The sequence below is a fragment of the Lagopus leucura genome, unplaced genomic scaffold, assembly GCF_019238085.1.
Source record: "Lagopus leucura isolate 7727_CA_CO unplaced genomic scaffold, USGS_WTPT01 Super-Scaffold_100018, whole genome shotgun sequence".
NCBI classification, from domain to species: Eukaryota; Metazoa; Chordata; class Aves; order Galliformes; family Phasianidae; genus Lagopus; species Lagopus leucura.
The window spans coordinates 8039012-8111100 of record NW_024962272.1 but is presented as its reverse complement, the minus strand read 5'-3'; the positions used below and the strand labels follow the sequence as shown (position 1 = coordinate 8111100).

Below are 72089 nucleotides of genomic sequence, written 5' to 3'. Positions count from 1 at the left end.
GCTTTCTTTGGAATTCAAAAATAAGCTCAAAGCATCATAACTGGAGCTCTAGAAAATGTTGATAAATCACAAATACAAAGAAGTTTTCTCAAAAAACAGTAACGGTTAATCCAGAAAGTACTGACAACAGTAATGACTGTAATGCAAGTCCTTTAACATTTTGTTACTCTTGTGGACTAAGCAACAGACCAAACACTTCACAATTTTTTTAGAAAAAGATCTCTACCAGACAAGAAATATAGTAAAGGGCTTTTGTAATTTATTAGGACTATTAAACAAATGTTTAAGAAAATATTAGCAGCTATTGTCTTACTGTATAAAATTTTGGAGGTTTGAATGGTGAATACTTCTTGTTACTTCTGAGAATTAGAACTTGTCACTTCTAAATCTTTCTTAGACTCAGGTCAGGAATTCAAGGCCTGTCTTCCACAGTGAATCGTGAGGCTTCCAAGGTGTTGGGGATAATAGTGATCTTTTATTTTTCATAACACATACAAACATGATAATATAAGTGAAATTAAATAACAATTTAAAGATAGGAAAATAGCATAACTCTCTCTTTGTGTCTGAAAAATCTAAATTCTCACGGGAAGTAAAAAAATCTGAACTCAAACCTTATTTGTATGCATAAATTTCATTACAAATATGTTTTTAAGGCTTACGTACTTTGCTTATTCTGTAATGTATTTTGTAGTTTGCTCCTTGTATTTTAAAATAATTTGTATCATCAGACAGCTGGGAGTTCTCAGGAAAACGGTGCTAGGAATAGGGTCCATTGAGATAGCATTAAAATATATATCCTGAGCTATCTTCCACAAGAGTTGTATATAAATTAAGGGGATATTAAAGCAACAACAAAAATACCCTTTAATTTGATGAGAATAATTTTTTAAAAGAAAATAAACAGATTCATGCAAGTTCTGTGAATGACATTTTTTTGGTAACGAGTAAAATGTCACTGACTTATTTTTCACTTGCTTCTGTCATGAACAGACTTCAATTTTTGCTACACCTGCTTGCACTTTAAAGCCAAATATAGCTTAAGAATACAGATACTTATTGTGAAAAATCCATACTTCATTCTTCAAATTACTGAATACTAAGATTCTTTTGTATGATGTGTTTTATAGCAGTGTTCTGGATCTGTCCCCAAATCAGTAGTTTGCTGTGAGCTGTCTTGGTGAATTGTTTCAGGTTTTTGTTCTCTTGATTTCAGAGGTATATAGTGGCACAATAACCAGTACTATGACAGTGACGTATTACTGACAAATTCATTTTTATCCAAAGTATGTTCCAGTTGATTACATTCTCTGTAGGTATCATCTCTGTTCAACTACACTTTGCATGTGATAATATTTTTACTATTTTAAAAGAAATTTTACTTGATTGTGTGGTTGTTCTTAGTATTGAGAGTACGTGCAACTTTGGGTGAACATTAAATATACCTTAGATTTTCTGACTAGTAGAACTGTAGAGAAAATATGACCCAAAAGGGGAACTTGCAGTGGACTTAAAAATCTTTGTGATTTACTTTTTCATAGTCTAGTCTGCAGTACTTCATACAGTCTATTTAGAGTCTTAATAGTGGGAAGTAATCTTTCAGAAATGTATGCTTGCTACTGTATAGTTAGATATGGTCATGAAAAGTAAGAAATTGTAACCTTTCTATTCTTTGCTTGCTTTAACAGTTGTTACTCAACCAACCCCATCAGTTTCTCAGCCTAGTACTTCACAAAATGAAGAGAAAGCTCCTGAACTTCCCAAACCAAAGAAAAACAGATGTTTCATGTGCAGAAAGAAGGTTGGCCTTACAGGTAGGAGAACACTTAGATGCTGAACGGATCTATATTAATATAGTTGCCTCTTAAAAGATTAACTTAACAGTGAAGTTGATCACGAAATCCTAATTACTTAAAAATGACATGTTTTGGAGATGTATTTTCTTTTTTTTTTTTTTTTTTTTTTTGCTAGGCTGTTGTAAGTCAGAGGAGTCAAACATATATGATTTTCTTTATATGATTTTCTTCTATAGCAACTAAGCCATTAACTTACAGCTTTCTTAAATACAAAGCTTTCTAATGATGCTGTATATTTTTATTTGGACAGGATTTGACTGCCGCTGTGGAAACTTATTTTGTGGACTTCACCGTTATTCTGACAAGCATAACTGCCCGTATGACTACAAAGCAGAAGCTGCAGCAAAAATAAGGAAAGAGAATCCCGTGGTAGTGGCTGAAAAAATCCAGAGAATATAAATGGAACTGCTTATGAAAAGACTGACTTTTTGGTTTTGTTTATAATATATCCTAGGAAAACATTGAAGAGCAGGTGCATGGCCATTTTCCTTTGATGTTCTCCAAAGTTGTTTTGTTTTTTAGTCTTGTTTGTCTTAATTATATTTCAGAATGTTTGGTAGTTTGTTACAGGCAGGATTGGATAGGTACAGCCCTTGAAAATATGTATGCCCTCCTTAGAATATAGCTGAATGATTAGAAACCTGCGCAGGAATACACATGCACAGAGGACAGACTATTATTTCACTTGTGCCAAACAAATGTATGCCATCTGCATGTTTGCAGCAGATCTGCCTTTTGAAATGTCTGAGGTATATAATCTTTGGCTAGTGTTATGTGCCTGTTTTGGAGAAGGATACATCAAAAAGGCTGGCAGCCTACTTTTGTCATTATATATCTCATTCTGGTTTTAGTTGCAACACTCCATTGTTTTCTACCAGAATTTAAGCTATGTAGAGAGATCTGCCTTTCAGTAAGATGAGTGTTGGTGCCATATTTAAGAATGTAACTTAGCAGTTGCATTGAGGAAAAAGAAGACACTTGCGAGAACACTGTTTTGGAATCAATTATGTTAAGTGAAAATTATTCATGCAAAGGAAGTGTCCTGTTGGGGTCTTACAAAACAGAACAGTCTGCAACAGAACTGTCAGCTTTTTCTTGCTTAGCAAAAACTGTTGTGTAGCACAATGTTGTAAGATTAGTTTACAAAACACGTTACATATGTTTTTAGACATACCAGAACAGCTCTATCAAACAACATGTATCTGAATAAGTTGCTGAAGTATTAGAGCGGTTTATCACATACTACTTACATTCAGTGTCTTCTGAGTTCACAATAATACTACCATTTTTTTCCTAGTTTTAACGTGATGGTTGCACCACTTTGCATGGAAAACCATACCTGACATAGCTACTGTAGACTTAAGTGGTAGCTGGAACCACTCTCGAAGGGCTGCTTTATCATTTTTAATTGTATTTGGGTGTAGGACTGTAGTGTTCTTGGGTGTATTGCATGGGCTGCATTATCTACAGCGTTGTACAATAACAACTCTAGAAAAGGCAGTATACTTCACTGATGCTTGTCTGGTAATATCACTTCTGTGTTATAATGGAAGGTTTCTTTGTGATGTATGAAATTTGTGTTTTTTATATAAGCAGGTACAGTTTAGACTAGTGTTGTGATAATGCCTGTTCTCATCTGTAAATAGTTACATATGTACACAAGATACTACTTTTGAACTTCTGATTTTCTTTGCAATGTTCAGTCTTAGTTTTTATTTCACTATTAAAAAGTCTGTTTTTGCTTTAACATTGTTCAGTTATTAGATATGCAGACATGTACAGATAGTTCATATTTATGTATTGCATATAATCACACTACCCAGCAGCTATGCTTTGTTGTATTATGTAAATAATAAAAAAATGTACAGAAGGAAATAATTTCTTTTGTGATTGTTCATTGGCTTTAGTTACTGCTGTAATCTAAAGGTGACCTTGTTGAGATTGGATGTGGAATTAGTAATATGTTTGCTTAGATGTCCTCTTTTTGTTTAAGCCTGACTGTATCTCACTTTAATTTGGATAGACTGTTTTTTTTTTTAACATGCTTCTCTCACTTCTGCAAGTCATAAACTACTTGATGGACAGATGCCAGCAAACTGGTGTGCTCAGAGAGAAAGAAGTGTTAATGATGATCTCCAAAGATTGTAAGCTCTTTTTTTCTTTTTTTTCCCTCCTACAAATTGTATTTCCAGTGGATCTGTGCTAGGTAATAGAACCACAATAATGACCATGTCAAAATCTTCAGCAGACCCAGACAGGGTTACTGTCAGGGCTGGCATCTGAATGGAGTTGTTAAATAAGCCAGATTTATCCTCCTTAGAAAGTGCAGAACACAGAGCATGTGTTTACTTGAAAGAAGTCTTCACTGATGTATATGATGTATGAAAGTTGCTTACGTTAAAATTTAAGAATGTGCCTCCTAAAAATCAGCTAACGTTAACGCTCATGGGAACTTAATACTACAGTATATGCCATCAATATGTGAGCAGGAACATGTTCTGGGACTCCATTTCCTGGGAAGAATTTTACAACTTAATCAGGGAATTGCTTTAAAGCATTATTCATTTTCTACCTTCTGTAGGAAATTAAATATTTCAGATGCAGCTTCGTGTGTGTGTGTGTGTGTGTGTGTGTGTGTGTGTGTGTGTGTGTACATATATATTTAAAGCTACAAAGTACCTTGTAACTGGGTATTTGAAAACAATGTCTGTACTATCATGGTCATGTCTTGAGTATTTTAAGAAAGCTGGCCAAAGACTAGCCATGCTAGTACCACTAGGAAGTTACTCCGTTAGTCTCAGCATTGCTGACTGTTTTATCATCTGAACAAAGGCTTTATGTTGGGAAGGCTTGTTGAAATAACTGATCTCAGTAGATCTGTGAATGAAAGTATGGAATGAAATGCGTTGTAGGATCATGAATTATATGTAAATGTCCCACAAGTGGACTATGAACATCTACTTAAAAAGTGTAAGATCTACTGAGCTTTGTTCTGTGCTAATATACCATTCTGACCTGCTGGAGAGGAGCTCTGAGAAGGACCTGGGTGTTCTGGTAGCCAACAAGTTGGCCATGAGCCAGCAGTGTTGCCTTGTTGCCAACGGTATCCTGGGATGCTTGAAGAAGAGCTTGGCTAGTAGGTGAAGGGAGGTGGTGCTCCCCCTCCATTCTGCCCTGGTGGTGCCACATCTGGTACACAGTGTCTGGTTCTGGGTTCTCCTGTTCTGGAAGGACAAGGAACTGCTTGAAAGAGTCCAGCAGAGGGCCACTCTGAAAACCATAAAAATGCCAGCCAGATGTATTTAAACATGTGTATTTGGACTCCTCTTTAATTGTTGATTTCAGATTTCATTGACAATGGCCTGTACAGTTTATTTCCTCTGAGCATTCTGGTGATGGCATTCATGAGTTTCCTGGTGTACTCTTTTGCAAAAGTGGTATTAGAAGCTAAAGCCGACCCACTGCATGGCAAAAACATAGGTAGAAAGATGCTTGTTACAGGTCAGACGTTTCATCTTTGGAAATGTGCTATGCCAATGTTTTTGCCTCGTTGCTGATTTTACAGTATAGAGAGACAAGATGAAGACTTACAGGATGAATCTTCACTTGCAGTGTCACTGAGATTGGAATACAAACCTGAGGAAATGAGAAGCAATTTAATTCACTATTCATTGTTCCTGTTTATCTGTTCTTTACCACAGTGAGCAGTTATATTTACATTGGTTAAAAAACTGCTATATCCACCCATCCTGCCTCCACTTACTAGAACTGACTCTTCTGAGTACACTTGATACTTTCCTGAATATCAAGGAAAATCATTTTCCTTGAATGGAGAGCATTTTTACTGTAGATCTGAAGTTTACTTTAGTAGATCAACAAGAATTTGGTCATGTGAGGAACACAACAGGGATTCCCAAAGGAGCCTGTGAAGTTGTTTGTGCACCATATCATTTGACTTTGGTAATGCTTCTGGGACACCAGGTCAGACTAAGTTTAAACAGGATTAAACTAAAGTAGATTTTCCTGAGTTGTATTTTAAGTACCATGGAATTCACATGAAGAGAAAGTAGGTTTATGGCCCTGGAAAAATTTTGATCCCTTTCAGTTTAATTACAAGCTTCACTGTCTGAAGGAGACTGAGTTAGTTCCACAAGAGGCCCATCTTCTGATTGACCTTGTAAGACCCAGGACTTGGATCATTTTCTGGCTGGACATCACCAGTACAGCTCTTGGAGAAGAAAATTTAGTGTGAGGAAAAGGAAGGGACAAACGAGAGTTGAGATCACCACAACAGCCTGCAGTGGAACTGCAGTTTCTATTTCAGTGCCAAGATGAATTGGCTGGTAACTTCTAGTGTGTAGCAGTGATGCGAAGGTTGCTGTTTGCCAACATGACTTCAGGGTTTGCTAGGAGAGACTAGTTCTTAAAATGCAGGCTGCAGAAATGAGTTTATGTTTGATTTAAGGTGGGATTCTTGGTGATGGTATTTAAGTCTCTTATATGTAAGTACTGGACAATAAATAAGTGATCAGCAGCAGAAAGAGTTCACTAACTCCTCAGCAAGATACTCTTGAGTTTGGAAATTATGTGATGCGAGGAAACAGCCTCGAGGTCCGTGTTAATTTACTCAGCATTTAATGTAAGCAGAGGCTGTTGTGTTTTAACGATTTGTCATCTGGTGGGGGTGAATCGCAGGTCAGCACAGTCACTAGCCCTCAGTAAACAGAGGCATTTAACTTTCCTACACAAATAGCTGGTGGAGAGCAAAGGTTACATTGGTGAATAGCAATACTAGCACTTATACAGCCCCTGGCTTGATTCCCATAGCACGTCACTGGATGACACTTGCAGGAGTGCAGGGCTGAGGTACAGTTCCAGGGTAAGTCAGGATGCAGCCCTTCATCCTGATTCCTGCCAAGTCCTGTCATTGTGTGCTGCCCCAGCTGCCAGACTTGTCCATGGCCCCAGCCTCCCTCCCTCTCCTCACCAAGATATCTGCAGGGCACCTCTGTGAAGGCCAGAATCCCTCCTGCACTGTGCCATGGCGCATTCAGCAGCGCGGAAGTTTGCTGGCATCTGCTCCCCTCTGCCGTCACTCCCATCTTCCCACAGCACTTGAGCAGTGCCTGCCAAAGCCTACTTGCTTGCAACTTCCTCAAAGCAGTGCATATGATTTGTGAAGCCACTGAGTGGGATGGTTTTTAAACAGCAGAGGTTGATGATCATACCAAGAATGTGTCTCCACAGAGCTGATAGTTACTGGCAAAAGAAAGCAAATATATGACAGCCAGCTTCTAAGTATAAATAGTGTGCTGTTTGGGGTTGGAAATAGAAGGCTATTTTTTAAAAAAGCTGACACAAGAATATCACTGTTGACTACAAGGCCTAAGCAGTCAGGGTAACTTCTACTTTTTTCTGCTAACTATACCTTTTTTATGGGGCATGTTTCACTAACAACAACCGGAGTGAAACGTCACTAGACCCAGAGCTCACCAACCCAGAGGAGATCATTAAAGAGGTTAAGTCGGGATGCACTCTGGATTGTAGTGACCATGCCCTGGTTGAGTTTTGTGATCTCAAGGAATATAAGCCTGACAAAGAGCATAGTCAAATCCCCGAACCTCATGGGAACAAAGTTCCATCTGTTTAAGGAATTATTGGATGGGATCCCTTCAGAAGCTGTCCTTAGAGACAAAGAAACTAGCAGAGCTGTCAGCACTTTAAGGACACTTTTCTGCAAGCACAAGAGCTCTCCACCCCTCCACATAAGAAATCAAGTAGAAAAGGCATTAAATGGGCATGGCTGACCAAGGACTTGCTGAGGAAAGAGAAGGAAAAGTAAAGGCAGCGGAAGCAGGGATGGGTGGCCTGGAAACAATATAGGAATGTTGTCTAGACATGGAGAGATGGGATCAGGAAAACCAACGTGTGCATGGAACTAAACTTGGTGAGGGATATTAAAAATAACAAGAACAGATTCTTTAGGTACATCAGTCAGAAGAGACAGGCAAATGGGAGAGTACTCCTTCTGATAAATGAGACCGGAGAACTGGCTTCAATAAAGATGGAGAAGGCTGAGGCATTCAGCAACTTACTTACCTCAAGTCTTCGCTAGCACTTGTGCTTCCCACATATCTCATGTGCCTGAACCTCTAGATGGGGATCAGGGGAGCACAATTCCTCCCTCTGAAACAGTGGAGTAAGTCTGAGAATGCCTCATGCGGCTGAATGCGTATGAGTCTGTGGGGCTGAACAATGTGTATCCCAGTGTCCTGAGGAAACTGACTGATATCACTGCCAAGCCACTCTTCATCATATTTGAAAAGTCATGGCTATCAGGTTAAGTTTCCACAGATTGGTGAAAGGGAAACATCACTTAATTTTCAAAAAGGGGGAAAGGAAGACCCAGGAAACTATAGACTGATCAGCCTCACATCTGTTCTTGGGAAGATTGTAAAGCATGTACTCTGGGGAGACATATTACAGTACATAGGATCCAAGACAGCACGGCTTCACCAAGGGCAGATCATGCCTGATCAATCTGGTGGCCCTCTATAATGGAGTGACAGCATCATCAGACAAAGGGAAGGCAACTGGTGTAATCTACCTGGACTTCTGCAAGGCCTTTGACATGGCCCTAACACTATACCTTTATCTCTAAATTGGAGAGATAGGGATTTGAAGGTTAGACTATCCAGCGGTTAAAGAATAGGGAGGACTGTCATAGTCAGAGGGTTGTGGCTCTACAATCAGGTGGAGGCTGGTCATGAGTTGTGCTCTCCAGGAATGTGTCTTGGGACTGGTACTCTTTAACATTGTTATCTATTACATAGATGGTGGGATTGAGAGTACTCTCAGCAAGTTTGCAGATGACACCAACCTGAGTGGTACAGTTGGTACAATAGAAGGAAGGGATCCCATCCAAAGGGACTTGGAACCATAGAATCATAGAATCATAGGATCACAAGGTTGGAAAAGACCTACAAGATCATCAAATTCAACTGTCCTCCCACCATTGCTACCACAAGCACTAAACCATATCTCGTAGCTCCTCATCCAGACGCCTCTTGATCACTGCCATGGATGGCGACTCCACCACCTCCTTGCGCAGCCATTCTGGTGCCTGACCACTCTCTGAGAGAAAAAGTTTTTCCTTATGTCTAATCTAAACCTCCTCTGGTACAACTTGTAGTCATTTCCTCATTGCCTGGGAGAAGAGGCCAAAGACAAGCTTGAAAAGTGGGCCCACATGATGCTCAACAAGGCCAAGTGCAAGGTGTTGCACTTGGGTTGAGGCAGTCCCAGATATTTACACTGAGAACAGCCCTGCAGAGAGGAACAGGACAAAATCATTCATCCTGATGATGAGCCAACACTGTGCTTGCAGCCTGGAAGGCCAACTGTAATCAGAAGAGGGGTGGCCAGCAGAGAGAGGAAGGTGACTGTCCCCCTCTACTCTGCCCTTTTAAGGCCCCATCTGTAGTACTGTGTCCAGGCCTGAGGCCCTCCGCACAGGAAAGATGCAAAAAAGGATAGCAGGTCCAGAGAAGAGCCACAAAGGTGATCAGAGGGAGGAAGCACCCCTCTTATAAAGCAAAGGCTGAGGGAGCTGGGCTTGTTCAACTAGAAGAGAAAGCAGAAGAAAAGGCTCTGGGGAGAACTCATTACAGCCTTCCAGTAGAGCTTCTAGGCAGAAGGGAAACTGACTTGTTATGAAGTTTGAAAATGGTAGGACAAGAAGAAATGGCTTTAAACTAAAAGATGGGAGATTTAGTTTAAATGGTAGGAATAAACTCATCTAGAGAGTGAAGTACTGGAACACGTTAACCAGGGAAGCTGTGGATGTCCCATCCCATTGGGTAGCAACCTTCTCCATGGCAGGGGGTTGGAGCTAGGATGATCTTTACGGTCCCCTCCAACCTAAGCCATTCTATGACTCTATGATTCTCTGATCATCACTTCAGCTGTCATTTTGTATTTTTAACCAAATAACATTTGTCTAGGTGCAGCAAGGGACAAAGGGCTATGTGAAATTCCCTACGTTTTTCCAAAAATTAGCTCTCACATTTTAATGCCTGCTATTCAAGCAGCCCTCTTCTGTGTGTGGCTCTGCTCTGCATGAGAGCTGGGTCTGAGTGCCCTTGCCCTTCCTTGTTTTTTTCCATCTCATCTGAAAGCTAAGAGTAGAGAATAAAAGCTCTATGTTTTTCAGAGACCAAATGCACATTTTTGCCTTTTAAAAATCCTTCGTGTACACAGTGTTACAGCCACAAGCATAGTGTATAAAGTTTGTTTTGTTTTGTTTTGTTTTTTTCTATTACAAGGAAAAAGCCTTTTGCAGCCCACAAATGCAGTGAAAAAGACCTCAGGAGTCTGATTCAGCTTTAAAATAACCTGTGGGTAACCAAAGCCTTGCTTGTGCCATGGCCTCCCCACAGATACATCTGAAGATGATTGCCTAGAGTCAGTCCTAGCACATCCCCAGTTTCAGTGCAGAAGAAGGGCTGGCGACAGGAGCCCCATGTCTCAGGCTGTGCTCCCCACCCATACCCCTGTCCCATCCCACAGGGCCTCTCCAGCCCCAGCGAGGGCTGCGCTCCTGCCAGGGTACCAAGGGCTGCGCTCCATGCCTTCTGCTGCACTGAGGGCAGCGTGTGACCTGGCAGTGTGTGACAACGGCAGCTGCCATGGTGAAGGGGCTGAGCACTTATTCTCATTGTGCTGCCTCAGCCAGCCCTGCCACACTGCAATAAATAACCAAAAGCTGGAGAAAATACTTGAAGCTGGCTCAGCCATGATGGGAGCAGGAGGGCATCATCTCTGCCAGTACTTCTCCAGCCCTTTCACACCCCCATGCTCACCACAAGTGCCAGGGAAGACTGAAAATACCCAGGGGATGTGGCCTCACCTCTAACTGTGCAAAAATATGCGCCACTAAGGTCTCCACAAAGCTGTACGCACTGCCATAAGGCTCACTCCAGTGAGCTAACATCTTTCTTTGATTTCCAAGGTAGTGTTCTGCTTTTCAAAACAATGAAGACAGAATTTCTGTATTGTACAATTATTCCTTGTAGATCCTCAAATTTAGCCTGTGTACAATGGTGAATTGTGAGCAGTTGAAGCAAAATGCAAGGGGAGCAGCAAGAAAATAAACAAAAGTGCTAAGGAGGAAGGGATTTCTTGGCAGATTAGTGAGGTAGTTTCTTTTTATTGTCTGTTTTATGATTTTATAGAAGTTTGCAGCCAGGATTTATATGTCATGTTTAGGTGATCAAACATGCAGCAGCAATTAATAATAGCATTTGCTCTACTTTTATGATGACAGGATATACTGCTAATAAAAATCTCAAAGTTCAGCGTGCAACTCTCTGGTGTCCTGTTCAGTTGTTACTGTAATATTGAAAAGACCACAGTTCCCTAAAGGTGATGATCCCTTGTGAAGTAAATGGGCATGGAGAAATACAAAGGTGAATGTAAGAGCTATTTATGCCATTGAGAGATACCATGTAAATCAGGCTTGTACTTTTTTTTTTTTTTTTTTTTTTTTTTTCTAATTCTTAGCCTGTGCATGTGTGGGCAGTGGAAGAATCTGCTTATCAAAAACCTTTTTGAAATCCATTAGCTCAGCCCCCATATTTTAAAGTTGAGCATATGTAGAGACACAGTGGACTCTGCGAGTCATGATGTCAGCAAAAGCAGAAGCCAGCTCAGTGCATTTACTATTGGTATCGCTATACAATCAGCACTTCAGAAGCCTTAAGAAATAGCAGAAATATCCAACGCAGCCACTAAGGGAATATTAGAAAGCAGAATGTGGCTTTCTTTGCTGAATGGGAGTCCTCTTTACAAACATTTTCCCATGCTGCTGAATCTGGAAGTAGTTGGTGAACTTACACTTGCAGAAATGTTTAACCCCTGCAACACAGCACGAACCTTGTTTTGTGAGCAAGAAATGCAGTTTCACTGCTTATCTGAGCAGGTTTTTTAGACTTACTATAGCAGACAGTGGCAGCTGTTTTTCCTACAAAGAGAGACAGAGCTGGCAGGTGAGACCTTGAGGTGCACATCACTCCCTTCCCAGGGGAGCAGACGCCCCATCCAGCACATCTCACCTGTACTGAAGTGAGGAAAAGCAATGGGATGATTCTCATTTTCTTGCCTTCCAGTATAAAATGAAGAGTAAGTGTTATGTAAAAACCGCCATAATGTTGCAAATAAATTATTGGATTTGGGTTCTGCAATGTTTTTCCACAAGATCAGCTGAAATTTTCATGGTCTTTGTGTGCATGAGAAAGTCAGGGTTGCAGGGTAATCTTAGATTTAGAAAATGTTACAAACTCTTACCCTTATATACTACATCACGCTGTTCATCCATTCATTCCACATTTTTTACCCGGTATCAGAATGTTTAACTGTACTTGGGAAGGCAATTTAGAAAACAAAATGTTATTGTTCTGAATGCCTGTACAAACAATTACAGCGATTTTGAATAATGATCTAGAGGGGTACTCTGCAGTTCGTGTTTCTACTTGTAATCAGAATGCTCTGTGAGTGTGCTGAGGTTAGAACTCAAACCTTGTTGTGGTTTGATGCAAGGTTTGAAACTTGGCCCAGAAACAGAACCTGCATAGTGTCTACAGGCAAAACAAATCTGGAAAGATGTGCGTACGATGACACCACTGCCAGCTATGTCTTCTTTTTCTCTTTGGTCTTCACCTGGAGGATAAAATAAGCATGCTCTTCCTGTATTCCTGTTCTATTGGAAAGGATTTCTTTCGAGAATTTGATTTTACCTATGTAAAGGACAGTGGAGATGAAGGACAGAACATCATCCTCTTGCCTCTCCCTTCTCTTTATCTGCCATGCAGCTTTTTCCCCAGACATCACATGTGGAGTATGAAACTATGGACAGCTGATTCTGTTAATCTTTTCTTGTACCAGGATAAGGACATTAGCTGCATACTATTTTTTCTAAAGTCTGGCCAGCTCTGCATCTGACGCCATCCTTCAGTGATGTCTAATTAGGCTGTCTACAAGCCATGGCTGGCTGACAGCCAATGTCTCCGTGGTAGCAGGCAAACCCTAGGCTGTTCGGCCCTTTCACAATATGTACAAAATGTTCTGCTGTTCTCAGGTCTACTAATGTTGTATCCTGTTTGGGGCAGGCAGAACTGCCCATTACTGCATGTGTTCTATGAAACCATTCTGGTCCATTTCACGTTCGCAGTCCAGCTCAAGCTTACTCTGTCAAACCAAAGTGCAAACCAATAAATGAAAACATTGTTTTGATAAATCCAAGACAAAATGATAAAAAAGTATAAAACTTTTCTAATTTTTCTTTAAACCAATCTCAAGAACAGTGATGCTCAAGGTAAAGGTGACAATTATTCACTACAGAACGCAGTCCAGGTACCACAGGAGCACTCAGGGTCATCTATAGGCAGCTGATTTAAGACAAAGAGAAGAAATGATTGTGTCACTAGGCACAAAATCAATGGGTGTGACTCATAGTCAGTGGATATGACAGAAAATCAAAATATAAATGGTTTCAGGAACAAACTGAGAAGCTAAATCAAACTTTCCTGCTGCAATGTTGTCTTTAAAATTCTTTGAGTTCCTGGCCAGAAGCAGGAGGGGCTGAGTTCACATTGTGTCACTTGGGGGGCGATGTCTGGGGTGTGGTGTGGTGTGGGGAGAGATGGGAAATCTTGGGCAGGAGTGGGAGAGTGTGGGGATGCAGAGTGACTCTGAGTGGGGAGAGAGAAGGCCTGAAGGGGGAGAGAGCAGGCCGGAGGAGCCCAGGTCTGCCACTGGCACTTTGCAGAGCAGAGTGCTCTGAGAAGAAGCATTCAGAGCACTCAGGATGAGAGTTAATGGCCTTAAGTTGTGCTAGCAGAGGTTCAGATTGGATATTAGGAAATACTTCTTCTCAGAAAGAGTGGTCAAGCATGGAACAGGCTGCCCAGGGAAGTGGTGGAGTCACCGTCCCCGGAGGTGTCCAAGAAACGGCACCAGAGGACACAGTAGGCAGAAATGGGTTGATGGTTGGTCTAGATATCTTAGAGGTCTTTTCCAGTCTAAAGATTCTGTCATGATTCTACGATTTTTGTCAGTAGAGGGCACTATATAACCCATAGCATGCAGTAACCTCCCACTGCTGGCACATAAATTGGATTTATAGGATACCCAGAAGTGACTATCCATGTTCCAGTGATGGGAACTGAATACATTGCATGAAATATATTTTGAATCTAACTGGGATAAATTGCATTAACAGCTTGTTTTGGCTTTTCCTCACTCGCTCTGTTGTTACATCACCACAAGTAGAGCTCAGCAGCAGCAGCAGCAGCAGCAGTGTGGGGTGGGCTTTGGTGCATGCCAAGAGCTTCCATGTTCCAGGCACTACCAGGGCCAACTGTAAGTGATGCTGTGACTGGGTAGATGTTATGTGATAGAATGGCTGGGCTAAACAGTCCCAGGTCTCTTGGCCTTTCCTTATAAGGAAAATGCTCCATTTTTGTAGCCCTCTGCTGAACTCTTTCCAGTAGTTCCTTGTTTTTCTAGAACTGCAGAGGAGGAAATGCTGGAAAAAAGCATGTCTATCAGAAGACATTTTTCCACCAGCAAATGCTTCGTATTGAAGTCTACAAGCAGATCTATGCAACATATCACAAGCAGGGCAATCACTTGTCTCCTTCTTCAAAGAAAAGCGTGGCTGATGTTGGTTGTGTGGCAGCATCACTTCCCACTTTCACTGCTTGTACTTGCAGCAGCCGGAGATGTGCACTGTGTGGTGATGGAGAGCTGAGCAATTTTGTCTATGCCTTTCCCTGGCATCCTCTCCCTCCGCAAATCCCCTCCACCAGTCCATTACCCTGAAGGCCAGGCTGCTCCACACCCCACAGTTTGCATACCGCCTTTACAGCCCCTGTGCCTGAAATCACCCATTAGCCTAATAAGGAGACATGACAATGAGGCAGTGTCATTTCTTTTCTTATTCCTGAATTTTGCAAAGTTTCAGTTTTTACTGGACCCATCATCTTTTTCCCTCAGCTGTGCCTGGATACATGCATCTCCCATTGCTGTTTACTATCGTGGGTAGAAACAAAGACTGCCCCTGCCAGCTTTAACAGCAGATGCTCTTTAGTTTAGCAGGGATTAATAATGCTTCTAAAAGCATATTTAGAATAAATTCCATTGTAACCCATTCTTCCCATTGGACTTCATCTTTCTTCTTTGAAGTCTAAATGCAGAATATTAGTATCAAAAAAATCCCTCCTTGAAGAACACAATCTCACCAGATAAGGGGGACTACAACAGCTGACTTTTCCTGGTGGAAAACTCATGCTTTTACTGGATTAGGTTTTGGTTTTTACACTTCCCTATTACAGAGGTAGATGTCCATAAGGGACAGCAAGGGACAACAATGCTGCTGTCACTCCAGTGACAGAAGTTGTCCACCATGCTCCCTAAGGCAGAGGTGAAAGGATACAATCAGCTCCTACAGGCACTGCACCCAGGGGTGAAGTGGGAGAGGACATGGGCTTCCCCAGGCCCCACGGCCACGGCCCTGCATGCACAGCTCCTGCCTGTTGGTGGGCACCACTCACTTGTGATTAATTATCTGCTGCCACCAGTCACTGTTTGACTTCATTTACAGCAGTCATTAATCCATAGAACACTTCAAAGGAGATTTTTACCTCGTCGTATTTCCACAGTATTAGTAGCTCAAGTCAGAATTTTTCCTCTTAGAAATACACAGCATTAATTCTTCTGACAGAGACTAATTCGGGAGTGAGTTATCTCAGCTGTGACTCTGCAAAGAACTTCCCTGCATTCACAGGCTGCAATTAAGCAGTCTTTCAAGGCAAAAATAATATAGAATGAGACTTCTTGGCACTGTGCTTGTGATGTGTGCCGATGAGGAAAGAGTGGGGCAGAAAGGCAGAAGGGCTTTAGCACCACTTCTCCCGCTCCTTACTGTCTGCCCCTCTGTTCTCCACCATAAAGTAACATCTTGTTTCCTTTCATTTGGATTGCCAAGCCAATTCCAGGCACTTAAATTACATCATCTATTTGCATGAAAGACACAAGAAATCACGATGAGCACCAGCGCCAAGCAAACCGGCACCTGACTCTGCTGAGCAGCGTCCTGAGGGGCAGCTTGGTCAGAACACACGGCACCGAACCATGCATCCCCTTTCCTTCCTCGCCCCGCCTCCTGCCGGCTCTCCTCCAGCTCCCCGCTGCTGCCGGCGCAGAGCTGCCTCGCCCTCTGCCGGGCAGCGTCCTCTGCTGCGCATCTCGCTCAGTTCGCCTCCACCGGCCCTTTCCTTCTCGCGCTTTGAAGGGGAGGGACTTCTCGCTGTTTACTCTGCACAAAAAAAAAAAAAAAAAAAAAAAACATCCGGAAGGGGGGGGCGTGTGGGGAACACCCAAAATGTCAGAGCAAACCTGAAATACTGAAATTAAATTTTCATCCGTTTGCTAGTTTTTACTCAAGCGCAAAACTCAGATTTATTCAGCAGCTCTGTGCCTGGCTCATGTGGGAAAACAATCTGAAACCTCACATGACACTGAAGAAGGACTTAGTGCTGTGCTTACAAAACTACAGACTTTGTACCAGAGCTCATGGGAAGGTTTATATTTTTTTCGCTCTCTAAAATTCTCTGTTAACCTACATTTAACATATGAAATACTCATGATATGTACCTTAATGAAACACAAAAAGTTGGTACTGTCTAAACTTCCTACTCTTAGATTATGACTCAAACAGGAAATTTTCCTAAGAGGAAATACTCCCACTTCTCTCCTTGTTGGTCCCATATAATCAAGAACTGCTAGCATCGCTAGAGGAAAATATGTAAGAGAAGCCAATCTGCCTAAGCTAAAAATTTAATAAATAAATAAATAAATAAATAAATGATATTTTTTTTAAAAAGTTGTTTCTTGTTCTCCACCCTTTCAAAGAAAAGCCATGAAAATATAATATTGCTTTCATAATCTTAGTGTATTTAATGGTAAAAAGTTATAGGCAATGACATAGGAATGTAGTGAGGGGACTGCCAAAGGTCTACCCGACAGGACTGGAAATGGGGGACAAGAGGGTTGTACACAGTCAGCAGGCTTATTGGAAAGACCAAGGCCCGTACATCTCTGTAATTGCACCACTACTGTTTGGAAAGCACCAAGTTTCCAAACTAGTGTTTGGAAAGTTTGTAAAGAAAAGCAGCCAACGGGAAAAAAAAAAAAAAAAAAAAAAAAAAAAAAAGTCTATTCAAACTAAAGGTCTGTTAAGGTAAATTTAATAAACTCCAACTGTGTGATTTCTGCTATGCAACTTCATCACCAGCATGATAGTTGCATGACTCTGAATGTGAACGCAAAGCACTATCTCCTCTATGAACTAATCTGAAGTAAGAGCAGGCACAGCCATGTCTTTTTAGGAGAACAAATTATCTTTTTAAACATTTTTTGGCATTAGTTAATTTCAGATTTACTGGGATATCTAGTCTAATTAGCATATGAGGTGAAGAGTCTGTGAGTCTTGCACAACTGTGCTGTGCTAAGGACCAGTAAACAACATTGGCTTCTTTTCTCTTCATGGGATGATGATATATTCTGGGCTCAGATATTTAGTCTGTGATGATTGGAAATATATTCTCATTACTATTCCTTTTCTTTCCATTTATGTTATGATTTGACTCAAGTCTTTCATAATGTTCTGCCAGTATTTTCTCACTTGTTAAGATCGTGAAGAACATTCTGGTTAGAATAATGTGAGGGAAGAACAGACATATCTTTAAGATAGAAAATAACATAAATTGATATGTGTCAATAAATTAACAACAGAATTGATTCAAGGGATGAGCTTTATACCTCAGCATTTTTTCTATCTTAAAATTTTGGAACAGAAGTGTATTTTACAGTCTGCTTCAAGTCAATATAAGCCATGCTGAAACTAGCAAGAAATATTGTGCTATTTCAGCAGCTCTGTACTGCAGAGCAGATATTGCTGGGGAGCTGACTTCTGCACTATGCATTTTGAGCATTTTATTATCGACTAGCTTTGGTCCAGCCTTGTGGATTCAATGTCCATTGAGTATAATAGGTGCAATTCTTACATAGCATCATAGAATGACTTGGGTTGGAAGGGACTTTGAAAATCACCCAGTTCCACACTCTGCTATGGGCAGGGTTGCTAACCACTAGATTGGGCTGCCCAAGGCCTTATCCAGCCCCAGGGATGGGTCATTCACAGCCTTTCTGGGCAACCTCCCCCAGTACTTATCAGCCCGTAGAGTGAAAAGTTTCTTTGTAATATCTAATCTCAACCTATCCTCTTTTAGTGTCAAATCATTACCTCTTATCCTATCACTAACTGTTTATGTAAAAAGATGGTCTCCATCTTGCTTGTAAGTTCCCTTCAAATACTGAAAGTCTACAATGAGGTCTCTCTGGAGCCTTCTGTTCTTCAGGCTGCACAAGCTCAGGTCCCTCAGCCTTTGATTGTAGGAGAGGCACTCCAGCCCTCTTTGTGGAGGGTTCCTCTGAACCCGCAACATAACCACATCCTACCTGTGTTGAGGGCCCCAGGCCTGAATACAGTACTCCAGATGGGGCCTTAAAACGACAGAGTAGAAGGGGACAATCACCTGCCTCTCTCTGCCAGCCTCTCTTTTGATTACAGTTGGTCTTCCAGGCTGCAAGTACACACTGCTGGCTCATGTCCAACTTTAAATGACCCCCAACTCATTCTCTGTGGGGCTGCTCTCAGTGTGTTCTTTTCTGAGTCCGTACGCATCTGAGATTGCCCCAAACCAAGTACAGCACTTTGCACTTAGCCTTGTTGAACCTCATCGTGTTTATGTGGCCTCACTTCTCAAGCCTGTTCAGGTCACTTTGGATGGCATCCTTTCTTCCTGTTTTACCAACTGTTCCAAGAAGCTTGGTGTCGTCTTCAAAACTTGCTGAGTGTTCTTACTCTCACTGTTCATGTCATTGATATAGACATTGAAAAGCACTAGTCCCAAGACAGATCCCTGAGGGACACTGTAAAGTTATGTAAAGTGAAAAATGTCCAAAACTGTTTCAATGTCTCGACTACTGGGCCTTGTTTAGTGAAGAATGAACAGAAATTTTGTCCTTAGTTTGCGATGAGAACAGAGATCCACAAGTGCTTGCTGAAAAGGATGTGGAGTATGTTTGAGAATGAGCTGCCCTAACTTCCTGTGCAAATCTGAGGAAGTTCCCCTGTTGCAAGAGATGCCTATGTGACCAACATGATAAGGAAGAGGCTCTCTACAGCTCCTGATTAAAAGTGATGAGCTTCGCCCCTTACTCTTCAGAAACTGAGTTTGTAAGGAGAGTATTTTTTAGCAGGGGATATTGTATCCTGATGAGAGAGGACAGAGCTAAAGAGTATTTGGAACAGGTTTCCTAACCATAAACAGTAATAGGCAGCCCTGATTTCTGATTCAGAGAACAACATATTGAGCAGGTGGCCTTGACCTGGTGGAAAGAGGAGGTCCATTCACAATTAAAACACCTACTGCTGGTCATATTTTAGAGAGTAAGAATAAAATCCCATGCCTCCAATTAATGTGTGATCGTCTGGGGTTTCCTCAGTAGCCCTCTCCCATGCAACACATAGTAGATAATGCATCTTTGTACAAGGGAATTACTCAATACTTTAAAATCTTTCCTGGTGCAATTACAAGATCATATGAGGACAGCATAGCCATGGAGATGGGAAGGATCCTCTGATATTACATGGGGGGAGGTAGAACAGGAATTGTTTAACTATAGGAGAAAATGAGATTCACTAGCCAAGGAGAGACAAAGCCTGAAGCAGACCTTAGGAGAATGGAGAAGAGCAGTGACATGAGAACTAGGCCCCCGTGCGATTCCTCATCACTGACTGATGAAACCAATCCCTCCTCCCTATAATAAGAGGTACATATTATGGATGGATGGATATCAAAAGGAATTCCCAGTGAGATTATGAACAGTTTACTCACCTCCAAACTAGAGAAGCTGGTAGAAGTCAGAAGCAAAGCAGAAGAAACTAAGTTTCCCCCAAATCCTAAAGGTTGTCCTCCACTATCTTATAAGCACGGAAATGTGCTTCTCAGGAGGCAGACCTGATTATTCTGGGTGCACTTGAGTCAGGAAACCCGTCTCACTGTTTCCAGTAAGTAAGCAGGGGACAGCCAGTGGATATTCTTGACTAGACTCATAGAAAAATAGTAGATATGTGTTAATTATCTTTCCCCTGGGATCTTTTAGAATTCTTGGTACCTTTTTAGTAGACACCAGAGCATAGATAGCATACACAAAACTGTATAGCTGCTGACAAGAAACTGGGTAACAGACATGTTTGGAAATGCATCACTGTTCACTGACTATTGCCCACTGTGCATTCCCACAAGAGCTTGCATGTGTCACTCATAAGTGTGGAGCAGAGTATACGAGTACACTGATGATGTGTTGATTGGAGTTTCTAACGTTGCAGTGGTGTAACAGACCCAAGGAGACATAATTATACATTAAGAAAAGCTGGGGCTCCACATTCCAGCAGAGAAAGTACAGCTGTTTTTGGAAGTAAAAATGCCAGGTATCTGGTGAAGGGGGAAAACAGAGTGTATTCCCTCCAAAACCCTAACCACACATGAACAGATGACAATCCCTGAAAAAAAGAAAAAGTTACAGTTAAGCTCTGGGCTTATTGCTATTTCAGAAGAAACACATCCCAAATTTTTCCATCATAGTCTGATTTAACACGCAAAAGAACTAGCTGGGAATGGGCCCTGATTCATGAGAAAGCCTAGAAGCTGCTCACTTTTGAAGCCAAAGTGTAGTGGGCTTTGGGAACAACACACTCGACTTGTTCACTTCACACTGAATGTGATTTTGCAATCCATGGATCATCAATACATATGTGGCTACATGGACTTAAAGGTCCAGCCCATCCTACTGATGTGGAGAAACGCTGTTCAGTCTGGCAGAATGGCCTCTTTGTGGTTAACCTAGCAATACAGGAAGCTGAAAATGTACAGCAACAGCCAACCAAATTAATGCAGTTCTTTAAGGTCTTAAAGCCAGTGTGAGCCATAGCCCCCAACTGGGAGTAGTGCAGTCTGAGGCTATGAAGAAATGGTGTGCACAATTAGACTATTACTGCCACACTCACCAGATAGAGGTGGGAACACCCAAGATATTAAAAATACAGGAACCTCCAGTGATCAAGCAGAACAGCTACTTCCCCACTCTTTTATGAAACCTACCCCTTCTCATGAGGCCCGCCTAAAATTTGGTTATTTACCGATGCATCCTCCAAAAGGGAAGAAAAAGTATGGAAATACCAAGCAGTGACCCCACATGTTGATACAGGGGATGACATATTAACAGAAGAAGAAGGATGTGCCTAAGTAAGAGAATTAATATCTGTATGGACTGTAGTCATTAGGGAAGCTGAAACTGAAGAACTGGTGTTTATTTACCTTGACTTGTATACTGTGTTTAAAGAGTGTTCTCAGTGGAGACTTTTCTGGGAAGTTAATGGGGAACCTTATGAGAGAAGGAAAATAAATAAACTTTCCATTTTGTGAAAGAAAATACCCTTTTGATAGGATAAGTTGCTGCATACCAGCCAGGAGACCACCCAGCACATTTTCTGAATAATCAGGTAGACTCTCTAACCCACTTAGCAATGGTATCAGTGGAGAGCAAATAAGAAAAGTGGGAGCATGTACTGGAATAATTGCACGTAAAATGAGGCAACTCAGGAATTATGGATTTATTCAAAGATACAGACAGTAGAGGATGGTCTGTAACCAGAAAGTTATGTGATGCCATTATTTCAGCATGTGCTGTATGTCACATCCGACTGGGAGAATACAACCCTCTTAAGGACTGACCACTGCCTTTGATAGATAACAAAGGGCTGTGGGAAACTTGCAAGTAGATTGTATCACTCCATTTCAGTTTTCTGAAGGGAAGCAATCCTTATTATTAGGAGTCAAGATAGTGTCAGGGTTGACCCAGGCCACAACAGTCTCATGGACCACAGGAGGTGACAGCAGGAGAAGTCTGGATATGGTTTAGCTGTTTACCCATATCCAAAACATCACAATCAGATAATGGTTTTTACTAATAAGGTTGTTCAAGAGTGGGCCTGAGGCAAATGGATTCAGTTAGTATTCCACACCCTGTATTGCCCCCCAAGTCAATGGTATTGCGGAATGTACTAATGGGCTCTTGAAATGAGCTCTGAAACCCCGTGAACCAGGATGAGCACAGTGGGTATCAGACACAGACAGAAGAGTGACTAGCCACTGGGGAATCAGTGGTTGTCCACAACTCATTGTTTTACTTAAATCCTCCTGTTGATACTCCTGGGAAAATAGAGAGAATAAACACTCGACAAATCAATTCCAGTACCCTGGACAGCCAGTTCTGGTAGAATTACCTACTGCTGGAACGGTCCCTCTAACCCTTAAAAGTCCTGTTAGTTCTTAGTTCTTATGTGTGGGTAGAAAATGATGGCCATGGGGAAAAAAAAAAAATAATTCATATTCATTGGAATGTATCTCTTTTTAATTACTGTTGCTATTACCATCATGTATATTATTGTGTTTCCTCAGGTGCTGAACTGTGTGGATTTGTGTTTCTGATGATGAGGATTTTAATTGTAAAAGGTATATTGTATTTTATTCTTTTCCCTTTCTCCTTTTGTTCACTACATCTGGATCACCAGTGTAGAAGACATAGATACCCATGAGAATAAACAATGTACCAAATGTCTGAGCCACAATGTGATATAAAGTCCTGTGAAAAATGTCCAAAATGGTTTCCATGTGTCAACCACTGAGGCATTACATAGTGATGAAGAATGAGTGAAATAATGTGCTTAGTTTGCAGTCAGAACAAGGAAAATGTATTTCCTCAAAAGGATGTATGATGCATCGGAGGATGGAAAGTTCTGATGCTCTCTATGCAAGTTCCACTCTTGCAAGATGATGCCAATGTGACCAACATGATAAGGAACAGACTCTGACCTCCTGACTCAACTGAAGGGAAGGGTTGAAACTACCCTTTCCCCTTCCATACATACACAAATACTGAATCTCACTTACTCCCATCTTGCATGCAAGTACTGAAACATCCCATTTTTTACAATAAATAAGAGCACTACAGATCAATGGTCAGGTGTGCACCTGTTGCTTGAACATTACCAAACCAGAGACTATGCTGGAACCAAAGGTAATGATCTGGATTGTTGTTCCATGTCTATTCAGTCCCTCTTTTTTCCCTCCCTAGAGCTCACTCTCTCTTTTGCTCTATCTCCTTTCCAGTTATTTTAGAATGTAATGCAAGGCATATTACCATCGTTTGTCACCAAGAATGTATAGACAGACAAATACACATATATATGTATATTTATTTATCGGTATTTATATATATATGTATAATTATATATATGTATATTTTTATATATGTATATTTATACATGTGTAAATATACTGTAGGTGTGCTAAGTATCATACTGGGATATAAATAAACCCTTAACCAATTGTTCAGTATTATTTCACCTTAATTGAGCCCAAAGGAATTTGGAAACCTCAATGACTTTGATCCAATGGGTCATGACAGATATCACATGTCACTGGCCTCCACCTGGACTTATGAGTTGTTGGCCATAACCCTCTGGCTGTGCCTATCCAACCAACTCCTCCTTATCCATGTAATAGACATTGTTCAAATTCCTTTCTCTCCAATTCAGAGATAAGGATGTTATATGTGACTATGTCAAAAGGCTTGCAGAATTCCAGATTGGTCGGTCACAAGAAGGCTGACACTTTCCCTTGTCCACTGATGCTGCACCTCCATCACAGAAGAACACCACCAAATTAGTCAGGCATGATCTGCCCTTGGTGAAGCCATGATGGTTGTTTCAGATCACCTCCTCATCTTGTATGTGCCTTAACATGTCTTCCATGATTGCCCCAACAGTCCATAGTTTCCTAGATCTTCCTGTCTAGTCTTTTAAAAAATGGGGGTAATGTTTCTCTTTTTCCAGATACATCTTTATTTTAAAAGCGATGCAAAGCAAACACAGAAGTCTAGATGGCACAAAGACTCCGAATGCTCACTCCTTCTCTGAACTAAAATGCTAATGTAGATGCACCCACTGACTTTCGAAGACAGTTCCACATGTAAACAAGTGAATCTGTTTAGAGAGTTCTGTATTAATCTTTTTTGTGAACTGCAGGAAAAGTCATGAATAATGTCACAGTACATCAGAAGCCTGCTCATGCAAATACCTGTGTGTTTTCTTAATAAGTGATAAATTTGAGGACCTAAGCAACTCATTACATTTTTACATAGCCATTTATCTAAAGGTGTTGTACAGCATAAAGTTGAAGTGTATTTAGCCAAAACTTGAATGCACGAATGTTCACGTATGCTGACCAGAAGAACAGTATCACTAAGTGGAACGTGTAGTAAACAAGCAACAGGAAGTCTAATAGCCAAAACTTGGCAAAGTTCTGTCCTTATAATCCTCCTTTGTCCCGAGTTACTTTCATCTCTTTTCCTCAAAAATAGAGGCTTAGGGAACAGTTTATCCAGCACCATAAATATAGTAAGTGTTAATACTGCCCACAGCTAGCTGCAATTGATGTTCTTTAAGAAGTAACAGAGGAGCCTACAGTGGTGGGAGGTTGTGATTTAACTTTGGCCTGAGATTAGAGCATTGTAGCAGTACTTCCAAGTTCTTGGAAACCAGATAGCTATTTCACAATTGCATCTTGAAAACAAAATAGGGAAGGAAGAGGCATTGCTCAATTCTAATCTGCATTTCATGGCAATTCTGGACATATTTTTAGGCTAATTCCTAATGAACAGTTTTAATCAGAACCAAAGCAAGAATATAGTCACAAGTTGATTAGTTTGGAAGGATGACAGCCAATTATGGGATATTAGCATAGGGAAAGCAACCTTCTTTTTGCACTTTAACTATTCTCTTAGCTCATGAATTATAAACCTATTGAGCTTGGTTATAAATGATTCAGTACCAGATCCCAAACAGGATAGCCATGGGAGCAGGCATGAAAATTACACTAGTAATATGTTCATGATTATTCAATGACCACTTCTTTAAACTTGCAAATTCTGTGTTCACAAATACACACTGTGTCTGACATCACAGTCACTAAAGTGAAACAGGTAATTGCGGCCTAAGATTTATGAATATACCCAAAACCTCACATTTTCAAGCAGGTTTACATGTGCTGTGCTCACATCTGAAGTTTACACTGCTTTAAATAGATGGGTCAGCTAAAATCATAACAGAGTATTCTAAGAAAAAACTGCTATTGTCCAAACTGAAATGTTAAGAACCAGAATTCCTATGCTGAAAGCCTAAATGGACTCTTCTATTAAGAACACTAATCTACAAAGCAGTTTCATTTTGCCTTTCCTCTGTAATTTGAATGACTTGTGCTGGTAAGTTGGTTGAAGAAAATAGAGAACAACTTTATTTCTTTTGCACATGATGTTGCATTTTGTTGATAATAACTTGCACATAATTTTCAAAAGTGTAGCATACAATCCCTCAGTGTGTAATTAGTAGTTTTCCTATGGGAATTTTTGTTTTAAGGAAATATGCCCCTGGTATGTTTCAGACACACTATTCTATTCTAGACATTTTTATGCCTTGAAAAGTAGGGAAGTGAGGAAAAATACATGAAAGTAGATGTGACCTTGTGCTTGCTGCTAAGCGCAAGAAGAAAGTATTCCAGTATAGTCTGCTTGTACACAAAATAATAAAAATGTTGCAGAAGCACTTGCTGTGATGTATCAAGCCAGAAAGTGTGGTAATAAAACTACAATAAATGCTCGAAGAGTTCTGAGTCTGAAAAAAGTCCCTTAAAATTATGTCACATATACAAAACGTGTTTACAAACCTCTACAATGGGTGTGTCTGAGTTCCCCAGGAAGCAGGTACATTCTGTGCTTCTCTTACACTTTGCCATGTATTACTGTCTTCATTGTAAATTTTTACCTTGTCACCTTCCCTTTCTGTCCTCTGAAGTCAAACTCAGAAACAGATGAAGGCTGGTGTAAACACAAGGCCACTTTATTTTGTTTCAACAGTACATAAATTCCCATTTAGCACAATCAAAAACAAGCAGAACAAAGGAAATAACGTACGCCATTTTTCCAAACACACTGCTCTTTCTTGAAATTATGCGTGAGCACAACAGGTAGGAGGAATTCAACAGCATAACTCCAAATAGGCATTTTTCAGAAAAGAACCAACCAGGACCTACAAACAAGTGACAAGCTGACAAATCAACGACCAGAATCAGAAAACCTTACTCTGCTGACATGCCCATCTCTCCTCTGAGGAAAGAAGGCTCATATTGAAGCAATGGTTGACAGTCCCTGTGCTGCTATCTTCAACAGCTAAGCAGAACATGTAACCACTTTTTAAAACCTCTATCAGCAAAAGCTTTTAATGGACACACAGCCCAGCTCCAAAGCCAGAGATCAGCCAGACACAGAAATGGAAAGTTTAGTTAACAGAAACATTGGTCCCTTCTACGGAAGGCTCAGTTTTGTATTTGAAGGTGCCTAGGGGCTTGTGGCTAAGCAAGGCTTTCAGTGGCTCAAGTGCAGACCAAGGTAAAATATATTTCTGTTTATGTCAGCTGCTCACAGTTTACATTCTGGTCTTGGCTGTGCTTGTTACCAGCTGACTCAGGTCATTAAGCCAAACACTGCGCCCACAAATTGCGTAAGAGCAATAAATAATACTCTTCTTATGGGACAGATCTTTTAAGTTAAGTATTAGGTGGGTGGCTATGAGATTGCTTTTCAAGCCCAACTGCACTCATTCATCCTAGCTATTTTCAAATTAAAATGAAGTCTGTGAGAAATCACAGACCAAATAGAAAGTCTAAGTCTTGAGCAGGGAGAAAGGATGAGCCTAGGCATAACTGTTGTGTTCACTTCTGCACAGATCACTGTCACTGCAGAAGTCACAGGGATTGAAACACATCACTCCAGCTTAGGACACTTTCCAAGAAACAAAGTTTCTTATTGAAATTTCCTGGAAAATATCCTCCAAAAAAACTTCTCAGACTTTCGAGGAAAAGTAACTGTTTTATTAACCTTACACAACAGATTGTTGCTGATACCCTTTTGGTCTCCCAAGAATTGTTTTTGTTGCTGTTTTTTATTTTGTAAAGAGAGTCCAGCAGATGTCATTTGCTGGCTTCTCTGTTGAAATAAGCAGGAGTTGTTTTACACATATTAACAGGGTTCAAAACTAAACTTTAGGACAAAGTTCCTAGTACATGTGAGATCACTGTTAGGTAGTGAACTAACACCTCAAGCTGATAGTGCAGTTTAAAATGCATTGCGCTCTCTGTGTGATCTGAACTTCAAAACAATCTGATAATTGAATCAGCTTACTTGCAGGGACTCCAGTCATAGCAGAGGCTTGTATTCCTGTGATGTTGAACTCTTGTCATCACTGCACCATGAGGCATGTGACGGGATGCTGCATGAGGCAGTACTGGTGCTCCCCCTAAGGTCAGACTGCTTTAGTATCTGACCTGCCGAATGCCAGATGTCTTCATGTTTCATAGGAAACATGAAGATAAACATAATATTGTATTAGGTTTCTTCTGGAGTTGTTGCAAGTAGGTTTAGTTTAAATCTTGAAGTAGAGAGGAACAGTGTAACAATTAGCCATGGTAATTTGGGCTCTTAATATTTTAGCATATAAATAACTGGCTCCCTTTGGAAATCTGATCTGCTCCTGGGCCTTGGTGACTTTCTGGAGAAATGAACTCTGTGATTTAACAGAACTGTGCCTGAAAAATTTTCTTCTTTCCTTAGCACTTCCCACCTAAAACTTCGTTAACATGTCATTGTGTCTCATTGTGTCTTCTCTGATCTAGCTTCTTTCTATTTTGCATTATTTTGCATTCTGTTGCCTTTTCAAGTTACATTTTTTCCCGGTCATTTCTCAAATTTCTCATGTGCCTTGAGTTTTCCTGAATTCCTTCCACTTGTGCACCATCTCCTTAGAGATAAATTGCTCAATGCTAAACACAGGACTGCACATAATGCAAGACTACTTATTTATATCAATCCAGTATTATTTTAAAAGCTGCCCAACCTATTATCTGTTACAGATTGTTTATGGAAATGCTGGAAAAAATTTAAAGATTTCTCTGAGAACTACTGCTAATATAATTTCATATTAAAACTGAGATATTCTCTGAAAGGATTTAGATATTTTGTTTTTCAAAGCATGCATACTCTTCTTAAATGTATAATCAGGAAGAGTAATGTCTTTGCTCAGTAGACTTGCAGATATATAGCAAGACTGATTAATTTTTGCTAATCTGCATTGCATAATCATAATTTGAATAAAAAATTATTTCTCTGTAAATATTTTTTTAAGCATAATATTATTATTCATGTCTGGTTTTATAAAACCATTATAGTTGTTTCATTCATGAGTGTATAATCAAAACAGGATCATTTTAACATTTCCTTTTGAAATAAACTGCAATTACAATAATGGAAATGCTCAGTACAAAGAACAAATATACTTTTTTCCCCATAAAGCTTTCTGACTGCATAAAAGCACAGAAGAAATATAAACACTAGGTCTAGCCAACATTTTAAAGTGCAGAACTCCACTTGCCACACATGAATAATTCAAATAACACTGCATAATGCACAAGCGATAGTTACTCGCATTTCATTAATAATCGAAACCTGAAGTGACACAATGAGATCAACATATAAGAGTAGTTCAAATACACTCCATTTATAATTAGTTAGTGCTCATCTGAACATAGAACACGTTAAGCATATTGCCCCAGCAAGCAAGCTTTTCACAAATTACCCTTATTTTTTTCTGTCTGAATGGTGCGCTGACACGGAACACAAAGACACATCAAAAATAAAGATCCCATCCACAATCTGTCGAGAGAACTAATGGGGACTGGCATCTGGTACAGCTGTGTGTACATTTTTCCAGAGGCTCTATCTTATGTCAGTAGCACAACGTCAATTTATGCTGACTGAAAATTATCCTGATGTTTTCTTCTACTTAGTCTTGCCCCCATAGTGTGTGGTTGCCTTATTTTTATTTTTCATTTTTATTTATTTAATTTGGTTTTTTTTTTTTTTTTTTTTTTTTTTTTTAAAGAAGGAGGACAAAAAAAGTTGCTTTTATTTGTCTTCTATGCCAGTGAGTATGGAGGGGGAGTAGTGTAAATCATATCTTCCATCAGGGTTTGTTTTTCTTAACACAGTAGTGATGTTTACATACCACAAATTGAACACTGCTTCTGCTTGCAGTGTGGTTTTGGTATACAACAAGGAAGTTTCTCTTCCTTGGTGGAAACTATGCTGGAGGTGCAGTCACACACACCAAATACAGTCTCTAGCAGAGACTGTAAGAGCCTGAACTAGTGACCTGGCCTGCTTCAGACCATGTATGTAGTGGAGTACAAGGAATCAGACTATATGCACGCATTCGTTCAGAGCTACAAGTCTCAGCAGTAACTGCTGTCACCTACTGATATTCTCCTACTGCGCCAAGCATCTCTACAATCTGCACATAGTCAAAGAATCCTGGAGGCTAATAAATACTTTGCAGCAGGATCCTTCCCCAAAATTGCTTCAGAGAGGTCTGACTACTGTATCCTCTGTATCTCCTAAAACCAGACTTCTTCCGTAACCTACCTCCCATGGAACGTTCTGGGTCTATCTCAAAGGAACTTTTTTCTGGCATTACAGAATTTTTACATTCAATCCTATTTAGATGCTACTTTTGAAACTACTTTCCAGTTTGTTTGTTACATGGCTGTATCAGTTCTTCCACTGGTCCCTCTAACCAAATTCAGGTTTGTCACCAGCAATGTATGGTGTTGCAGAAAGCCCATGGCACTGCTACTTGTGGGCAGAGCTACTCCCCAAGCTGCAATTCTGGAACATCAATTCTCTAAGTCTGCGTAGTGTCTGACTACCAGACATCAGATAAGCTACAATCAAGAAGCTGAATTCCTGACTTGTGCTGGAATTTAGCAAGAGCCAAACTCTCACGACATGCCAATATTCAAATCCAAAAGTTATTCCCAGCAGATATTCTAGACAGTCCCTTTGTAATTGGGCCACCAGCAGTTTGGTGAGACAAAGCTTTTTTTCTGTACTCCTAATTTGCAAATAATCATCCCATCCCTCTCTCCAAATTTTGAAACAAACACTGAATCACATTCTTATCACTACCACAAAATAGCAATAAAGTCAGGCACATCTTAGACTATCACTAAAATAAAAGTGTTGATATAATTCATAACTCTGGAAGCAAACTACTATAGCATGAACATACATAGTACACAAGCCTGCATCATCTTTCTCTGTCCCAGAATACATTCCTCAGGAAAGCCAAAGCTGCAAACAGTGCAACTCCTTAAGAATAGTTTCAGACAGTAACTGAAGGATTAAAACATGTCTCTCACAGATCTTTGGTTTTGGAATGTAAAATTTGGTCAATTAATTAAATTCATGTCAAAATTCATGAGGAAAAATGTTCCCTGAATCAGGAATCCGAGTTAAAGAACTGCAGGCTGTATTTGCAAAGAAGGTGTGCTACTATGTAGGTTATAGGGACATGTAAAAAACAAAACTGTTGTGACATCCTGATGGAATATGAAATCTCAATCCTTAAATCTCTAATCCAAAAGCCTTAGCAGTGATTGAACACAATGGAAACAAAGAGTGTAACTCGTGTAATATATAGCACAGAGTGATGCCGTGTGAAGTTACCTGAGCTAGCTCTAAATGAGCAAGCAGTGCAGCTGCTTTCAGGTGGCATATGCAAGCCAAAATACCATGCTGTGCAGTAGGGCTACTCCATGACAGCAAAAACAAACAACCAAACAACAACAACAACAACAACCAACAAATAACACAAAACACTGAAAAAGATTCCAGGTACTTTAAGTGCCTAATCCAGGTTATGGTTCCACTGTACTGTCCCACGTAGTCATAACCTGAATAGTGCGTAAGCTCTGGCAAAGCTTTAAGTCAGAGCAAGTTGTTAAAGATATCAGACCAAACGTTCCCTTAAACAGACAGAAATTTAGATGTTCATGCGGTTACCTCTCTCGTTTTAAGAGCACAGTGAAGGGCTGTGCCTTTATATCTTTAGAAGATAAATGTGTGAAATAAAGCTCAGCAAAATCAAAGGTGTTTGAAGCAGGCCATACTCAACAAGTATGTATAGCAGGTAGTGCAATACTGTATCCACTAAAATTAAAGCTTTTATCCTTTGCACTGCAGAACAAACAAAACAAAATAAAATAATAGCAATAATAATAATAATAAAAACAATTGTAATAAAGAAACAAGAAGTATCCCCATTCTCAAACTAATCTTGCAATAAAAAAGGCTGTAATAACAAGTACGAAAATAGACTTTTTAAGAACACAGACTACCAAAATTAAAAGGGTACATTTTTTTACCTAGCATTGTACAGGGCTGTAGTTACTGTTCCAGTGTTGAAAGAAAAAGAGCACATTCAAGCTGAACAGCTTTTTTCAGTAAGGAATTACACCTCAAGTGAAAGGCGGTAACAGCCAGAGACAGCCTGTTTCTGGCGGATTTTGTTTTAAACCTGCCCACTTCTGCTACAGAAAGGAGAAGAGAAATTGTTATCACCCACAGTCTCAACAGTCAGGAAGAAATGAATTTGGTAAGGTTCTACAAGAGGCTGAACCAGAGGAAGCACCCCCTCCAGTCCTGAAGAGCCTATTCATTTTCTGCCACAGAGAAGCCCACTCAGGCATCACTGTACCTGTTTTTGGGTTATTACAAGTTTCATTCAGTGGTTGCTTACCTGAAGCAGATTCAGTCAAGTGGATAGAGAAGTGGTGGAAGATTGGGCTGACTGCTTCCAGATGCCAGAGCAACATTTAGGAAATGCTACTTCAGCTTACAGTGTCACAGAACTGTGCAGTCTTTCTGCACTCGCAGCTCTTCGACCAGTTGTGTATTTTTCACTTGCTTCTTCCACCAGTTCTATTATGTCTGACTACTAATGACAAATCTGAGTTTAATGATAATTAGAACTCTCCATTATGTATAGACAGATACTTGTTATGTTTTAAAATAAATGAGTATTTTAAAATTAACCACAAAAACAAAAATGAAAAACATCATTAAATGCCCCCAAATGCCACTATTTTTTCCATACTTAGCAATAATATAAAGGAAATTACATTCTTCTGTGACATTCATTATTTGCAAAAATGATTTACTGGCCATTTTTTTTTCAACTGAAATAACATACAACAGTGAGAGCTTCCTTGCTCTTCTTAACACTTTCTATGGTATTACTGAAAGAAACACCAATTGTTTATTTAAGAAACTTACCAAATTCTTAGTCAACGCACATGTTATTTTTGCAAGTAAATTTAGAAGTTTGTTTCCTCTTAGAACTGTGACAATGTTTGTCACGTAATTCCTGAAAGGTCTAACAGAATTTTTCAAATTTGCAAGATTTAAAACAGAAATGAGGTGTCATTCCAAATGATCAGGCACTGTTTTAAACAAATATTTTCCAAATCAGATACCGAGTAATCAGCAGAACATTTTGCAGAAGGGAAATGGATTTAGACTGAACTTGAAAAAGGAACCACTTGCTTCCCAGCCACGTACACTTCAGAAATATTCCGGTCATCACCTGAAATAACAGTCAGAAGAGAGATTTGCACATAAATCTCTGCACTGATTTAATTAATTAAAATGCTGCAGTCCCTAGGTTCAGCTTTGGAATATATAATTTTCAGTTACCTAAATTCATTTCTTAAAACTGAGAAACTGTATTTCCCTAACGATGTTTCACCGTAAACACCATAAAGATCAATGGACTGCCATTGTTTCTTTTAAAACATAAACATAGCATCCAGCTGCTGCAGTTTTGTTGTGTATTTTGTACGTGTTTATGTTTTGCCAGAGGATAGGGTCAGCACAAAGGTCACAGACAAGTTAAAGAAACGCCTTTATCTTTTCTTAAGTTTAAAGCAATGAGATAATAAGTGAAATGATACAGCAAGAAAAACAAACGCACCTAACCACTACTACATGAGGATAGCAACAGTGATTAAGAGACATCACCAATTGCCTTAATACTTTACCATCATCCAGATCTGCAGGCGCTGAGGAGCCCCGGTTGCAGCAAGGATTTGGAGAGCCTCTCCCAGCAACTGGGAGCACCTATGCAGTGCATCCATGCATAGGTGAGGTCTCCAACTTCGCTACAAGAGGGTACAGCTTTTATATAGTTGAATAACCAAGTTCAATGAGGATTAGGTGGAAACATCTGGTTTCATTCTCCCTCTGGATTCCACCTCAAACCTGGCCAGAGCTTAAAGATGAACCAAAGAAGTCTGTGTACAATTAGGCCTTGTCACTCTGCTTCTAAACAAGGAAAGTTAACACATCCTCACAATGCTTTATCTAAGCTACATCTCTTGCAGCGAGATGTTTTGTTCAAGATACATATTTTGCTAATGATCATAAATGTCTTGCTAATGATCAGACAAGGATGGCATAAAATGCTGTGTTATGAGATTCATCCAGAGGTAACCGTTGATTCAAGGTCTACCGTTCAGGCCTTTCTACTGCAATTTAGTAGACACAAAACCTGCAAATGCACATCCATACAGAGACAGTTGTTGCAGATTATCTCAACTAACACAGATATCAGGTGGCAGTACCAGTCACCTACTACAAGAGCAAGTGGCTTGCATAAGTCATTTGTTCTGAACTGGTGATTGGCAGTGCATAAAGAAAACCAATGCTACTTTACTGCAAGTCACAATTTAATTCATGCCACAGATGAAGATAACTGTGGCTACAGGTCTGGCAGCTAAGCTTGTGTATCTGCCCATGCCAAATTGCATACTTTGCTATGTCAGAAAGAATAAAAATGATACCATTTAATTTTTACTAAGCTGTTATAAATGAATGTAAAGCAACCTCCACACTGTGTCAGAAGATCAGAGACACATGCAATAACACAGGAGTATTTTGAACATACCTAGATAGAGGAACTTCTGGAGATAGTCCTGTGAGGAACAGGAGAAAAACATTCAGCAAACCATATTTACAGTCCCAAATCAAAATTATTTGAAACTAGAAACAGCTGATAACAATAGTTTTCCTAAATATGCTGATGAAATTACAACTTAGTCTACATGTTTTCTCATAAATAATTTTCATTAAAGAAGCTGTATTTGTCAGGAAGAAAATATTGCAGAATTCTGACAATATAGACAAAAATATAAATAAAACAATATTTTAGAGCTCTCCAATGCATTTATTTATTGAAAAATAAGGCAAAATTCTAAGCATTTTTATAGTCCAAGGAACTGATAACACAGCTAAAAAGGTTTAGGCTGACATTAAATAACACTCATTCTAGACCTATTGGAATTAGGAACAAGATTTCAAATTACAGAATTTAATCCGAATTCTTGTAGCTGAAACAAAGTAAAAAAAAAGTTACCTCATCCATTTATGCACACATTTCTAAGTTAACAGGGACAGTGATAGCCTTCTGGCCTCATCAGTAAATGCAAGTTTCTGCTGTTCACTGAATTTTTTTAATCATAAAAAAATTTGTTTGAGAAAGTGTCCCCATTGCATAACACAAAAGGTTCTCATGTTGCACAAAAGCTGTGCTTTGAACTCAGATTAGCTATCTTTAGCTCTTCCCTAAGTATACAGTCCTAGTGAAGCCATGGTAATTGAGCCTTTATCTGGGAACAGACTGCCATTCTTGAGTGTGAATTAAAAACGTTAACTAAGTTGCTTTTTCTTGATGGCAGTGCTTTGGCACTGCAAATAGTGAGCTCTCATGATCAGCCAGCTCTAACAGTCTGTGCATCAACATGCTACATGCATTTCCTCTCCCACTGACATACCTATGCCTCCCACTGAGGACAGTAACCTTCTAAAAACACCTCTGCACCTCTTGGGCTGAGCTACAGACAGCAGCAGGGCAGTTCGCACAATTCTTGTTACTGGAACAGCCACAAAGAGACTTTCATACTGGCTGTATCACAGACCTTTGCCATATTATTTCCGGTTATTTTCTGGATCATTAATCTTGATCAGATTACCTCGAAAGTATCAGCAGAGAACAAGTCGAAAGGGCTGTCTGAGGCCTTAGTGTTGATCAGCAGTGCATCAAATTCTTTGCCAACCTCAAAGTTCCCAATCACATCATCCAGTCCTAGAGCTGAGAGGGAAAGCACGCTTATACACAGATCCTCAGTGCAAGTCTCTTTCTGTTACATGAAAGCATCTGAGAACTTATCTCAGGTGTTTGTGAGTAAAGAAAGAGTAGAAGAATTTCGATTAATGCATGGAAAAACATGGAAGTAAGTAAATAAGCAGGTCAGCAATGTTTTTAAGCAACTTTTCCTTAAAATCACATGTATTTTGGTGAACCTGTGAAAAGTATCTGTAAAAGAAATCTGGGAAACAACTGAAACCTTTCTTTTAATTTTTGGTTTTTTTTGAATATTCTCCTCTGATTTTGTGTCATTGCAGATCCTACATATAGACCACTAGCTGTTAAAAGCAGAATAATAATTACTAACAATGCAAAAATATCAAAGTTCTAAAAGAGGCAGTGAGAGGAAGTAAGAGAAATAATGATACATAATAACATTCACTTGTTAAAGAAGCCGAAGATCTAATTGTTTATGTTTACAAAACAGCTTAAGTATCTTTAGCAGGTTGTACAGACATATAGTTACAATAGTAGATAAAAACAAGTTGTACTGAGAGGATGACTGGATAATTAGTAACCAAGTATGGTGAGAGAGATGTCACATCCAGATATGCTGGTCCCATGCCCAGCTGTCAGGCTTGTCTTATAGTCTGTTATCCAGCTTTGTTAATACAAGCATCACTGCAGCCTCTGCTTCTTGGTTGCACAAGCACTGAAAATCTACAGTTTCACCAAGAGTGAAAGGGGGTACAGAGTACCTAAATATAGACATTTGAGGCTTCTTGGAAATAATTCAGGATAGCCTGAAGATGTTAAATCATCTGCATATTCAATCCACTTTTCCAATATGCAGGAGTTAAACCAAGTTATCAAAAAGGGTAATATCTGCACAGAATTTGTCCGCTTGTTTTCAGCTAGCTCCTGTCTGACAGAGGAAATTCAGTTGTAAGTAGTGCATGCAAGAGCTTCACAATATATCAAAAATGTTTAAACTCCTCAAAATGGTGAAATATTCTGCAGTTTCTACTACAGTGATGTATTCTCTTTATGTTTGTGTGCGGAATGCAATTTTTCAAATAAACACAAGAGGGTGACAAGCATTTAGACTTTCAGTAATAAAGAAAAAAAATCTCATTTAAATTTCCCCAAATTGTACTTCTCCATGCTACTGGAAGCTTGCATGAATAATTTATATTCTACCCTTGCAAGTGACAGAATAGTTCAAAACCAATAAATAAAACAATTTTTCTTGTAATCTGAAGAACCCAGACAAAAAAAAATATGAGAGTAAATAGGAGGGGAAGCCATCTGTCACTCTTTCTAATTGGCATGACAAAGTTACCAATGATTAAGGGCTAAGTATCTTTCAAAGAAAATATACTGCCCTTGAAAATCATTAAGATGCTTTTATTAAACTGTCAGTATTAACAGAAACACATTATGTCACGATGGTGGTATTGTTATGAGATGGAAGAATATCTCAAAGCAAATATAGTTTTGAACTTCACTCTGGAATTAGAGAATCTGTGAGTTTCAGCCATCTTTTATACACAGAGACATCGTATCAAAAACAGGGGTGGTTTTCTGTACATATTATCAAGAAATTTCTTCTTACCTTGGCTTCCTCCTAGAGTTGCTAGTCGAAAAGCTTCTTTAAGAGTTAGTCCTGCTTCACTCACTTTATTAATTTTAAGGGTGTTAGATGCTATCACTGTTTTTCTGATAGCATCAAGCATAGAAGCTGAATATCCACCAGCAACATCTAGAAAGGATCAGAAATTTAGAAACAAGCTATGGGAATAACTTTGGTAAATTATTATGAGTTTTACTTAAGTGCTACAAAGTGTAGGAGGTATTAAATGAAAAAAGTGTAATGCTATGCATTGTCTTTAATTGTGTGATTCCTAACACGTGCTCTTACATACAAGGTCAAGTAAATAAAGCACAATGCAGAACAGAAACCAAAATCAGAAAAGCTGCTACTCAGGCATTGCTCACTCTTGTGAAAGGAACAAAACTTGTCTCTTATTTTTTTTTTTTAACCACTTCCAGATAACGATAAAAAAGTAGGTCCACAAGTTGAAGGCATGCTGGCTTTCAATATAAGTATGAGGGTATGTTTTTATGTTTTTGTATGTTTTAGCAGGACAAGGGGAAATTGTTTTAAGTTGAGGAAGAGAAGTTTAGTTTGGATGTCAGGGGGAAGTCCTTTACTATGGAAGTGGTGAGGTACTGGAACAGGCTGCCCAGAGAGGTTGTGGATGCCCCATCCCTGAAGGTGTTCAAGGGCCAGTTGAATGGGGTCCTGGGCAGCTCAGCCTAGCATTAAATGGGGAGGTTGGTGGCCTTGCATATGGCAGGGCAGTTGGAGATTCAGAATCCTTGATGTCCCTTCTAACTCGGGCCATTCTGTGATTCTGTGATTCTGTTTTTGTGTTTTAAATGATTTCTACAAGAGATCCTTCTTAAAGCAAACTACCAACCTGTGCCAAGGCCAACCTTCACATTGTGCTTCAAAACATTTTTTACATTTAAGATGCCACTGTGCAACCTAGATTGGAACAAGAAATGTTTTCTGTGAGAAACATACATTATAAAGTTGGTTTCTGCAATTTAGTAAGGGGTAAGATTTAGGGCAATTTCATGAAAAGGCTTCTCAGAGCACACGTGACAGATCAAGTTTTCTAGATGGGGATAGAGCATTTACACTCATAAATCTGGATGACAGATTTTAACCACTAAAAGTAAAAGCAAATTTTCCTAACAGAATGTTTTAGTTTCCAAATAAAATAGTTTTAGTGTTATCTGCTGAAAATGAGCTCACAGCACATCTGTGTGGAAAGTCCAAATATGGAGTAAAATATACTCCAAGATGGGAGGTCTTTTCACAAGTGCCAGTAAGTCATGGCAAACGAGATAATACTAATTATATTAAAAGCAAAATGACATTTTAACAATTAGTACAGTTCCCCTGTCATATACTATTCAGTATCTCATTTCTATTAAAATAACTGAGACTATGCAGCACCTTCCCATTTTGCAAAAATATGTAAATATTTTTGGAGAGAGGGGAGCTGGCCTGAATCTGCCATTAATAAAAAGTTTTAAACAAGAAATATTCATATGTATGTGATTACACTCAAAGATCACAAGTCAGTCCAGAGTAAACTTCTTACTGTTGGATTGAGGATACTACGTGAAAATCAGCTCTATTTAAATGTAAACCATTATCTCCTTTTATTAACTTACGAAAAGTTAGAACTGGGGCAATGTGCAACTGCAGCTCCACGAAGATTAAAAAGACCCAGCTCTTCTTCAGAAAGATGACAGGCATGAGCCATCACTGTCTAAAGAGAAAGAGAATCACCAATTTTATTCAAAGAAGCATTTACTTCAGTGCCCACAGATTTTTGCTGCACTGCTTTCAGTAGCCCATAGGCCATCTGTTACCAGCAAGGGAAATAAATGCACATTTTGTATGAAGCTCTTGAAATCAAGAGGGGAGCAATTTTCACTAGTAGGCATGACATATTGCTTCCTCAGGTTTTATTCATTTACTTATACAAAAAAAATAAGATGCTAGGTGTTTTGTGGTAGCTGTGATTGTCACACAGTAGCTGCATAAAACAAAATCAAGAACACCATACTCAGCATAATGCTGTTGCAACTTTATTATTTGTATTCATAGCTACCAGAGAGATGAAGTATTGGGATCAGAATTGCAATGATAGAAGTGGAAGACTGTGTATGCTGAACTCCTAATGTGTGTCCCATTGTCTGTAAAGTTTTGAAGAAGTAGACTACATCTGAAATATTCTTTTAATCAAACTAACTCATTTGCTACGTGTCTATGTTAGTTTTCTTGCCCTACATTTCTGATTTTAGAAATAAGTATATTTTGTATACGTTGAACAGAGAAATATGAGACAGTATCATTTAACAGGACATAAAACAATGACTAGATCAGCCTACCTCAGATTACCTCAAATGCCAAAAACCCACTCAAAGAAAAGAATAAAATATGGCAAGAGGTGTTGGGCCTTCCAATCTAATGATACAAATGACAAGTGCACTGGGGCTATTTTCACTGAGCATCTCCTAATGGCACTGTATCTTTTCCTTCCTTACTCATTAAGCTCAAATGAAACTCAGATAGCAGGGTGAATAGTCACATCTTAAGTTAAGGACAGAGATTTGGTAGCTATGTCAAAATGCTGTCATTTTATTTTAATTGAGGTAATTTATATATATATATATAGTCTAGAGAAAAGGAAGGTGAGAGAGACCTCATCATCCTCTGTAACTATCTGAAAGGAGGCTGCAGTGAAGATACTGGTCTCTTTCCCCTGATAACAAATGACAGGATGTGAGGAAACAGCCATACATTGCACCAGGGGAGGTTTTGATTCAACACTGATAAGATTTTCTTCACAGAGGGCATGGTCAAGCACTAGAACAAGCTGCCCAAGGAAGCTGTGAAGGCCCCATCCCTAGAGTATTTAAGAGACATGTGGACATGACACTAATGCTTTAGTGATGGGAATTGGTAGATCAGGTTGATGGCTGAACTTAATGACCCAGAAGGTCTTTTTTAACCTAAATGATGCTATGATTACACAAAATATTTGAGCCACAGCCCTGAAAAAGATAATTTAAAAAATAATAATAATTTGCTATCTTAGTACTGATGTCTGGGGAGAAGTGAGTGCTGTTTTTTATGCTTATATTTAATAAGATGCTTCCTCAAAGAACAAGGAGCCTAGCATCAAAAGGCACTGGCAACCCCAAATTTCAGTATCCACTGTCAGTGCTGTAGATAGAAACATTTGACAGAATTGAGTCTTGTTTTTTTCTGGCACAAGTATTGGCTCTACTACACTGAAAAAACAAACAAACAAACAAAAAAAAATCATGGACAGTGCATTGCAACAGAACAAAATTAATACTGGTTTAGTATTTAAGTAGCTTGCATTGATTTCTCAGGTAAAAAAGACAGTAAATACCTAATTTACTTGTGGAAATTTTCAAAGACAGTAAAGGGAAGTTCAATAATTAATCCCTATCAAGTTTCCAGCTTTCCTTTGAGCCTTTCAAAATTTTAAATTTTAAATATGAGGAAAATAGAGTGCTGCCAAAGAACTACCAGTCCTGTATTATCAATACTTCCTAGTCTCCTTCCAATCCTACTGCTGTCAGTCCTCTTAAGATCCTTGAAAACAGGCTCAGGGAGCATAGAATCATAGAATCACAAGGTTGGAAAGGACCTGCAAGATCATCTAGTCCAACCGTCCTCCCATCACCATTGCCACCACAAGCACTAAACCATATTACGCAGCACGTCATCCAGGCGCCTCTTGAACACTGCCAGGGACGGCGACTCCAGCACCTCCCTGGGCAGCCATTCCAGTGCCTGACCACTCTCTGAGAGAAAAAGTTCTTCCTTATGTCTAATCTAAATCTCCTCTGGTACAAATTCTGGTCATTTCCTCAGGTCCTGTTCATTGCCTGGGAGAAGAGGCCAAACCCCTCCTCACCACAGCCTCTCTTCAGGAAGTTGTAGAGTGCAATGAGGTCTCCCCTGAGCCTCCTCTTCTCCACACTGAACAATCCCAGCTCCCTCAGCCGCTCCTCATAAGACTTGTGCTCCAGACCCCTCACCAGTTTTGTTGCCCTTCTCTGGACACGTTCCAGGGCCTCAGTGTCTTTTTTGTAGTGAGGAGCCCAAAACTGAACACAATACTCGAGGTGCAGCCTCACCAGAGTTGACTACAGAGGGATGATCACCTCCCTGCTCCTGCTGGCCACACTATTTCTAATGCAGGCCAGGATGCCGTTGGCCCTCTTGGCCACCTGGGCACAATTGGTCATGTTCAGCTGAGCATCAACCAACACTCCCAGGTCCCTTTCCTCTTCACAGTCATGAAATTCGCATAAGTAAACATTGATGCTTCTCTCCCCTCATTTAAGACAAAGTGTGTGTTTGCCTAAATTTTCAGTACCTTCATTAACACTTGTGCAACCCAGAAAACAGAAACAGTTTACTTCCTCCCAGATGCCACTGATCTTGACAGAACAATACAAACTTTCCAGTAACCACAATTAACCTGCATATATATTCTATGTGGATTAGTCTAATCTATGTTGTGGAAGCTTATATGCAGCTACCTTGCTGGTAAGCAGCTTGTTTTTATCATATAGATCAGTGTAATTCTGATAGGCAGGAAACATGTTCTCCACAACTTTGAGTTCTTCTTCAGTCTCGCTTATGTGACTCTGCAATAAGAAAATAAATAACAGTGAGTTCTTTAAATAGCATTAAGCCTGACATTTCAGATTTCTGAGAAACCTGCTGCTGCTAAGCACATTATAGGTAGAAAATAATCTTTGTAAAGCCTATTGTTAGATATAGCTCTTAGGTTTCTATTTTCATTGAAGAGATCCAAGTTCCATTTGGTCCTTTAAAACCCATCTGAGAACATATAGCTGGATAATCCATCCCGGTAGAGTGGTAACATAGCAAACCATCAGGTGTTTGGCAGATGTTAAAGTAGTAAATAAAATGATAGTTAAGACCATGAAGTAAAAGAATAGCAGTGTACCACAGACTGGATCTTGGGATCAGGCTAACACAGGATATCCTGGAACATTAACAACTTAAGGTAAAAAAGATGAGTTATTGAGACAGAAAGATCAGCAATTCTCTTCTGTACATCTGCCCTGTGCAGAAACAGCAGATGGCAGAGAAGCAGACATTGCAACCTTGGGCAAGAGTCAGCGACCTTTACCAACACAAGGGTTGCTCTAATTCACAATACTTCGTGTCAGTCTGCCAGTTAATACACTGTGAGGGATGGATGAATTGTGCATCCTTCAAGCTATGAGCATTCTAACTTGTTGTGAAGGTCATAGTGCTCTTGTACAGTACTATTACGATTTTAATTTTAGAAGCATGTAGAAGATGGACTTCAAGTTAAGGATGTAATTCAATTGTCTTATGGAAACATTTAAAACTGACTGGTCTTCATGGTTTCTACCCACAATGTTTATACTGTAAGCAGAGTTCACGACTTACCTGCACATGGAGATCATGAGTTTGTGCTAAATCACCAAGTGCACACAGCAAATCTTCTGTGCAGGAAGGGCCAAAGCGGGGGGTTACTATGGGCAGTACCCTTGGATACTGAAAATATTAAAAAGACATGACTGTGATCCTACATACATATCATCAACCGTAATTAAGACAATTCTGCCGCTCATTCCTTACTTTATCCCTGCCAATATGAATAAAACTATAGTCATTTTCTTATTTTTATCTGAAACTTCAGCACAGGAAGAGAATCAAGGTTTCTCTGAAAACAGTTTTAATGAACTGAAGTTCTTTTCATTAGAATTCTCTCCTCATGTGATTTTACCAGGCTTCAGCAGAATCACTGGATGTTTTTTCATATTTGCTCACAGTCCACAGTCCTGTATTCATTATGAGAAATGAGCCAGATGAATAACCAGACCTGTTTTTGAGTCCTTCATCTGTGAGCACCAAAGAGGTAGTAAAGCAAAACTGCAGTTATGTAAAGCCAAAGCCTTTTATTGCTTAGTCCTCTCCTCTCACCTTGCAGTGGACCAAACTGCCCCTGAAGTCCCTATACTGATAGGACGATTAGTAGCGTAGGAAATAGTGGGTACCTGGACTACTTTGCTCTCCTGGATTAAAATTTTAATGAAGAGTTAGACCGTGCCTTTATAATTCTGTCTTCAGAAACTGTCAGTACCTCCCCTTCTTGTGCACGTGGAACCAGCAGAGGCAAGCATGTAGTAACTTGACTTGCAGTTTCTTATTACATCTTTCAGACACAAGAAGCTCAAGGCATCTGAACATCAGTCTACTCATCAATACAAATGATCTAGGCACTAAGCCTGATACATCTATCCTCAAACGTGCAAATATAAATGACAACAAATTAAACCATCAAAAACAAAAGACTGATAAAAAAAGTAGTATTCCTGCTTGTAATACTGAAGTATCAGCCTTCATCTATCTCCTATGCACACGCTGGAAGACACGTGGTGACACAAAATACTAATTTGATAATGGATTAGTAACTGTGCTGAAAAGACATTGCTTTCTGCTACTGAAAACTTCTATTACTCATCTAGTTATCTGACAGAGACTCGGGGACTGACTTTCACCCTTCTTTAACAGAAAACTGTTTTCTGCCAGACGCTTAACACTTCAAAGTGAATAAAGAACATTCACAGAACATTACTTTTTTGTGCTCTGACCATACAAACCTGAATCTGTGCTTGCTGTAAGTCAATTTCACAGCATCGCAACTAGCAGAACATTTTGCAGAGCGATGACTTCTCTGCTACTCAGAAATGTCTGCATATTTATTGATTTGTCATGAAGTCAGCAGAATTCATCAACGGATTAACTATTTCCTGTTCTCACACAACATTTTCTGAATACAGAAATGAAAAGGAAGGGTAACTATACTTACTTGCCTTTCCAGTAGTTCTCTAACAAACCTGAAAAAGGATTGGGAAAAAAAAACTGTTATAAATATCACCTGTAATCTGTATTGTAATTTATAAAAAACACAGGAAATATTTACTTAAATGTTCTTTTGAACACTTCAGACACAGATTAACATTTGGACCAGAATCTCAGATGACATAAAAAGGTGCAGCACAACCAAGTCAGGACAGTCACAAGACACTATTCTAGTTGGGAATTTGATCCTGAATATGCAAAATCTTCATCATTCACAGTAATATTAGACAAGTGGTAATTACTTTCAGTTCTCACTGGAAACAAAATACATTGCAATACATGCATTGTAAACATATCTATACAGTGCTGCTGCAAATTTGAAGAAAAAGAAATCTTATCTATCCACAAATTTCAATCCTAGAATTAAATACGGTCTGATTTTAAATACCCTTTTTAACAGATGCTGACATATTTCATATGTTGCTTACAGTAATTATAAATATCCTCATTCACTTACAGGACCCTTGATTTTCTGGAAATGCTTGTACATCAAAGAAAATACACTGTAGATTTACTTCATTACATAAAAGAAGCCACTTCAGGGACATCTACAGAAAGCTACAAACTGCCAATAAGGATAGTTAAGGCTTTTCATGGAGCAACATGGGGCAAATGAAATCTTCCCTGGTTTTGAAGAGAAAAAAATCCCCAAAGTGGACAGGGCCTCTGTGAATTTTTACATCACAGATTTTAGTCCAAAAACCCCATCAATTTAGTCACAACAAATGTTGGATCACATTTCTCTTCAGGTAGAAAAGAAAATGATGAAAGAGGCTAGATTCACAACACTGATACTGATGTCATATCACCAGATGGAAGTGAGAGACCTATGCTCAATTTCTCTAATGAGCAAAGGAACTTTCACACCATTGCCAGACTTCACTACACGAATGGATGCTTGTCTTTCTTCTTATTGATTCACCTGATATGTCACCTAAATATTCCCTGTACCAGAAACTGCAACATCATCCATCACCTCAGGATGGTTATTTTCATTCTTCTTCACGTCCATTAAATGTCAGCAGCATTATTTTGAAAACGAAAATCCCAGCCATAAGTAATTTATACTTTGTTCGTATACACACTTTTCTATAAAGAAATAAGCTCATACATAATAAGCATGCATCTACTGTAAAATGGATATGGACAGGAGTCTTCCTCTTCAAAACAGACATGCAGTGCCACTTTCTTTCATCAACTTTTTTATTCAAACTCTTCAAAGCAGAAGAGCAGAGTGAAATGAAACACTTGCAGTTGCACATTGCCTCCATGCATACAACACAAATATTTCCAGAGGTTAACTGCAAAGAACTGAAAGTTTTCTGACAGTGTGATAGATCGCATTTCTCCCTCTTCAGGAAAGAGCTTTCTCCTCCTTCTAAACTTGCATTGGTTAGGTTCAGGCCTGATTAGGTGAGTACTGACATATGCCAACAGGCAGACTTCTTCTTCTCCAGAGTACCTCTGTGGAGTACCTGTGCCACACTCTCATCCAGCGCTGAAGGACATGAGTTATTAACAAAACCACACAAGAATGGAGCGGAGACATGAGACATGTACTTAAAGGAGAGCTGTACTGCTCATTCTGAAGCTTTAAAAACGGCACAAATAGTTCTGCCACTCTTTGGCCCATTCATCAATACTCACAGTATTACAAAAAAAAAAAAAAAAAAAAAAAAAAAAAAGAGGGATTTAGGTAAACAAAAGCAAACATGACTAATATTATAAATTTTAAAATGTCTTCAAATATAAACACCATTAGAAACCTATTACTGTTTCTAACTTTTAATAACACTGTTCTAACATGATTTGCAAAAACAAGCTAGCAATTTTACTGAAGCACTGTAAGAGATTTAAAATAATGTTTGGTATTTTCTCATACAGCATGGTATTTGAAACATTTACAAGGGTGCATAAACAGTAGCATGAGCAAAATCATATTTCAGTGTTATAAATCTAGGTCCAGCAAAGACATTTAAACATTTTCACAGGGTGGACACAAAACACAGGGGTAACCTGAGTCAGCAGGCACCCATGCTTCAGTCCTCTGACTCCCCTCGGCTTCCCCTCTGAGCTACAGTAAATCCACCATGCACACTGTTTTGACTTGATTCTCCTGCATTCGCTCAGCTGCAAGTTAGGGTGGTTTCAATGGTGTCACACTATAAGAAAAGAGGAATGCAGAATATCTAAAATTTGGTATACGAAAGCTGACTCCTACCACTTTAGCAATCAAACTTCATTCTAAATGAAAGAAGTAGATATATTAGAAGTTAATGGGGGCAAAGGAACCAATTCCCTAACCCAGCACTCCTGTCAGGTCACATAACTTCTCTCCACAGAGCTGTGAAGAGGATGCAGAAGGCAAGCCACAGTATAAATATGTCCTTTCCAAACCATGCTGCCACAGCTTCTCCCTTTGGAAGAGCCACAGAGAAACTGAATGCGCGGTGCAGCAGCTGGGTAAGTATTGAATCGCCAGAACTGTAGAAAACAATACTGCAGGAAGATCAGTTCCTAGTAACAGTTCCTACATCTGTAAATCCCTGATCAGCTCCATGCTCACTTCTCAGATGTATTAAAAAGTCTTATTTCTAAAGGCTGTGCCATCCATTTAATCATCTTACCTTTCCATCTCTTGGACAGAATCAGCTGTAGTCTCTTTGTAATGTGGTACAGCGTCATTTATATCCATACAGACCTTGCCAACAAATGCTCTTTGCCCAAACTTATCTGTTGAGATGCATAAGAAAATAAAATTCAAAACTACTGCTTCTATACAGAAACTGCTACCAAAGTCCGCATTGAAATCAAAATAGTAAATTCTACTCCTGAGAGCTTCATTTCACAGAAGCACAGAATTGTAGGGGTTGGAAGGGACCTCCAGAGATCATCGAGACCAACCCCCCTGCCAAAGCAGGTGCCCTAAACCAGGTCGCACAGGTAGGCGTCCAGGCAGGTCTTGAACATCTCCAGAGAAGGAGACTCCACAACCTCCCTGGGCAGCCTGTTCCAGTGCTCCGTCACCTCACTGTAAAGAAGTTCTTGCGCACATTCGTGCGGAATTTCTCTTCAATGAAGAGAATTCACGGTATTTTCTTATCTATAAGGTGGGGCTAAACCCAAAATGAGATAAATAGGAGTTCTCCCTTTTCATGTTAATATCCCACTTTGAGTTATAATTGAGGACCACAACCAGAATTCCTCACGGCAGTGAGAGAAGATGACTGCCGCGAAGCAGAGGATGAGAAACTCATGCATCAAGATACTCATGGATCATCTGCTCCAGCAGATGAGCACTTTGAGCTGAAAAGGCCACAAAAAGCTCAACAAAACTTGTCTCCATAAGAAAAAGAACTGAGGGTCCTAACATGCCTCCCATTTGCAGCTGGAGCTACTTCTAGCCTCTTTATCGAGATTCATCAATACTAGGATTGAGAAGTCAGATGTAACACAACCAAAATGCATAAGCTTGTAAACACATTTCTAAATTGGATTTCTCTTGTTTATCTTTAATGTCTGAGTTGTAGAATGCATTGTACAAATTCCTTCAAATTCCTAGGTTTCCTACAAAATCAAGAAGACTGGGAAATATTTGGTGAGATTCTGATTAAATCATTTTCCTACAGGAGATGTCCTTCGAGAAATCCTGCAACAAACAGGAGAACTTCCACAGAAACAGCAGCCATCTGTGCCCATGAACACAAAGAGGGAAGAGATGAAGGGTGTGTAGGGTTTTTTGATGCTGATTTCTAAATGAAACTTCCGCGTATCGGAAAGTTAAAGCACTGACTGCACCTGTTGTCATTCAGCCCTTTAATCCTCAAACAGCAAAAAGGCTGGAAACAGCAGAGGACTGCAGCTGAAGAAAGACTCCAGCATACATTACTCATGCTCAGTCAGCAGCTGATTTAGGAATGAAGAACAGAATGAAAAGCAGAGAGAGAGGGAGCAAACAGTAGGAGAGAGATGATTAAGTGAAAGGTAACTGGGCTGGATTTGGAGACATAGGATGACAGAAAAAAAATGAAAAAAATCAATTTCGTTGAAGGACACATCCCTTGCTAGTTTGAAACTGCCAAGTTCTGTTTCCTTTAGCAGTCAGCAAATCCTTCCAAAATTCACTCCTGCAGTCTTACCTATGATGTCAGCCAGAAGAAGAGAAGTATCTGTGTAAATTGTTGCAAAGTAGCAAGCTGTAGTGGTGCCATTCTTCAGAGTTCGTCTCTATAAAAAGAAATCAGTTTCAACAATTTAGAAAAAAATAGTCTAGCTGTCAAAATGCAGAACTGCCAGTCTGATTTCAAACTGCAAGAACATTTGGTTATTGTGAAATTCCACAGAAATTACACTCAAGTAAAAAAGGAAGGTAAAATATAGCTTTTTAATTCCATAATCACATTTTTAGAGTCTGAATGTTAAGAAATACAAAAACTCCTCTTCCAAAGTGAGGTAGGTCTTCAACAATTGCTAAACCCATAGAAACCACTCTTTCTCCATTCAAACAGAAAATTGAATTCTGATTTATGTCTAGCTTGAACTATATGGAGAAACACAAACAGCCAGTTATCTGTGCTATTTCCTCATTTGGAAAGGCTCTGCATTTCTTAAAGTAAAGGAAAAATTTTCTAAGGTTAGCAAAGCAAGATTCTGGGAAGAAAGTAGCAGTTTTTATTTTGGCACTTTGTATGGCTTGAAAAAATAGTCAATTACTCAAATCCCTCATTATCCCTGAATCCAAAGTAACAAACTCCAGGGTAAAAGTAAGCTGAGAACTGCTCAGAGAGGAATTTAATTATTTATGTAATCACACGATTTGAAAGTAGAGGGTATTCCTGCTCATATTACTTTTGGAAGACATAACAGCAGATGAAGACTCATTTAAAGTTACGTTAAGTCATGGGGTCATTTATAACTTCTTTTGATTTGGGTTCTAATGCATGGTGTATTGACTTCCTATCCACAGTAAAGGATTAAATTGGATTCTGGCTAGAATGTAATTTGAGAATTCTTTCTTTCACAGGATAGAAGGTGAGACACTCAGTGTAATGTGTATTTTAAGAATGGCTATAGTTAATTAGTTACTTTCTCAGCTTTTGAAATCCAAAGTCCTGTGTTTGTGGATTCCTAAAATCATCATCCAGTAAAGACTAAAACCTTTTTTTTTTTTTTTTTCCTGAAAATATCAGCAGGAAGATTGGCTTTTCCCAAATTTGAGGCATCAGAGGATGTTCCAGCTATATTCCATCAGAGTATAGTGATTATTATAAACAGAATATTGTTTTTTAAAATTTTCACTATGTTTTAACTACAACTCCAAAGGCACAAAGAGTCATATCTGATTCCTGAAGATTTAGGGCTATTTCTAGCAATTGAATATTACTCTAATCCCCACAGCATGATTAGAGTCCTTTAGAAAAAGATCGCGATCTTTACATTATAACAAGCAGGAATAATTTTCAAACCTATTCATTAGTTTAGTCACCCTTAACTCTTGTTAACTTTTGATCTCAACTCATGAGGAAGTTCCACAACATTACAAATTGTAAAAAAAATTTGCATTTTTAAATTTAGCACTCAGGCAGTGTAACTTCTGGTATATCTTATTTAGGCCAGTTACTTTTTATGTACTTTTATCTTATTCTTTATTTGCTGCCTTTATAAGCTAAACAGACCAACTATTTTTAGCCTCTCTTCCTATTTTCCCGTCTCTGACCTTCATGCTTTTCCACCTTCACTGCATTCTGCCCTCCTCCTGCCACTTTGAGCTCTGCATGAAGAACTCAAAATAATGCCGTGCCACCAATTTGTAATAAAACTTCACTCATTCATGTCTTTTCCAGGACCATAGCTGAGGGCGTTTTACTAACCTGTGGCAATTATGTCAAAGTTATGTGCAAAGTAGTATATTCATTCTGTCTTCCAACTTGATTAAGACTGCAGAGAACCTCTCAGAAGATGGCTCTCAGAGTACCTTTATACCTTGAGCCTTTTTATACTCTCCAGTTTGGACAGGAAACTATTGGTTCCATAACTCAGATTGTTTCGGCAACAAAGAAACTCGAAATACAATTCTGAAAATATTAGCTATATATATAGCTGGATACCTTTCTGACGCACTTGCCCATGACACTCTGCAAACCTGCAAGTATTCTACAGAATTTGGGCACAAAAACACTTTTATGACACTGCCCTACCTACTTGATACAAAAAAGACAAGCCCAAGCGTTGCGTTAATGCCTCTTCAGCTAACTTTGAGCACTCACTGGCAATTCTTTTCCATGTGGAAAAAAAAAAAGGTTATTAAATATGCTGCACAGTAAGCACTTGATCTACACTGACATCACTCCATCTGAACTGATGCAGACTGTAACACTATGCTGATGTACACAGCTGGAAGGTGAGATCACCTCTATGTTTTATGTTGCTGAAGGCATCTGTGCTTGCTTCTAGATTTTATGATCAACATGCTTTTAGTAGGGTAAGATGACACAAAGTCATTTTTAGAAATCTGTGTATTTCAGATTCACTGTGTTATTATTTTGACAACACGGTTTCATAGAATTAGATAAAGGCAAGGCAGCTTATACCGGTCAACTCATTTAATCTTGTGAAGATATTTCAGCCCACATATTAAAGGACACTTTTCAGTTATATCAGAGAATCAATACTCTGCAATATGACATTTCCGTTTATTTTTCAGTGAGTGGAATTTGACCTGAAAGCTTCTTTACTGCTGAGAACGAGCACAGCTCAAACACAGTCTATTTCTTTGTGCCACAATACCATCAACAGATTTCATCAGCAGTAAAAGGTGTTCCTGCTGCAGTGATTTAAGCTGTAGTACTCTCTTCCTCAGTTGCTCCAAATCACCCCAGTATTGCTGACAATGAAAACTGTCTCCTCCTTCACCAAGACTTTGCAGAAGATATGTTCATTAAACAGAGGATTTATGCATAAAAAGAAATAATCTCTGAATTTTTGTTTGTTTTTTTTGCTTCTACTATGTCTGACTATCTCTGAAAGTACACTGAAAGTACTCATCAGTGTCACTATACTCAGATATGAGAAAAGATGTTTGTTAATCCATCGTGTGACTAAATGAACTGTCAGAACAAAACTGAAAGTAGTAGGAAACAATCTTGGCTGGCAATTAGAACAGTGTGTGTGTTGTCAGTTTTATCTCATTTTCATGACATTAAAAAGTGCTATCCTATGTCTGCTGACCTTCTGACACTTACTTGTATTTTAAAATATGAATGTGGTCAATACATACAACAATTTGCAATACTTACAACAACTCTGGTGTACACTTCTTCTGCAAAATTACTGTCTTTGTATTTTGCCTCTGTTGGGAATGTGTAAGTAGTCAACCACTGCAAAAGAGGTAGATCTACTCTTGTACCAGCAAATAAGTACTGAGGGGCATGAATGTGGGTATCAACCAATCCGGGCATGAAGAATTCACTGTGGATAGAAAAGAAAACTGTAATAGTAACAAAAGGGTCACAGTTCTTTTTCAAGGTAAGTAGTTCTGCTTTAAGCAGCATGTTTAATCAAAAGCCACAGAAGCAAGACACAAGTAGAAATTAACCTTACTCTTTCAGCATCAGCATATCCACTCCTGCTACAGCTCTATCCAAGCTCTTTTTTCTGTACAAAGTAGCTGACTTTTATACAGAATAACAGACAGCTACCTGACAGGAAAGCAATATGGGGTTAGATATTAGTGTAAGAGCATGAAAAATCCATTTGTGTTTAATATTTACTCTGAATATTAAGAAGTAAAACCTAACTGGCTTCATCATAACCAACATTATTCCACTTGAAAAAAATTCACTCTTGCTTCCTGACATGGATATATATATTTGTAAAGACTCATTTACTAACATGTTAACTGCATGCATCCCAGTTTTCCTCCACTATATGTATCTGTATCTATGAATCTATATATGTACTCAGTCAAGAAATGTCAAGGTTCAACTGAAGAACAGACAGTGTATCTACAAACACAGATGCAGATGTATCTGAAAAAAATCACTCTTCAGTATCTTGACAGGAAAGGCATCTTTAACAATGAAAGTGTAAAAAGTTTGTTGCCATGCAATACTCACACAATAACACGGATGAGTATAGCAATATAAGTAGGAGGTTGCTATAATTTTGTTTTGTGCTGGAACTCCATAGAGGATAAATTTTCTCCCAGCCTTGCCTCCTTCTCCCTGGCTACTGAATGATCTGTGATTTCATCTCTTCATAATTTCCCTTCTTTCTGTTTCACTGTATGTTAGAAATGCTGAAAGATCTTTCTCAGTCTGATCCATATTCCCAGCACCTTCCATTTTCCCCAGGCTATTTCAAGTGAAGAAAACATCTGATGACTCATATATTCTGTATGATTAGCGTTCCAACAAAGCATACAGATTTTTCAACAACTGAATTCTAAAGCTACCCTGCCATTCTAGTCCTAAACCATGCCTTGTTTACAGCTATGCTACTGCAAAGCATGGTGGTTACAATCCAAAACTTACCAGGAAGGAGAGGAACTTTATTGGATGAACAAAACAAAAAAACTCACACTGCAATACAGTGAGAAATATGAGGATCTCTTTTTACAAGGTTTTAATCCTCCAATTTTATTAGTTTTTATAAGGAAGTGTGTCAAAGCTCAAGCACTTTAATTTTGTATTTGAAATGTCACAGCTATCTACATTTATTAAGTTCAGAGTTTCAAGCTGAGGCACAGCCCCTTTCTCAGAAAATGGATGTGAAAAAAAAAAGACAACCAGCTGAAGGGTGATCGTTGTCTGATAGTGCTGTATGAGCCAAAGAGACCATGCATCAGAACTAAATATGGCATTTTGGTCTGTGCAGTACAAGTTTGCCAGCAGAATTCAGCCATGGCTGCAGTCTCGAACTGGAAAATGCAAAAAACAAGCAGAGGCTCGCACTCCAGACCTCATACAGGATGTAGGCAGCCCTTCAACTACAAAGTTCTACAGAACTAAAAGGCAGTTTTGCCCTTGAGACAAGATTTAACATGTTCCTTGCCTAACGTTATTCACATGAACCCACACTACTTTGCTCAGAGAGAGAACTGTATTTGGTGCAGTTGATCTAAACAAAACACATACTAATGAGTCAGTTCTCTTATGTCAGACGTTTTGAATCCCCACTTCTTGGCCAGTCGCTCCTGCTGATCTGCTTGCTCCAGAAACACAATCTGAAAGGAAGGCAAAAACAGTTATATAAATAGAAATCCCACATTATCTTTAAACGATGGTAAAGGAAGTCGTATCTTACAATGGATTTTATACATTTAATACAAAGTGATGTTTGTGTTGAAATATTTGCCTGCCAGTTATGATTTTCAGCTACCTACTCACAGCCTAACGAACAACCCTCTCCAGTTGTTTCTAACGTGTAAGAGAAGAATGAAGCAATACATGAACTGCACCTATACCTGTAATCCATATTGCTCCCATGTAATACTCCATGTATTACAACCTACCATGATGCCAGTAGTATTTAATTACTTTGTCCATGACTGCCTAGCACTGAGTTAAGTATTTCCTAACTTTCTGCTCATACCTTCAAGGTTGTTTATTTTTTAAGAGCAGGGAAGGTGAAAGAAGCTAAAGGAAAAAAAATCATATAATCTTTTAATTGTACAGAACAGATTAAAAACATGCCTAGGGTCTTTATTCTTTAAAACAAACAAACAAATAACCACACTAAAAACCAACCCTACAGTCTCAGGTAACTCATTCCCATTTTGCTCCCAGAGGACATTAGCTCCACTGCTGGTGCATTTCTGTTGCCAACTAAGAGATTTAGCACACTTTAGTTCTATTTTCAGATCCCATGGTATTTTAATCTAAAACATGATTCTTGCAGGCTGAATACTCAGCTTTTCAGTTCTCTCATATGACAACGCTAGGCTCAACAACTTTGCAAGAAACAAGGATCAAGAGCCCAGGCACTGGGATTGCTGCAACAAGCTCCCAACAGGATCCAGGTTTCCATGGTGCTGGATGAGCAGAGGACCCCATTGCCTCCTCCAACCAAAGACAGTATATTCTGGGCTTTCAGAGCCTATAAATTCTTGCCAAACCACAATTTCTGCCTAAAAATAACACGTGGTTTTCTGGGTCCCGTGGTGTAAGTAACAGCTTTTTTCTTGAAACTCGAGACTGATCTAGGACAGATATAAGTTTTTTGTGTTTTTTTTTTTACTTCGTCTGAAGAGCAGGTTTTACTCTTTTAGTCAGAAAAGAAGCTATGAATATCATATCAGTAAATATCACACCAGAAATAATTGCAAGACTGTGGTCCATTACAGGTTCACAAGAAGCAGTGTTTCTTTCCTTCCCAAAAAAGATGTTCAGACCCTTTAGCCAGTTCAACAGCTCTATCTGCTGAGGGATCAGAATACAGACCTACTGAAATTTCCGATGAGCCATAAAGAAAATGTCACTCAGATGCCAAAGTAAAAATGGATTCAGAATGACTAATGATAGAGCTGCTAAACCAAAAAAAAAAAAAAGAAGAAGAAGAAAAAAAAGAAAGAAAAAAAAGAAATGGCAAATGCTGGAAATGGGTGTTGCCATGGAAAAGTGACTATTACATACTTTTAAAGGGCAAATACATAAAACACACAAATTATGAAAGAAAAAAAAAAAATGTCAAGGGACTGGATGAGTGAAACCAGCACTAAACCTGGCAGTCAGTCCATTACTGCCAAATACAGCTGTGGATGGATAACCAAGACATCTGTACTCTTTCAAACAAACTTCCCAATAGAACTGCTTAGTTTTTTCATAAGACATTCTCCACTGCTTTCTGAGGCCTTTGTTCCCAGGCTTGCACATTCTCCTGAGTATTTGCTTGTACATTCAATACAGCTGTTATGATTCACTGGGAACCAAACCTTTTAACTAGTTCTACACCCTATCATTGTAAAGTCAAGAAGAAATTCTGTGCCAAAATCACTACAGAATCAGAAAAGTACACTGATAAGACTATAAATTTCCTCTTGTGAATAAGGAAGACAAGCACAGTAACCAGCAGTTTGGAAAGGTATTATCACCAAAAAAAGTCAGGTAGATCAGATAGATGAACAGCTGCCAACAGCTGCTAATCAATTGTGATGTGCCATCCATGTGATGCATCTAAAAGATCAGAAGATGATGAGCTGAGTGGTCCTCATCCTGGCAACCAGTTCAGTCCGTTCTCTTAATTTCAGGAGATGTTCAAAGCCCCACACAAAAACAGCACATAGATGGCACAGTTAATTATGCATTAACCCCGATATAAAAAACCCTGAGTGCCTCCAAGTGTCACAGTGTGAGTAAGTTTGCTACCAAAAGAGTGGAAAGTGAGTTAAACTGCCCTAGGAAACTTTTTTTTTTTTTTAATCCAGCAGTATCTATATTTGTTTTGACTATGACACTGAGTTGAACACGAGCAACAGGCAACAGGTCCCTTCTTTTCTCCTTCCCACATCCTTCACATCTCTCTCTGTGGTCAGCTGCTGGCACTAACACACAGCTGTTTCCTGCCTACAACCATCCTGTTGTCCTATTCTTGGCCTCACTGAGCTGCTGCCAGCACTGTTTAACAAGGCTACCGTCTTCAGCAGTTTGATGATTACAGATATGATGCCTATTGCTTATCTAGTTCTCAAAACTGAAATACAAGGGTAGATAAGAGACAGCAGCACTTATCAGACCCTGCTACTCAAAAACTCAACAGCCCAAAATGTCGAGAAGGATGAAGCAATGAACTCCAAATGTCTGTTTTTGACTTGATACCTTCCTCCCCTGGCAGCCAAACACACAACATTTGCTATGCCGTAAGCCAAATTGTAATTACTTGACAATAGCAGCACTTATTCCACAACATTTGCTCCTTCTAGGCATCCAAAGGGAGCTTTTATCTTGACACTTGTTCTACTTTCTTAATATTTTACTCAGCTATGTTATTCACACCAACATTTCAATGATAACTCAGTCTGCTTTATTTTCCTTACCTTGATGAATGTTACTCTTTCTATTGTGCTGCTCCGCAAACCACTTAACTAAACACAGGCTTATTTTGTTAACTTACGATAACTTGGGTGTGCAATCCTGACGGCAGTGCTTTCTTTGCCAAAGCTCCCTTTTCATCTGCAGGCAAAGCAAAGACAACTGACACCCACCTGTGGCTCCACAGCCGTGTCCCTGTGTGCAGCAGGGGACCAGGCAGCACTCTGTGCACTTGTTGTGCACTCCTGCTGCTGTGAGAACAGCACCTGGCTGTTCACAAAAGCTGTTCACCTCTTCTGAGATCATGCAAAGTTTCTGCATGATGGAATCAGCAACATGAGGCAAATGTTAAGCTCATTTAAACCTAGTTAAACTTAATTCTTTGGAAGCAACAGCAAAATAGTATTGATGTGTATCTGGACAATAGTGGTAAAAATCTTTGAATCACCGTGTTCTTGTCATAAACCACATTTTCAGTGATTACAGTGGAAGTTCTGCATGTGGCAGAATTATGATAACAGGCTAAATGGTAACAAATTGCACCGTGTCAGATCCTGGAATAGTAAAATGTACGAATTGTCAAAAAGAGAAGACTATGAAAGTCCTTATCAATCTATTCTGGTGAAAGTTTTCCTTTTGGACAATAGTGTTTCACCAGATTTTTTCTTAAACAACGGCATGGGAATGCATCAACTTATGCTCAGCAAACACATCCAGTGCATCCTTGTTCACCAAGAGAAAGGGAGAGAGGGACTCAGAATCACAGAACTGTACAGAACAGAACTGTAGGGGTTGGAAGGGACCTCCAGAGATCAAGTCCAACCCCCTACAAAGCAGCCCCCTACAGCAAGCTGCACAGGTAGGTGTCCAGGCAGGTCTTGAGTATCTCAGAGAAGGAGAACAACTCTCTTGAGGCAGAAATCTATAGAGCCTGGTACACTGATACCATGTGTGTTTTTCAAGAAAATCCTTTAAAAGCAGTAACTTGCTAAGCACGTGATATAGTGCCCTTTTATCAAGAATTGGCACTAACAGAGCAAGTTTCTGGTCCCTGCACCCAATTTACACAAACCAAAACCTTTATTCATTCAGCTTTATTGGTTTTAGTTGACATCTCCCAGTACTTAGTTTTCTGTGTTTTTATTCACCTCCTATCCAGCTTCTCAGGGACTTTGCTATACCCTGTGCCAGACTCGGAATACCTGCAGGGGAACTGTCTTGAAAGAGGTCTTCATGGACCTGTGTGGATGGTGAAGGAAAGCTGCATGAGCTAACAGTGTGTATTTTCAGTGTATTTCAAATGTTACCAAAGCCTGATGCAACTGTACAGTCATCAGAAGGAAAGAAAATGACTTTTTCCCTTATACCTAGGGTTGCTACATGCACTGCTACGTCTAGGCGAAATTGCTGCTCTGTCTAGGCAACGTGAAGCTGCCACACCGGTGACACGGCTGAGGGCAACACAGTTCCCTTCCGGGACCGGCCCTGCGCTTTCAGTAAGTTTATACTCGTTTTAGACGCAGTTTGTGCCGTTAATGTGCCCAGCGGTACTGTTCCCCTAACTTTTTACGGGCACGTTCCATGTTTTTTTCTTGTAACAAGAAGAAAAAGACCTCTCTGTACAGGGGGGGATTCGGCAATTACCTACAATCACTCTTACTGTTCTGTCACAGAGAATGACAAACTTACCTGTAAGACTGGAGGAAAACGGAGACCAGCCGAGCACAGCTCCGCTGCGGGTACTCTGGGAACACACGGCGCCCCGCAACACGTTGGGGCTCCCCGCGGACACACTGCTCCGTCCCCGTCCCCTCCGGCTCCCACCACACACCGTTCCATTCCCCGAGGTCCCGTCCCCCTCCCCGCGCCCCGATCGGACCGGTTCCCGTTTGCTGACCGCTCCCGGACGGCGCGTGAGAGGTGCCCGCACCGCCCCGCGGCTCCGCGCCTCTCACCGTGCCGCCGTCGTCAACCCCCAGCAGGCGGCCGTGCAGGATCTCCATGGGCGCGTCGGGGCGGGAGTGCACGAAGGTGCCCCTGAAGACATGGGCGAGCGGTGGGCGCTGCGGGGAGCCCATAGCGGGGACGGCTACACTGCTACCACTGCCGGTCCGGCCAGCTGCTCGCTACCGTCTGCCGCTGCCGAGCGCGGCTTCCTGGTACTGTCACCATCTCCCCACCCCCTGGTGACTTGCCCCTCGGGGAGGGGTTTCGGCGGCCCCCGCCCCGCGCCGAGCCCGCGTCCGACCCCGCCGCCGCGAGTGCGGGGGAGGCGGCGGTCGCTTCCCGAAATTTCATGGGCAGCGCTTCGCGGTCCAGCTGGCACCTGTTGCACTGAGCCCGGGGCGCTAGCAAATCTGTTGGACGTTTTCGAAGGAACTGATTTTAACTGCGACGGTCGTTAGATGTGTGTCTTGTGTATCACTAAATGGCGCTTACCGCTTCATTCTGTACTCAGTTATCAAAGGTAAATCTCTCACTGATTGTATCTCGTGTCCTCAGCTCCTGTGCTGCTTGTTGATAGGTACAGGAGCAGGAAATAGTTACCAGTCCAGGTACCTGAGCTGCCAAGCAGCAGCCAATGGAGGTGTTCAATGGAGGTGGCCTTCAGTGTGTGTGAAAAAGGCTACAGAGAAGGAGAAGGCAGAGATGAGTCGATGTTGTGAACTCAGAGAACAGCACTTTCAGGACCATAACCTAAGTTGAAAAACAATGCAAACATATGTTTACGTCAAACTAAAAGAGGGGAGATTTAAACTGGACGTAACGATAACGTTTTTCAGAATAAGGATGGTAAAGCACTGGAACAGACCGTTCAGAGGTGTGGTGGCTGCCCTGTCTCTGGAGTTTGAAGGTCAGGCTGAATAAGGCTCTGAGGGACCTGATTGAACTGTAGGTATTCCTGCTTGTTGCGGGGCAGTTGGACTGGATAGTCTTTAAGGGTCCCTTCCCCTCCCTCGGTGTTATGATTCTATGATGCTATTTGCTAAGAGCATCACTAGTGAAAATACTAGAATAAGGCTTCACAGGGCCGGGGTGTTGCATGCAGCGTTAAGGCAATGAGTGTTCTCTGCACTCCTGTCAGAAGCTCCGTCAGGCATCTAGGTGATGAATGAACTTGGCACCCAGGCGCTGGCACAACTCGTGTCAAAGCTGCAATGCTAAGTTTGCCATTAAAGACCTTTACCCTTTCCTCTTTGCTGACAATGCAAAGGTTATCTTTTCTGCAAGCTTTCTAGATCAATGGTGGAAGGAGAAAAAGCCACAGTGGAAAAGCCCAGGATTAATTTAATTTTGATCTGCTGTGGGCACATCATCAGCATTTATCTTGCCTTCTTTTGAGCAAGAATATTTTAGCCTACCGTTGAGCAAGTTAAAAACCACTTGAGTATACTGAAGTCAGATGAAGATCATACCTTGACTTTACTGTCAGCAAGCCACAGGAATTGTCCTAAATAAAGTGGACTTACATTCTGACATTGTTAATTTCTTGTGAGAGGTCTTGCATTTAAAGAAGATGCCAATGAGAGAAAATGGATTGTTAAGACACAAGGCAGCTTTTCACTGTATTTCTAAGCTCTTTGACCTAGTAAGCTTGCAAAACAAAACAAGACTAGTTAGTTTGCAAAGGAAATTGGCACGATAATCTTTCATGCAATTCTGTTTGCTTTCAAGACTATAAATACTTCGTGCTTCCTTTAGCAGTGGAGTAATAAATGGAAAAGAAAAGAAAAAAAGAAAAACACGAGAACTCTTTTAAATTAGAACTTGCAAAAGCTGTCTTGCAAAGATGTTTCTTGGGATGATACTCCTGGACCCATTGAGACTGCAGCTGAACCTGTCCGTGTTCCAAGCTGAGCCCCCAAGTGGAAAAAACTGCCTTTTTTTTTTAATGAAGGACAGTAAGTGAGCAGTAGACTATTCTTGCCACTGGATGCCAAAAGGTAAAGAGATAAGAGCTGATAAATGGGTTAAACAGAGACTGAGCCCTGCAGAGGTGAGTGAAAACTTTAACCAGCAATGGCTACTACTTGATACAACCTGCCTTTTATTGTGGCAGCAGCTTGCCCTGTTTGCCAAGGCCTATTGAGGCCAAGCTGCACGCTCTCCTTATGCTGCCCTTGGTACTCATGTGCTTTATTTGACCTGCATTGAGCTATATATGGATCTTGGCTCCACAACCTGAGCTCTCAGGCTGGCAGACATGGGCATGCTGCTGTCCAAAGCAATACTCAGCTGTACTCAGTGCTCCTGGGAAGCCCTCACTTGCCTCTGATGGGGATGTGTGCTCTTCCTGAGTATGAGACTGCTTCAGCCATGGTCTCCTGTTCAATACCTCAAGGGTTACCCCCAGCTACATGACACAAAGGGTACACAAAGCAGCTTCAGAGAGATTTAATCCATCCTATAGTTAATGAGGAGAAGATATCAGGAAACAGTTCATTCCTTTTGTACATTCAGGGATTAAATTCTTTATTCCCACTAACATTTACACTTTCTGAACTTTTGTTTCACTTAGTAAACTGTGCAAAGCTAGATTTCAGCAGCTTGTTTCAAAGTTTTGGGGCACATAAAATGATCCTAAATATCTGAGAAATGCAAGCAAATGAAAGTTGTTTTTCTTTCTGCTTTCAGAAAATCGTCAATTGGGTACGTGTCACCAAACAAAAGCTTCTGTTTTCAGGACTCTGCTGCTGCAATAAGTGCTTGCAAAGCATGAGCATTAAGGAGATAATAATTATTGTTCTGGTGTGCTTGTTCTTATTTCATGTGATTGTGTCTCACTCCAATTTATACGAGGGAGAAGAGGTTCTTTTACTATATGTATTCCTGATGGTGAGATTAAGACACAAATGGGTCAAATGTTAGCCCGACCAGTTTCTTACAAATCCTAGTTGCTTAGGGATATGGGGAAGGAGTGATAGGCGATAGACAAGAGATAGGAAATAAAAAGCAAGGAGTCTTTATAGAAAGCAAGAGGGAGATTGTCACTACTGAGAGGTTCATAGCAGGACTGTTGTTCTCAGGAACTCATCTGGTTACCGGGGGGGATGTGAGGAAGCCAGGAAGCTTTGCAGCAAGCTGGCCCTGGAGGGCAGATTTTCCAAAGAGGTTTTCTCCTCTGGGAACTCTCCTCAAAGGTTTCTTTGGGAGTTCTTCTCCAAAGTCCTTAGTTTACTGAGGGCCTTTTTTTTCCCCATTTCTCTGTCTTTTTTTCTTCTTTTTTCTCTGTTAGTGTGACATACGTGGACCAACAGATAAGCCAGCAGGAAGTGGTGTCTTCGTTGCCATGCACAAGCATTATTGCCTTTTGCAGAGGTCAGTCCTTCAAGCTGCACCCTTGAAAAAAGACTGCTTGTCCCGCTTCCGCTTATCTTTACAACTGTGAGCAGAGGTACTGTGGCACAGTGACACCCACCATTGTCCCCCTAGATAATTTGCAGTTGTCACTTCGAGTCTAATCACCAGAAAGTCCTCACGAAGCAAGCTTTGAGACAAAAGGAAAAACAGTTTTCTCTTTCATAGATTGTCAAAATGTACCTCGTGTATAATTTGTAACATAGCAACTAAGTCAATGGCAAAACAAAATATAATTGATTTATCTGCTACTGACTGATTTTTCTCCAAAAATTAAAGTGCTGAGTGTGCAACAAATACTTAGAGCTGTTCAGAAAAAGAAAAAAGTAAGCATGACAAACATCTGCTCTCAGATATATGCAGTATTAAAGATGGGAGCTGAGGTTAACCTAGTATTGACCAACTCAAACACTTTGTGTTCCCTGAAACATTTGTATAATCAACATCCATTTACAATACTTTTACTTTTCCAAACCTGTCTAAAACTGAAAATCACTCAAGAAGAGTAAGAACAGGTGATCTTAGGGATGAGGTCCCTTCCATTGCCCACCCACAGGGATGTTGCTTCTTGTGAGTCCTGGGCAGAGCTCTCAGCCTTATGTCTTCAAGACTGCATGGGCTTGGGAGGGTCATCCTCAGACATCTGCAAGGAAGCTGTATCTACTTTCTGATGTCTTACACCCCCAAAAGAGTCCGGTGCTGGCATAATGCTGCCACAACGCATCCCATGACTAGAATTTAAAGATCATACTTGTCTTGCCTTGTCTTTTGATACATGAGGGTTGCTCTGAAAGTAAAGTCTCCTATTTTATTATGCTGACCCTTGACATCAGAGGCAGATGTTGTTTGTATGGCCACACTGATTTTTATGAACACAGCATACTGGCTCTTGTTCATTGCTGGCTATGGAATGCATATAGTGACTGTGAAATACAATGTTTTGTGGCTGAGAGTATGCTCTATCAAATATTGTTATTGTGTTCTTTATGTCTGTTGTAGTTTCCATGGAAATAAATAGGAGGCATTACTTTTGAAGTTATCTATGTCTATTTACGTGAAGTTCAGATTGACTATATTTATCTTAACACTAGTAAGGATTTTCTGATTTTTTACCAGGGCTTGTTCCTACAAAGACTTGTAATAATTAAGTGAAAGGCATTAATAAGAAAGCCAGAAATACTACATGACTGTCAGTAAAATTCTTGTGTATCAGTAAAGTATCAACATGTACTAGAATTAAAAGCATCAGTAAGTGAACTGTGCCAAAAGATTTAGTTGACAAATATGCCTTCCATTTGTACAACACGGACAGCATGCATCAATAGCCTTGCTAGACTTTACTTCTGATTGTGCTAAGAAGGAATTGAGCAGAACTTGGATATCTGCTATTGTAATGGAGGCTTATTGGGAACAAACTGGACCAAGACTAGGTGTAGTTGACTGAGCCTTTCACCTGGAAAATTCTGCCTTAGAATACCATTATCTGGTAAATGCAGCAAATATAATTGAGAGAACAGAATCAGTTAATTTATAGACACCATTATAAACCACCATAGTTAACTGTTTTACTTGCTAGGCTCATTTTCATGCTCAAAACCCAAAGAGCTGAATAATACACTTCAAGGTTATATCAGTGATACGACTTTTACCTGACTTCACATTACTAGCAAAGATAAAACCCTTAAGGCATAGACAAAAATAAATTGTCATAAGGAATTGAAATCAGCAATTCTTACTGGCATTCTCTTTATGCTACCCACACAAGAACATCTCTCCTGCTCAAGAAAAGAGCAAATGACTTCTTCTGTCTCTAACCTTGCCTGACTGATAATGAGTGGTGACTGATAATCCCGAGGAGCTTAGTTCTCCAATTCCAGTTAATGATGGAAGTAATTTACTTCTGAAGTGTTTTGTGATCTGTGAACAAAAATGATGAATCTGACTTAGAAATATAAATAATAATATATGCATCCAAGTATACTCCTGTAAAATTGCTGAATTATTGCAATATGTTGACCAGCAGTTGCATTCCTAAGCTGTACAAAAGATCTCCTCATGAGTACTAGTTAAGTAGTAAAATCACTCCAAAAAGATTTTCTGATCAAGTTAGAGGAAGTCTACTGGAAATATGAAAATGATGCTGCCGTGTTTTTATTTCATAACTTTGTCTACCCCCAAAATTAAAACAAACATAGATATGCTGTGGGAATATAAAAATAAAAGCTAAAATTTCAGTCACTGAATTTCAGTAGTAATAGTGGAGTGGGTAGCTGAAAACACAAATGTATTCACTCACAGGTGCATAGGTTCATGGATTACTAGCTTTGGAAATTAAGGGATTTTACTTTTGTGTTCAGTTGCCTGAAATTGTTTTTGGGTTGTTTTTTTTTTGTTCATCCTGAGAAGGGGATTTCTAAAGTGACATGTTCTTATTTGAATTATACTGCATCTCCAATTTCCTAACAGTTCCTCTTAGAGAGGCAGAGGGAGAGAGAAGGGAGGGAAGGAGGAAGGGAGGAGAAAGAAAGGAATTTACTGATGATAAGTATTACATGGGTGAGTATGTCTGTGCTGTTTATCCACATTCGATCTGATAAGTTGATAAGATCCCTTTTGCCTCCCAAAAGGCAATTATATGCAGTGAGTAGGAAAAGATGGAATTTTCATCACTTAGAGGTTGGCCAAAATGTATTACTGTCGGCCAAGTGTTTCACAATCTCACATCTTCCCTTGTAGGCTTTTTCAGAATACTGTGTACCAAGAAGACCTATAACCTCAAGTAGTGGTCAGGAGCATCTGTTGGGATCATGATGTGTTAGAAAGCATGGTTTACAAAGGCTACAAAGGAACAGGTGCCAATAGATCATTAATCTTTTCTGTATCCACTTTTCTAGTCCTTTATTTTGTGTGTGTGTTGCATGTACGCATTTTGCCCATGTTTTCTTCTGGGTTTTCATTGGTGTGAAATACTCCTATTTTACCATGCTCACTGACTCAGTGGTATGAAGCAGAACTACTATAAGTGTATGCCATACTGGGACTTAGTCAGTCTGTTCACATTAGTTATTCACTGTACTGAAAATGCACATTTCTTAAGGCTTTTTTTTTTTAATGCATATTTGTCTTATGTCTAAACTTAGCAGTCACGAAGTATCCATTCTGTGCACTGCTTGTGTGTTAGTGTGGTTTCCCTCTTGCTGTCAGAGAATCCATGACAACATTCTATGAGGAAAAGCACCCATTGTTCCTCGCTTGCAATGTGTCTACAAGATCCTCCAGACACTTTATTTCTAAATATGTCCAGCAGGATTCTGTTAGTAATGACCAGGAAATATGCAGTGCAGAAATCTGATCTTACTTATGCAGCATAGACATACTCAGCTGGCAATCAGCTGCTAGGTGTGGGCACATTGCGTGCACCTAGGGGTAGCAAGTAGCATGAACTGTGTAGCTGATAATCAGGATATGGTCTTGCAATCCTGGGAATGCAACAAAGCATCACATGAATTTTCTGTCCCTGTAAGGCACACTTGTCAGGTGGGGTCATAAAGACTTTTAGAATCTGCCTACTTCTGGAGATGATTTTTATTTATTTATTTATTTATTTATTTATTTCACTACTCAGTGTGGTGTTCAAATTTTTATATTGCCATTTCTCATGAATCTCAAGTTGTTATCTGAGAAGCACACTCTCATGCCCCACGCTCTTGTTGACACCTCCAGAAAGGAATTCTGACAGAATTCACAGAAGTATCAGAAGGTTTCTCCTGAAACCTGTGCCAAGGCAAAACAGTACTGCTAGAAACACAAAAGCTATGGAGGAGCCGTACTGATGGCAGCATTATGAAGATGTACACAGCATACTGCTGCAAAGCAGAATGACACGATGTGGAGACCTGTCATGGCAGCCATGTCTCTGCAATAAGAACCACTGCATCAGTATTCCTTTTAAGCAAAACATTGCTCTGCTACTCCTGCCATTCTTTATATTTTCATTGTGTTTTATAGACCTGCATGGTAAAAAACATCTTTATAATACTGTTTTTCCATGACATCTGTTTACCATAGAGTCTTTCTATTGCTTAGGGATTTGTCTTCAGAGTTGCTTGCTGGCATGCAGCATTAAAGGATTTGTGTGATTTATGTAATATTTTCTGAGGCTTCCTTAAAACATGAAGTAAAATTCTGATTTTTCTTCAAAAGAATGGTTTTTAGCTTTTTGTGTTAGCAATACTAAGAGATTCCCTTTTTTATTTCAGATTTTAAGTTGAAACTTAAAATGAAACACTAAACTTAAGGTTCTTGCAGTATTGTGCATTATAATATACTTTCACACTGTACATATATTACGTGCAGCTAAATTTATAGGACTGTAGAAAGAAGGTATGATTCTAATGCTCTCTGACCATCTGTGCATAAAGGCTCCTCTTAAAACAATGCATCCTATTTTATTATGTTGGCCCACAACACCAGGGGTGGATGTTGGTGGAATGGCAATAGAGGTTGAACCTTCCCAACAATATTCCATTGCATTCTGTTGCCATGTGACAGATGGCAGCAGAGGGGCACTTTGACACAATGGCGTCTGATATGGAAGTGCATATGAAGCAAAGAGGTGTCACTGAATTCCTCCACGCATAAAAAATGACAATCATTGACATTCATCAACACTTGCTAAACGTTCATGGAGACAACCAGTGGATGTGAGCACAGTGAGGCAGCAGGGTGTGTTTGAGCAGTGACAACAGTGACAGTGTGTCACCTCCACTTGTGCTGATTTTTATGAGCACAGCATGTGAACCCTTGTTCATTGCTGGCAAAAATGCATATGGTGGTGACAAGGTTGAAAAATTATGTTTTGTAGCTCAGAATTTAATATATCAAAAAGTGTTAGTGTATGTTTTGTCATTTCCATGGAAATAAATAGGAGGCATTACTTTCAGAGCAGCCTACATAGTCTGTGCCATGAGCTTATGCATGTTTGAGTATATCTCTAGGAAGATTTTGATATATGATTTGCCAATAATGGAGAATTCATTATGATCCTTAATAAGTTATTCCAAAATATTATTACTACAAATATTATTACATTTCAAGTAAAAAATAAATAAATAAAAGCATGTTATTTGTAGTTTGAATTTTTGTACCTTGGATTCCCAGACTAGCAATAATTTTATGCTTATTAGAAGAATCCTCTATGAATGCTGTGCTTTTAGACTCTGACCAAGCAGATCCATTTACTTTCCCTTGACAAGCCAAATAGTACTTGTTGTCTTTTTACTTTTAGCTTGTTTTCCAGTCCAGTTCTCATGGCTCTTTTCTGGATCATCTCTGATTTCAATGTCTTTCATGGACATTGAGAACTGGACACAGTATGCCAGAAGCGATCGTGCTAATACTAAATGCAGAGGTTATGTAATGTTCCTATTTATACATCTGAAACTAGCATATTTGTGATTTTGCTCCTGCTACTGCACTGGGAAGTCAGATTCACTCAAATATTGATCACAGTCAAGCCTATGGTATGATTAGCAAGTGAGTAAGTACACTCTGTGTTCCTTATTCCTTAGCAAACACTATGTGTTTGTTTATGTTGAAGCACAACCTATTTCTTTGAGACAAGGTAGTTAAGCTGTTCAAATCAGAGAACTGTACTCTGTCATTTACTACACTCCCATCCTTCCTGTCTTTTACGATTTGTATCAATGATGATTTTGCATTTTCTTCCAAACGGCTGATAATAATAGCATTAAACAAACCAGAAGGATCTGAAGAATTGCAGGAGGCACAAACCACAATGTACTTGTGCATTTATAGAATGCTTAGATATCTGTCTGGTTTGTAATATGAGCTGGTGTTCAACAGCAGGCTGTGTATGATATGCCATACTGCGTTTTATCTGATAAAACGCATTTGCTAAACATTCAACCTCAGGATTTTTTTCTAAATTTTCAATATTCTGAAAACAGATTTTTCTTTTTATTTTTGTATTTTGTCATTTCACTGCAGCAGAAAATTCTTATTCATAAACACACACACAAAAGCAATAAAAACATTGGGGTTATTGGTTGGGTTTGATGCTGTTGCTGTTTTTGTTTCATCACTTCTTGAATCTTGTATAGAAGAGCAGTGGGATCTCTACTACAGAGAATTTGTGTGCATCAGCTGGCACATACTATTAAATGTCAGCTCAGAAATGCTTTTGGTATCCACCAAAATATCTATGGAGTAACGTGCCAAGCTATTACAGAAGAAGCAAGTTAAGTGACAGCTCTTTGTGAGTCTGAGTGCCAGTTTCAAACCCAGTGGAAGTAAGGCTTCTCATACACTCACTCCCTCACTTCCCAGCACTACATTCCCAAAGTCCAAATTGCTCCAGCTGGGAGAACACCACTGACCCAGGATGGTTGGGCAGAGTCTCTTGCCAACACCAACTGGAAGCTGCCCACCTCGATTGCTGCTGGCTAATGGTGCAGGGCATCCCTGGGGCTTGCCTCTGCAAGGCTCTCTGACCGCCAGGATCTTCCCACACTTCTAGGATGTTTCCTTCATCCAGGATCCTCAGCTGCTCATTTCCAGGGCTCAGTGGTCTGTATGCAAGAGGGAGGACATAAGACCAAACTCTTAATGGACTTTCATGTGTCTCTTTACCAGTGGAAGGATTCAGTAGGTACATTTTTTATCGTAGGTTAGGTGTTACCAACATATACAACTGTCTTCTCTACCAGCTGCAATTAGCAAACAACAGGCTTCTGATTGGAAGTGCAGAAATTCAGCTTTGGAAATCTCACATGCACATTTCTGCTTCATTATATTCTGCCTGACAGCACTTACAGCTAAGATGTTTTTTTCACACATGGCACAAGCAAGATTGTTTTTTGTGATTCAGAATGATTTTCGTGACTCATAGGCCCTTTTGAGATGTAAGTGTGGCTCCTGAAATAGTAAGCTGTGACAGAAAGGCAAAGCAGGCAAAGTGGCTTGTTTCCTTTGAGAATCTTGATTCCTGGTTAGTTGTTCACGCACAGCAAGTGCTAAAGTGCTGTATTTTTTGTGGGTTTTGGATTAGATGTAACAGAGAAAAAAATCTAAGCCTTCAAATGGTCTGCTTTCCTCTGTCCTCCACGCAGTCAGCAATGGAGAAAAACAGCACAGTCACCTACGTGGATTGTCTGTGAATGCTTCATTTCTCAGGGGAGGAATTTAACCAGCTGTCTTGTCAGAGCAAAAGAAATGGATCACTAGAGTAACAGGCAGCTAGTAAGCAAAAGAACTGTGTCTCTTCCACCTCTGCTGTTTGAGGAGGACATTTCTTTGACTCTACAGCCACATCACTTTTAATGTGTCTCTATCCCTCACCTCCCAAGGCAGAACACCTGCTGAGTTGAGAAGAAAAGAAGCTCCCCTACATTTCTAGGAGGAGCTCTTTATCTCTCACATCAGTGCTTATTTCTACTTTTCTTCTCAACATGGACTTTTTTTGCCTTTTGCTTTTTGACTGTTCTATTTTCAAGAGATTTAAGTAAAGCTTTTTACTTGCTAAAAAGCTGGAGTGAGGCAAGTAGCTTGTAGCTGTTTTAACAGCAGCTGTGTGCCAACCAAAGGACCTCAATGCTTGGCCAGCATCACATACATTCCTCAGCCTTCAGTGGAGTTCCTGGATGGATGGACTCTAGGATAAAGTATGAAAGATTTACAAGTTGTAATATGCTTGGACTCCAGCACTGCAGCAGTGGTTTATCCACTACAGCATGTGGAAGTGGGTTGCTGATATCCAATGGAAAACAACTATCTCAAGTAGTTACTGACCAAATGATTGCTTATCTGGGATCTGGGCAGTTCCAGAGATATGTGCTTGCCAACATTAGAGGGGTTTAAACAGGGGACTTGCTACATTCTAGTAAAGACAGACCTGGAGTATCACACCAAAAGAACAGTACAGACAAGTAAAACATCCAAGCAAAGTTTCTGAGTGAGAGGTTCATGAGCCTTTCAAGGTGCTTCTACTAACCACATGGGGTGAATGGTGGTCCTCTCCAAACTCCAACCTAACAGCATGCCTGGTTGCTGCAAAGTAGAAATCCTGTGTACATTTGGAAGTACAGACGCATGCAGAAGATGACTGAACTAATTAATTCACACTGACTTTGAAATAATTATGGTTATTATATCTTCTGACTTTCCCACAGCTGTAACTGCAAAAGCATATTTAACAAAAATAGTGCTTTATAATGAAGGCTGACTTCCACAGGGCCAGCATCAGTCACTGCTGTCCTGGTTTCAACTGGATAGAGTTAGTTTTCTTCCCAGTAGCTGCTATGGTGCTGTGTAATGGATGAGCATAACACCTATAACACACCTGTGTTTCGGCTGTGGCTAAGCAATGCTGCACAGAGCCAAGGATGTTTCAGCTCCTCACACTGCCATGCCAGCAGTAGAGGAAATGGTCAAGTGAGAAATTTTTTAATCACAAAATGAAACTGCGGGTAGTTACAGGCATCTGTGCTTTGGGCAGGATGATAGGAGAAGAGAGACACAAGATTTCGTGTGTATTGGTTATTTTATTATTGAAAGAGACCAATTTATTTCTCCAGGGAGAAGACTCATAAAGAATATTTATATTGTTAAACAAGTTTGTACTGTGAACATAACCAGACATAACCAGAAAAGCCAACTTGTATTTCATGTTCTAGGCAACTTAATTGAAATAGTTTTGAGATTGAGCAGATACAGATAGTGGCTGAAAGTTAAACAACTGACCAGCTGAAGATTGTATTAACACTTAACAGCAATTTCAGTTCCCATGCCTTAAACAAAAATAACACTCACAAATACACACTAAGTAACTCCTAACCCCCTAACTTCATTCACTTCCCACATGCAGCCACCTGCTCTGTTCAGAACTCATTTCTTTAAATCATGCTCAGATGCACCAGCTTAAATAGTCTTGAGATATTTTTTTTTTCAGAGTGATAATGAGTTACACACTTTTACAATTTAAGTCTGCCTGCTAATAAAATACCTAATTTCACAAATGGCATAGCTAAGGTTGCACATAGCACTTAATTAGTGCTTTCTGAGCTGTTCTTTTTTGTGTTTTCTGATTTGAACTCCAAAAATTACATGTTTCTCTTAGCAGCAACTCTGTAGAAAAAAAAAAAAAAAAAGTTTTAATAAAATTTGCTTATCAGATTGCTGGTAAATGTGTAGAAGTTATATGGAGAAGGTTCCTGTAAGGAGAATTAAAACAGCTATGCTAGCCCTATGGCTTCTACCAGTAGAGCATTTTAAGTGATTTGTGAAGGTACTGGCTAAAAACTGGAAAGTTTTCATTTTGCATCAACAAGGGGGGTTCAAGGACTGTGTATTAAGACAAAATTGAGGTCACTGTGCCCTGTATGATGGAGTGGTCTCTCGAATTAGTAGCTCTTTCATCAGTTAATAAGTTGTTCTTTTATGATCAATATGTTGCCTTGGACTCAAAAGCTACAGCAATTTCTGTCCTGTCAGGATCTGGCTTCAAATCACATGTTTGTTCCCTGAGCCATTTCAAGCCTCTCATTACATCAGCCTGTGGTTAGATGAACTTTAGATTAAGATATAGAAGTTTTTTCACTAACTTGAAAAGAAGAGGGGAAGGAAGAAGAGAAAAAACTACCCATGTCTTTCACATGGGAAATAAAATCTTTTTTTCTTATTAGAAGTTCTAAAAATGAATGCAGCTCTTGCAATGCAATTCTTTCAACTGCTATGCACCTTTAGCAACCACAGAAAAAGATTGAAATTATTGGATTTATGGATGGTATGAATAGTACAATGAAGAAGGACCAAATAAACAAGCTTGCAATTTTTTTTTTTTTTTTTTTTTTTCTGAAAAAATCAACCCTGCATCCTTGAAGAAATGGAAAGAAAGTTTTCCTCCTTAATGTACTTTCTTTCTCCCTCAGAACTCTAGATATAACTGCTTCTTCTTTCTTCCCGAGTTAACATCTATATAGGAAGACGTAGATATTTGAGGAAGTATTTTATATTTGAAATACAGTCTTTGATAGGTTAGGGAATGCTTTCTGCAGTAACAAATCACCCTCTAATTACTGAATGTACAATATATGTTTCCAAGTCATTCTTCTGTTTCACAGTACCATCATTTTAAGTGTGTTTTTTGTTTTTTGTTTTTTTGTTTTGTTTTTGTGTTTGTTTAATTTAGCTAACAGTTTGAGAAGCATTAGTGGATTTTAATTCAGCTCTTGGTAATAGGGAAGGTTAGTCCTCTTATGTCTTACATCAGGTCATAAAAAAGCTATGCTGAACTTCAAGAGGCTCTCAACATTGCATACGTACTAGATACTGACACTCACAGGCCATTTCACTCTATAGGTTGGTGTTTAATGGAGCCAAGCTGACTGCCACTAGTTGAAACCAAGGCCTTGTATATCCAGTCTGTCCTCCTGAAGATTTATTAAACACTAAATGTTGCATGTATATTCAAGAATCTAAAACATCTTTATATATATATATACACATATATATATATTTAGAACCTTGCCTTCCTTCTCAAATCAATATATTTTATTGAGTCATGAACTTGCTCTTCTTATTCAATATGAAGAGAATGGAAAAGCACTTTGCTTTTTTACTGTCTTTAACTAGATGAAAATCAGAGTCATTAATGCTGCTGGGATGTTATGTATTGACTATTACATTCCATGATCATCCACTGTATACAGGAAATCTCAGTAGGAAGTAGCAAAAGAGACATTCTGCGTAATATAAACCCTAAGTATTCATACTTATGCTAGTATTTCAGTAATCCATATAGCACTGTCTCTATAAAAAAGAATAAGCAGCAAAAATAAATTGAAAAAATCTTTTTTTTTTTGTTGAATAAAAAGTAGTTGGTCTTCCATCTAGTCTTGAGAGTTAAAAGAAATTGGCTTTTGCTTGTAATTTCCAGCCATCCA

General features: G+C 39.6%; 2 protein-coding genes across 3 annotated transcripts in view; one reads left to right on the top strand and one right to left on the bottom strand.

The window, feature by feature from the left end:
- The window catches only part of ZFAND5 (zinc finger AN1-type containing 5), a 15024-nt gene extending 11290 nt beyond the window's left edge, over positions 1–3734 (top strand). For both annotated transcript variants that reach the window (XM_042877398.1, XM_042877400.1), the window contains exons 5-6: positions 1689–1814; positions 2107–3734. In XM_042877398.1, the coding sequence (XP_042733332.1) occupies positions 1689–1814; positions 2107–2255 (275 nt within the window). In that variant the 3' untranslated portion in view covers positions 2256–3734. The remainder of the gene's footprint in view (positions 1–1688; positions 1815–2106) is intronic.
- A 22248-nt stretch (positions 3735–25982) lies between these two features.
- GDA (guanine deaminase) lies at positions 25983–57908 on the bottom strand. Its single transcript, XM_042877473.1, has 14 exons — positions 57726–57908; positions 52879–52967; positions 51040–51211; positions 47884–47971; positions 46372–46477; positions 43692–43719; positions 42266–42373; positions 41359–41466; positions 38443–38540; positions 37677–37744; positions 36809–36955; positions 35078–35196; positions 33994–34021; positions 25983–32634 (listed from the first exon to the last, which is right to left on the bottom strand). The coding sequence occupies exons 1-14, from the start codon at positions 57846–57848 to the stop codon at positions 32564–32566; spliced, it is 1353 nt and encodes a 450-aa protein (XP_042733407.1). The 5' UTR covers positions 57849–57908; the 3' UTR covers positions 25983–32563.
- Between the last annotated feature and the right edge of the window lie 14181 nt (positions 57909–72089).

Coding starts and splice junctions, on each gene's coding strand:
- GDA (XM_042877473.1), bottom strand. CDS start 57,848: ATGGGCTCCCCGCAGCGCCCACCGCTCGCCCATGTCTTCAGGGGCACC. Junction 52,968..57,725: donor GGGTTGACGACGGCGGCACG/GTGAGAGGCGCG, acceptor CCTTCCTTTCAG/ATTGTGTTTCTGGAGCAAGC. Junction 42,374..43,691: donor GAGAACTACTGGAAAGGCAA/GTAAGTATAGTT, acceptor TAATATTTTCAG/TATCCAAGGGTACTGCCCAT.